General features: G+C 38.0%; 12 protein-coding genes across 15 annotated transcripts in view; 5 read left to right on the forward strand and 7 right to left on the reverse strand.

Annotated features, from left to right (window-relative positions):
* Positions 1 to 13238: 13238 nt before the first annotated feature.
* Positions 13239 to 15350, forward strand: LOC117626925 (flavonoid 3'-monooxygenase CYP75B137-like). The gene is made up of 2 exons (XM_034358734.1): positions 13239 to 14248; positions 14577 to 15350. Exons 1-2 carry the CDS (start codon positions 13286 to 13288, stop codon positions 15207 to 15209), a joined length of 1596 nt encoding a protein of 531 aa, XP_034214625.1. The 5' UTR covers positions 13239 to 13285; the 3' UTR covers positions 15210 to 15350.
* Positions 15351 to 17487: 2137 nt separating this feature from the next.
* On the reverse strand, positions 17488 to 20703 carry LOC117627009 (primary amine oxidase-like). The gene is made up of 4 exons (XM_034358875.1): positions 19285 to 20703; positions 18957 to 19070; positions 18121 to 18668; positions 17488 to 18023 (listed from the first exon to the last, which is right to left on the reverse strand). The coding sequence occupies exons 1-4, from the start codon at positions 20590 to 20592 to the stop codon at positions 17813 to 17815; spliced, it is 2181 nt and encodes a 726-aa protein (XP_034214766.1). The 5' UTR covers positions 20593 to 20703; the 3' UTR covers positions 17488 to 17812.
* A 5838-nt stretch (positions 20704 to 26541) lies between these two features.
* On the forward strand, positions 26542 to 28594 carry LOC117627010 (UDP-glucuronate 4-epimerase 5). Its single transcript, XM_034358876.1, has one exon. It carries the CDS (start codon positions 26899 to 26901, stop codon positions 28207 to 28209), a length of 1311 nt encoding a protein of 436 aa, XP_034214767.1. The 5' UTR covers positions 26542 to 26898; the 3' UTR covers positions 28210 to 28594.
* Positions 28595 to 30623: 2029 nt separating this feature from the next.
* On the reverse strand, positions 30624 to 32191 carry LOC117627983. Its single transcript, XM_034360316.1, has one exon. The coding sequence runs from the start codon at positions 31944 to 31946 to the stop codon at positions 30852 to 30854; it is 1095 nt and encodes a 364-aa protein (XP_034216207.1). The 5' UTR covers positions 31947 to 32191; the 3' UTR covers positions 30624 to 30851.
* Positions 32192 to 32967: 776 nt separating this feature from the next.
* On the forward strand, positions 32968 to 38833 carry LOC117627759 (maspardin). The gene is made up of 8 exons (XM_034359990.1): positions 32968 to 33280; positions 33700 to 33825; positions 34653 to 34751; positions 35721 to 35863; positions 36827 to 36935; positions 37070 to 37177; positions 37830 to 37970; positions 38094 to 38833. The coding sequence occupies exons 1-8, from the start codon at positions 33209 to 33211 to the stop codon at positions 38532 to 38534; spliced, it is 1239 nt and encodes a 412-aa protein (XP_034215881.1). The 5' UTR covers positions 32968 to 33208; the 3' UTR covers positions 38535 to 38833.
* Positions 38834 to 40156: 1323 nt separating this feature from the next.
* Positions 40157 to 41109, reverse strand: LOC117628356 (probable calcium-binding protein CML13). The gene has a single exon (XM_034360784.1). The coding sequence runs from the start codon at positions 40849 to 40851 to the stop codon at positions 40408 to 40410; it is 444 nt and encodes a 147-aa protein (XP_034216675.1). The 5' UTR covers positions 40852 to 41109; the 3' UTR covers positions 40157 to 40407.
* Positions 41110 to 44503: 3394 nt separating this feature from the next.
* LOC117627426 (LRR receptor-like serine/threonine-protein kinase GSO2) lies at positions 44504 to 48409 on the forward strand. The gene is made up of 4 exons (XM_034359525.1): positions 44504 to 45446; positions 45887 to 46147; positions 46279 to 47154; positions 47485 to 48409. Exons 1-4 carry the CDS (start codon positions 45017 to 45019, stop codon positions 47964 to 47966), a joined length of 2049 nt encoding a protein of 682 aa, XP_034215416.1. The 5' UTR covers positions 44504 to 45016; the 3' UTR covers positions 47967 to 48409.
* A 59-nt stretch (positions 48410 to 48468) lies between these two features.
* LOC117627427 (putative transferase At4g12130, mitochondrial) lies at positions 48469 to 51185 on the reverse strand. 4 transcript variants are annotated; one of them, XM_034359527.1, is made up of 6 exons: positions 50485 to 51185; positions 49642 to 49895; positions 49445 to 49543; positions 49006 to 49164; positions 48644 to 48929; positions 48524 to 48598 (listed from the first exon to the last, which is right to left on the reverse strand). In XM_034359527.1, exons 1-5 carry the CDS (start codon positions 50934 to 50936, stop codon positions 48685 to 48687), a joined length of 1209 nt encoding a protein of 402 aa, XP_034215418.1. In that variant the 5' UTR covers positions 50937 to 51185; the 3' UTR covers positions 48524 to 48598; positions 48644 to 48684. The 4 variants fall into 4 exon arrangements, with proteins under 4 accessions (XP_034215421.1, XP_034215419.1, XP_034215417.1 ...); XM_034359530.1 differs by having other exon boundaries at positions 48469 to 48923; XM_034359528.1 differs by having other exon boundaries at positions 48469 to 48926.
* A 4977-nt stretch (positions 51186 to 56162) lies between these two features.
* Positions 56163 to 57376, forward strand: LOC117628186. Its single transcript, XM_034360571.1, has 2 exons — positions 56163 to 56467; positions 56585 to 57376. The coding sequence occupies exons 1-2, from the start codon at positions 56408 to 56410 to the stop codon at positions 57173 to 57175; spliced, it is 651 nt and encodes a 216-aa protein (XP_034216462.1). The 5' UTR covers positions 56163 to 56407; the 3' UTR covers positions 57176 to 57376.
* A 163-nt stretch (positions 57377 to 57539) lies between these two features.
* LOC117628185 (peptidyl-tRNA hydrolase ICT1, mitochondrial) lies at positions 57540 to 60031 on the reverse strand. Its single transcript, XM_034360570.1, has 8 exons — positions 59675 to 60031; positions 59345 to 59404; positions 59164 to 59246; positions 58603 to 58667; positions 58482 to 58515; positions 58256 to 58326; positions 57959 to 58103; positions 57540 to 57841 (listed from the first exon to the last, which is right to left on the reverse strand). The coding sequence occupies exons 1-7, from the start codon at positions 59937 to 59939 to the stop codon at positions 58013 to 58015; spliced, it is 669 nt and encodes a 222-aa protein (XP_034216461.1). The 5' UTR covers positions 59940 to 60031; the 3' UTR covers positions 57540 to 57841; positions 57959 to 58012.
* Positions 60032 to 60652: 621 nt separating this feature from the next.
* LOC117628280 (dnaJ homolog subfamily B member 6) lies at positions 60653 to 63816 on the reverse strand. The gene is made up of 7 exons (XM_034360698.1): positions 63617 to 63816; positions 62578 to 63095; positions 62307 to 62476; positions 62147 to 62227; positions 61951 to 62026; positions 61758 to 61850; positions 60653 to 61158 (listed from the first exon to the last, which is right to left on the reverse strand). The coding sequence occupies exons 2-7, from the start codon at positions 63074 to 63076 to the stop codon at positions 60962 to 60964; spliced, it is 1116 nt and encodes a 371-aa protein (XP_034216589.1). The 5' UTR covers positions 63077 to 63095; positions 63617 to 63816; the 3' UTR covers positions 60653 to 60961.
* A 1732-nt stretch (positions 63817 to 65548) lies between these two features.
* Positions 65549 to 68094, reverse strand: part of LOC117628788 (probable protein S-acyltransferase 14) — a 3572-nt gene continuing 1026 nt past the window's right edge. Inside the window, exons 2-7 of the mRNA XM_034361311.1 lie at positions 67659 to 67878; positions 67468 to 67559; positions 67223 to 67346; positions 67034 to 67119; positions 66879 to 66944; positions 65549 to 66162 (exon numbers count right to left, since the gene is read on the reverse strand). Of these exons, the coding sequence (XP_034217202.1) occupies positions 66034 to 66162; positions 66879 to 66944; positions 67034 to 67119; positions 67223 to 67346; positions 67468 to 67559; positions 67659 to 67878 (717 nt within the window). The 3' untranslated portion in view covers positions 65549 to 66033. The remainder of the gene's footprint in view (positions 66163 to 66878; positions 66945 to 67033; positions 67120 to 67222; positions 67347 to 67467; positions 67560 to 67658; positions 67879 to 68094) is intronic.

A 68094-nucleotide genomic window follows, 5' to 3' on the forward strand; every position in this document is an offset into this window, starting at 1 on the left:
CACTTCACCACCATATCCAAACACCTCCCACCCCAAACCTAGAACCCCGAATTTTCGGCTGTGTTGTATTTGTCCACTTATATGATCACCAACGAAGCATATTGGATCCCCGAGCTGAAAAGTGTGTTTTCATTAGCTATGCACCTCATCAGAAAGGAAACCGGTGTTATCATCCTCCTAGTCAGAAGGTCTTTACCTCCATAGATATTGTTTTTTGGGAACATGACTTGTATTTTTCAACAGCCCAGGAGGAGAATCAAGAATCCACCAGTGCTCCAATTCTAGATTTTTTTCCCCAAGACGTCACTCTGCATCAAAATGACCGGTCGCCAATGGAAAGCAACCAGTCACCCCCCTTAGTTCTTCATCTACAGAGAACCTGCTTCAAAATAACCGGTCGCCAGCAAACAGCGACCGATCACCAGAGGAAAACGATCATTTGTCTTCACACTGTCAAAATCAAGATGAGGAAATTGAACCGTTTTATGGGATTTTGCCCGCTTTAGCTCCAGTACCGCACCAATCACCTGCTGAGGAATTCATTCAGGTAACATCTTTTCCTGAAATTGATAACACTAATGAAATATCCGATGATGATTTGATTTCAGAAGGCACAGAGCCTCAGCTTCCAGAAAGGAAGAACCGTGGCAAACCTCGAGTACAATATAAAGCATATCTTAAAGCCAAAGGGAAATACACCATCAATAATTATATATCCCTCAACATATTATCAGAGTCACGTGTGCACTATGTGAAGCAGTTAGCTGACATATCTGTTCCCAACAGTGTAACTGAAGCACTAGAAGACCCAAATGAAGAAATGCAAGCTCTCCAAAAGAATGTCACATGGGAACTCATGCCCTTACCTCATGGAAAGAAGACAGTAGGATGCAGGTGGATTTATACTATGAAACTCAAAGCAGATGGATCCGTTGAAAGATATAAAGCTAGATTGGTGGCGAAGGGGTACACACAGAAATATGGGATAGACAACGAGGAGACCTTTGCCCCAATAGCCAAGATTAACACTATTAGAGTCCTATTATCTCTAGCAGCAAATCTCGATTAGCCACTACATCAGTTTGATGTCAAAAATGCATTCTTACATGGAGACTTGGAAGAAGAAGTATATATGGACTTACCCCCAGGATGTAATTCAGCTCCTGACAAGAAAAATCAAGTTTGCAAACTCAGAGAGTCATTATATGGGTTAAAGCAATCTCCCAGGGCATGGTTTGGCAGATTTACTAAATCTATGAAGAATTTTGAATATACATAGAGTAATTCAGATCATACGTTATTCTTGAAGAGTGATGAAGGAAAACTTACTACAATGATTGTTTATGCAGATGACAAAATCGTAACTGGAAACAACGCAGAACAGCAACTGAAGTTGCAAAAGTATTTGTCTCAGGAATTTAAGATTAAGGATTTAGGTGATCTGAAGTACTTTCTTGAAATTGAAGTAGCAAGGTCAAAAACTGGTATATTTCTGTCTCAAATGAAGTATTAATGGATCTACTCACTGAAACAGGTTGAATGTAAGCCTGTTGACACACCCATTGAGATGAATCACAAGTTGTGTGAAAACATGGACCGAGAACCAACTAATAAGGAACAGTACCAACGCCTTGTTGAAAGGTTGATATACCTAGCACATACAAGACCAGATATTGCAAATATTGTGAGTGTGGTTAGTCAGTTTATGCATTCGCCTAGTGTTTCTCATAGGAATGCAGTTGATCGGTCTTAAGATACTTAAAGTCAGCCCTTGGGAAAGGATTAATGTTCTAAAAAAATGGAGATTTTGAAGTTGTTGGATATACAGATTCTGATTGGGCTGGTTCCATTACAGATAGACGCTCTACTTCTGGTTACTTTACATTCGTGGGAGGTAACAAGTCACTTGCAGAGTAAAAAGCAAAATGTGGTTTTTCAGTCTAGTGCAGAAGCAGAGTATCGAGGAATGGCTCACGGAATTTGTGAATTATTGTGGATCAGAAGACTTTTGACAGAATTGGGCTTCAAGCCAGAAAAGCCAACGGAGTTGCATTGTGACAAAAAGTTAGCTATTGATATTGCCCATAATCCAGTTCAACATGATCGAACCAAACATGTTTAGGTGGATAGACATTTTATCAAAGAAAAAATTGAGAAGAAGATCATCCGCCTACCATTCGTAAAATCAAAAGATCAACTAGCAGATATCTTAACAAAAGTTGTTTGTGGCAGAGTATTTCATGACTCACTTACCAAGTTGGGCATTGGTGACATATATGCACCAACTTGATGAGGAGTGTTGACGTGAGTCTCCTAATTAATTAAGGAGATTTATTTCCTTGATTAATTAAGGGATTTACTTTCTTATTCTATATAGTTGACAAATCATTGTATAATTAGGATATACTATCATAATTGATTACTGTATCTAATTCCTTGTAAAGCACTCATGTAAACTCCTACATATACCTTATCCTTTATTTAAACCATATTCATATTTTAGCAGCCACTTCTCAGGAAGGCCCCTACCTTCACCATGAGTTCACAAACTTGGCAACCATTTATGGCCCTATTTACAAACTCCAACTTGGTAGCAATTTGTGCTCTCTTCACCATCGCTTGTCAAACAAGTACTTCGAGACCAAGACACCCTATGGGTTTGTTCTTTCATGTTCATTCTCGTCTGTAATGGAATTCCCTCTTTCCATTTTGGCCAATGATATTGTTGACATTTAATAATAGAACGTGGTTCCAATCAACACATCCCATTGATGATTTGAGCAGCTACTCCAAAACCAAAAATTGTCATTCATCAATTCATGATCCCACCATTCTCATGCGCATGCGCATGCATCAATTATAAGCATTTCTTTGCTTTAGGTACCCAAGCCACTTCAAGGGGCTTTTATGTCTCTTTCTAAATAGACATCTCTTATAAGATCAATTATGTGAGAATGTGGATCATAACCTCCAATGGAGCATTATTTTACAGTAGGGCGTGGATAATTTCCATTTAGGGAGTTGGAACATTTAGAACCCATATATCTGTCATGTTGCAGGCATGCCACAGATTAATACATACTTGTCAATTAATTGTCCTTCAAGGACTTTAAACCATATAATTTGCTACACAGCGTGCACCGTATTAATATTGGAATGTTAAAAGATTGTCCTTCCAGGACTTCAATCTATATCATTTGCTACGCAACAGGCGTGCATCATATTGATCACTGCTATACCCATATTCTGTTCTTATGGGACGTCAATCTATGCAGTGTATCGTTAATGTATTCAACTTGCAATCTGTGAAATTTGCATTAATAATTCATGAATACATATCAGAATGATACAAGCCATTCTTTGGAATGGTCATAATACAAGTCGTTCTTCTAGAACGATCTATAATGCAAGTCATTCTTCTGGAATAGTCCTTTGCATGGCATCCTTCTAGAACGGTCTTATCTCCCTATTTGGTTACCTTAAAGGATGTTGTACAAAATATCAAAATAAGAGTACAAGCATGAAATAACACAAGTATTGCTTACATCCTTAGGCGAGAGAAACTTTTCTCAAGTATCATTCAAGCTCGTATCGGCTCAGCAAAATATAATGTAACTCTTGATGATCTAGTTATATCCTGCAAGAGCAAAAAATCACAATTCTTTTGTCTCTGTAAAAAAAATAACCCTCAGTGTTAGGATCACTCTATGGATTCTTTCTTCAAATGTTAGTTCTAAAGAAAATAAAATCCCTTATGAACAGAGAGTTATAAAAGAAAGAAAAGATACAAAGAATTGTGATATTGATTGCAAGGTAGGTAAGCAATCAGGGAAGGAAGCTAGTGAGAGCAGACAACAAACTCTCATTTCTCCTAGTCTAGAAGAACTTCAGGAGATTAGAGCATGTGGTCGTCTTTACAACTCCCCGACATCGCCGAAATGTGATCAGGGATAGTCTCGCTTCCTGAATGAATGATCAGAGATAGTCATGCTTCTCAAGCACATTGAGTGCTCGCTGCTAAGAAAAATAGGTGGATATTGCATAACTATATATGGAGAAAACTAGATGTATTCTGCAAAGAAAATTTCGTTAGTAATATACTTATATACAAATAAGAGGAATAGGTAGATCTAATGAATTTCAAGTTAACCACAGAAATTCGCGAGGTTCTCAGATGCTTTTGAAAAAGTAGCTTCGTGAAATCCACCAAGCAAGATCGCTTTGAGGAAAATAATCCTTGAGAACGCCGAAATTGCCGACGAACATTAATGGAGGCCGCGTGAAGTTTTGAAATCTAGGAAAGAAAAAGAGAATATGGGGATCCAAGATAATATTGGGATCTTGGAAACCGTTGCCATATTTCCACCTATAGATATTGCCTCTGCAAGACCTAATTGGAGTAACTGCATTTCAACTCAACTTCCTTTCATTTTCTGAAAATTCAGCTTCTCTTAAAACTTTCCTTGAGACCTTCCTAAAAATGGCTTCCGCTTCTTCTTGCCCAAACCATCTTGATTTAAATGTTGCTCCCAACACAACTCGTGATGCCAAAGTCTAACGACCATTCTTTGTATCCCAAAATCGTCATCTCACAGTTAATAATCTTGTGATGATAAATGATGTGACTGCTGTCATAGTAGCTAAGAATTTCCTTACTCCAATGGATGAAATTTTGTTAACATTGAGGTCTGATGAAGAGGCTATTGATGACTCAATGGCTTTTAGCATTCAGAGTACTGCTTCTGTTTCTAACATGGCTGATCATTTGCGTAATAGAGCAAACAAGATTCAGGAGCTGACCACTGAAAATTTGTCTCTTTAAAGAATGCTTCATGAGTCTCAACAGGAGGTTGAGAAACTTAAAGAAGAAAATAATGCCTTGTTGAAACTAGTGAGTTCGTACTCCATTGATATGCTGAGAAGGCTAGACATTTTGTAGGTTTCCAATGAAAAGATTCAGGGAGACCACGAGAGCTCATGGCTAAGCTTAAGAGGCGTCGTCCTCTTCCTTCAAAGGCTTCCAGAACATAATGTAATTTTATAGATTTTGTAGAGCCTGCTTTTCCTTGCAGGTGGAAAAAATCTATCTGTTGTCTGTTCCTTTCCTGTTATAATAATTGCGCAAATTCTTAAACTTGCACCTGCGGTTTTTACGTCTTTTCAAAATGACGGTTTGGAACCTTGTGCCTTATAGGTTCCAGTAACCACATCAATTTCCCAAATTACATATTTCAATGCATGTGAGTCCGGAACTTCTGGCCCGGGCTAAACATGACCTCAAAATTTATTTGTCCTTTTCAAATTGGCATGATGTATAAATTGAGCAAAAGCCATGATAATATTGCAATATAGTAGTAAAGAGAATTAACTACTATATACCTAAAACCTTAGGTTTGGGATTTCTCATATATTTGGATTCATGGGCTTCTGGCCCAAATCATATAATATAACAAAATATGTTGGGACCCTCAATTCATCCTTTGAGGTTTATCCTCATATTATCCATTTCACGGTGTATTCATAACAACCGGAATTCACAAAATATATTTCTTCCTTGAGGTGTCGATTATAACATAATCGAATTTTATTAAATTCATCATTTTCTTATACCAAAGAAATATGTGGTTTGCCATAACGTGCAATAGAACATCAAGGATTGTCCATTTAATTGTTGGAACTTCAGGTTCTCAACACTGTTAGATTTTGAACTTCATGCCAAAATCACATATTCTCATGGTATGGGCATTCAATACTCTTAGATTTTGAACTTCGGGCCAAAATCACATATTCTCATGGTATGTACATTTTTACAATTTTCTGTACATATTTCGGGACTTCAAGCCCTTACATAATTGTCCATATTTTGAGGACCTTCGGACATCTCATTTAATTGCTCATCCATGAGTTTAAGGAACTGCAGGTTCCCTTTTGTATGTAGTGACGGTTTACCCAAAATGGTGTAATATTTATGTATACGTCACTATTCATGTATACGATACTATTCATCATGTCATGAATACGTATCTATTCATGTGTACAATACATTTGTCAGTACAATTATTATTCATGTGTACGACATATTAACCAATACAGTACTGTTACATCATCAAGGAACTCCAAGTCCCTATTTACATGTCAAGGATCAAGGATCTTCAAGTTCGATCTCTTGTTTACAAATATAGTACAGGAGAGACTGCCAGCTCTCATATCAATATCATCATCAAGGATCTTTAAGTTCTTATGTAGCTGTATGATGAGGATCAAGGAACTTCTGGTCCTGATCTGTGTACTGTAAAAACTCATCATATCACACAATTAATTCATAAAATAAAAAAAAATTGATGGTATGGACAATAATCCCACACCATACTTTAAATAAATGTAAATGTGCGGTAAAATAAATTCATAAATTAAATTGATTGTAAATAAATTACTGGTATGAATGATAATCCTGCACCATACTTTAAATAAAGGTAGATGTGCAGTAAAATAAATTCATAAATTAAATTGCTTGTAAATAAATTGCTGGTATAGACGATAATCCCGCACCATACTTTAAATAAATGTAAATGTGCGATAAAGTAAATGTGCTTGTATGAGCACTAATTCTACTCCATACTTATTAAATAAAAAGTAAAGACAGTTGTGTGGACGATAAACCCCGCGCCACACTTTTAAATAAATATTGTTGTATAGGTAATAAAACTACACCATACAGTAAATAAATTGTATGAGTAATAAACATACATCATACAGTAAATAAATTGTATGGGTAATAAACCTACACCATATAGTAAATAAAGTAAATGTGGGGATAAAACCATCACTAAGAGGTGAAACCGTCCATTTTTATTAGTGGTTAGTAATAGGAAAGCAAATCAATATAGTAATTTATATTACCTTTTTATAATATATTATACCAAGACCAAAATAGTCAATGATTCTTTCATAAAGCAACCATATATCAAAAATGAATCTTGGTCGACAATGATATTGAAGTGATTATTGTGCATATGCCCATGCCTTTAATTTTGTTGCTTTCTCACCTTCCATTAGTCAGCATATATGGAAAGTGATATTGAATGGTGTAGAGTATTAATAAAATAAATGAAGAAGATAAAAAGACAGAGAGCTTATCATGTTTTGGTGGGTTTGCTCGTATATCTCTCTAGCAGACCACAACTCCTCCACTACTTTTCTCCCTTACATCAACACAACGGTTAGTAGTATAAATAATAGTGCAGCACAAAAATTCTACCTGAAAGCTTTTCGTGCTGATAACGTGTTATTAAATAACAGGAATATGTGCGAGAATATTGAGTTGCACGTAAAGTAGATGAGACACAGTATTTAACTAGGTTCGGGTGTAATAACCCAAAACAAAATATCAAGAAAATAACAAAAATATCTAAAAAGTAGGATTAATACCTTCTAGCAAAAGGACAAGTTTGCCCTCACATATTTTAATAGAGAAAAAGTTGACTTTTTGATCGAGAAAGAATTTGGCAATTCCTCTTGCGCTGTTGCGTAGAGTACGGCGAAACGAGTTCATAGACACGTAGTGGGCCCGAATCGGAGTCGTAACGAAAGAGTTATGGTCAAAAGATTCTCAGTGGCATAACCATAAATATTTCGAAGTTGGATCTATAAAACCCAGCAACTCTCTCTTCTCGCGCGGAAAACGGGCCGCCGCCTTCCAGAGCTCGCTGGCGCCGCCTCCGAGCACCAATGGCCACGGGACCAGCGGTGTTGGAACCGCCGTCGAGTCCCCTACTTTTTCCGACCGATCCCCCACCGGCGACCTGTACTGGCCGGAAACTGCGAAAGAACGACGGAAGCTCACTGAAACTCACCGAAACTTCAAGGCCTCCAATCTCCCTCCTCCGGCCACCATTTCCGTCGACCCAAGTATGGACCTTGAACCTCTCGATCTGTTCTAGCTGCCTGTTGGGTCGGATTAGATCGATTTGTAGTGTAGCCATTGGATCTTTGAGCTTGAAGTTTCAGCCGATTTTCGGCCCCTGTTTTCGGCCACTTCCATTCACTTTTTGGGGTATGTCCAAGAACAAAAGTGACTCCAAATGGGGTGTTTTACCTAGGATAGGAGTTTGGAGTCTTGGTTCCGAGATTTTTCGGCAACCCAAAATCGCTTTGGACACCCGAATCTGCCCGCGCGTGGGGCGGCCCGTGGGCATGGGTGGTGAAGTAATTCTGTGTAGTTTAACGATCCTCGTGTCGTCACGAGTGCGTAGGATTTCGCGGATCTCGATTCGGAGTCCGTTTGAGCCCCGAACGGATTTTTCATATCGCGCGATCCTTGGGTACAGTGTCGTCAAATTGTTGGATCGCACTGAATTTTGGATATGTCATAATACATGATTCCAGGATCGTGTAGGATTCGACGGATTGCGAATCGGAGTCCCGGATACTCCGAAATTGCGAACCCTGGAGCTAGGGTTTAAATTTTAAGCGATAACGCGATTTTGACTAATCCGACCATCCGTTTCGGACCAAATTCGCAGAACATGGTTCCTTCTCTATGAGGAACCTTCAGAGAAGCCCAGATTGGCCATCGGAGATCGTGGACCCCACTGGTTTCGGATCGGCCGATCTGGCAGCTTATCGCTTAGTTAAGCGTCGGGTCGTCCAAAATTGATCTGAGAGTCTGAAAGGCTAATGTGGGCATAGGAGTAACTTTAAAGCGAGTGCACGTATTTCTAGGAGCTGAGGGCAGGGTGTTTAATTTAAATTCTTTTTATTCAGCAGTTTATTAATTTATTATCCATGATTAATCAGGCACCATGGGTCCAATCGACCCGCAGGAGGGACCTTCGAAGGGTCCAGCTAGCTCGGACCAACTGTGAGTGGACTTTCTTTCATAAATGATTTTATATAAATGAGTTATATAGATGATTTCTATAAATAAGATTTCATAAGTGATTTTATATAAATAAGTTTTTATAAATGAATTATCTGAGTAAATTTCAGTATTTGATCTTGAATAAGTGATATTACATGTTTTCCTGGCATGAAATGTAGCGTAAAACATTCTTATTTTTATATTACTCAGTTGAGCAGTAAATTTGAGATTGGTGATTCAGAATAGCAGCTTAACTCAGACTTATCATATTACAAAGAATTATCAGGTTTTTCTAAAATAGTTGTTTTAGAACCACCATGTACCCGCCTTTTATTGGGTGATTACCCTCAGACGGACCGATGTCTACGGACATCCAGTCTGTTCATAGTTCAGTCAGTGCACTTGACTTTGCCTCACGAGTTTCGGGGACGCTCGGACCGTGAGTGCCGGGATTTGCGGCTCGGCAGACTTGGTGTCCCGAGACCTGCCAGGATTGCGGCTCGGCTGACTCTGTGTCCCCGAGACCTGCCAGGATTGCGGATCAGGCTGACTACGGTCCCCTGCATCTGCCAGAGCGACTCGAGCTGACTTGGTGTCATCGAGGACCTGCCGGCGGATCAGGCTGACCATAGTCCCCTGTATCCTGCCAGTTTGCGGCTCGGATAGACTGCGTGTCATCCGAGACCTGCCAGGGGAATTGACGAACTTACAGGGGTACTTCTAGGTGGTACTTTTAAAGGAATTCAGTGTTTTATGAAATTATTGTTTTCAGAAAATTTTATATCAATTTTCTTAATATTCGTGCCGTTTTATATCTGTATATATATATATATACATATACGTATATCTGTTGATTTACATGCTTTATATATTTGATTACCGATGAACTTTAGATTTACATACATAATTATTTTGACTACGGGGGTTAGTATGTTTATAAACTAGTTTGAGAACATTCTTTTGTCCACTCACATTTTCGACTTGTTTTTCGCCCCCAGGCTGTAGATGCGTGCAGTCATCCACCATCGGGCCACTCCCAGCTTCCGCACCGCCAAGAAACGTAGGGTTTTATCGTAAAAGTTCTTGAAACCTTGTGAAGTAGTAGAAAATGCTCTGATATCTAGTTTTAGTAGAAAACTTGAACTGGTGAATGTTTGATTGACTATTCTTGTAAGAACCCAAAACAAAATATCTAAAAATAAAAAAAAATATCTAAAAAGTAAGGAAAATATCTTCTAACAAAAACACTATTTTGCCCTCGCATTAATTAATAGGGGGAAAATTGACTTTTTGATCGGAAAAGAATTTGGCAATTCCTTTTACGCCATTGCGTAGAGCACAGCGAAACGAGTCCGTAGACATGGAGTAGACCCGAATCGGAGTTGTACCGCGAAGGGCAAAATGGTAATTTGGTCAAAAAGTCAGATTTTTATTTCCCTCTCTCTCCTCTCCCCCGTGAGTTCTTCTCTCTCTCCTCTCTCCTCTCCACCACAGGCCGAGCCGATCTCCGGCGAGGGTACCATCGGCTCCGCCTCCCTCTCGCCGTCAAGACCTGACTGACCTCCACCCCAGGGCCACCCTGAGCTGGTCGGAAAATCACAATTTTCGACGGATGTTCACCGATTCCAGTTCAAACTTCCAGCTCGATTTTCTCCTTCAATTCTTCACCAAATCGATCGAGTAAGGCACCAGGAGCCCGACAGGATTGCAAAAGAGACCTTCAAAGGGTCCCAATTTGCTCGGACCATCTGTGAGTGGACTCTCTTTCATGAAAGATTTTATATAAATAATTTATATAGAAAATTTCTTATAAATAAGAATTCTTAAGTGATTTTATATAAATAAGTTTTTAATAAATAAGGTTATCTGAATATACTCTCGTATTTGATCTTGAATAAGTATTATAGCAAGTGTTCCAACCATGAATCGTAGCGTAAAATGTCTTTACTTTTATATTACTCAGTTGAGCAGCAGATTTGAGGTTTATGATACAAAATTTACAGTTGAACTCTGATTTATCAGATTTATCAGATTACCGAGAATTATCAGGTTTTTCTAAATTTATTTTTCAAAGAAAACCACCGTGTACCCATTACTTTTGGTGATTACCCAGAGTCGGACCGATGTCTACGGACATCCAGTCTGATTATAGTTCAGTCAGTGCACTTGACTTTGCCTCACGAGTTACGGGGACGCTCGGACCGTGAGTGCCAGGATTTGCGGCTCGGCAGACTTGGTGTCCCGAGACCTGCCAGGATTGCGGCTCGGCTGACTCTGTGTCCCCGAGACCTGCCAGGATTGCGGATCAGGCTGACTACGGTCCCCTGCATCCTGCCAGAGCGACTCGAGCTGACTTGGTGTCCTCGAGGAATCTGCCGGCAGATCAGGCTGATCATAGTCCTCTGATTTCGCCAGTTTGCGGCTCGGGTGGACTGCGTGGCGCTCGAGACCTGCCAGGGGAATTGACGGATATGACAGGGGTACAAATAGGTGGTATTTTTAAAGGATTTTCAGCTCTTTTATTCAGTTATGATTTTCAGCTATTTCAAACCAGTTTCTTTGATATTTGCGCATTCTATATCTTTATATATTTGTTCAGTTATGCAAGGTTTGAGTACAGAGCTTTTATACAAGTTTGATTTCAGTGTTTTATGCAAGCTTTTGATTTCAGTGCTTTTGTGCGAAACTTTTCGAGCTTGAATATGATTTATATAGAATGCCTTGAGTTTAGTATGCTTTCAATGGAGAGTACGTATTCAGCTTTATTTAACTACTTTTACAATGGGGGTTATTATGGTTATAAAGTTGTTTCTAAGAACCTTATTTTTGTCCACTCACATTTTCCAACCTGTTTTTCGCCCCAGGCCGTAGAAGCGCACGGGATCCACCACCGGGCCATGTAAAATTTCCGCTTCACCACGTAAGGTAGAGTTTCGTAGAAAACCCTTGAAACACTGAAAAATTTAGAAAAAAAAAATGCTCTGATATCTAGTTGAAACTGAAAAACTAGAGTTAAGATTGGTTATTTGAGATATTCTGGCAGTTGGTGTGAAATTATTGATTGTTTAACAAGTGGAAAATTTTGGGAGTGGTCAAAATACAGGGGAGATTCTGCCGAAATTTCGGCAGAAATCTAAGGAAAGTTAAAAAGAATTTAAATTAAGAAGGGTAAAAAGGTCCTTGGTGCCCGACATTCGCCAGGTGTCGGACACGCACAGGACTTGGCTCGAATTCTAAAGTGGAAATTGGGTCGGGTCCTGTCAATTCTGGCAGTTGGTGAAGAATTATTGGTTTGTCTAACAGGTGGAAAAATTTGGATTTGGTTTCTGCCGAATTTTCGACAGGAGTCCAAAGAAAATTTTAAGAATAACTGTAACAGGAAGGGTAAAATTGTCATTTGTGCCCGACGGTTGCCATGTGTCGGACACGCACAGGGCTTGGTTCGAATTCCAAAGTGGAATTGGGATCAGGTCCTGTCATCGGGTATGCCTACGTCTTCGGAGAGCAGCAGCAATAACTTTTTCACTATATAAAATAATAGGGCTACAACTTTAGTGTTTACAATATATGTGGCTCACTGATTATTTATTTTTTTCTCTCTAGAAGAATTTCTCTCTGTTCTCTTTTCTCTCCACTCACTCACCCTCTTTCTTCCTTCTCTTCTTTCTCTCTGGGCTCTATCTCTTCCTTATCTGATGGTGTGTATCACGCAAGGGAAGGATGAAGCCTTTTTATAAACAAAGTTGATAGCTTCCTGTGAGTGTGACTCATGCACCAATGTCTTCAAACCAATAGTGAGTGGGCTCCACATATTTTTTCTTTACAACAAAAAGGTCTTATATTTTATGATTCGTCTTAGAAGACTCTTTAGTGTATGGTCACGACACTAGTAACATCATTTTCTTCTTCAATACAATTTGTTACTTTATCATGTACTTATTGTTCCTTCTACTACTCATACCTTGGCTATTTTTTTTCAGAGAAATTGGTACATTGAAGTCTTTGTTCAACTGGTTAGAAGAAAAATGTAAAACTGAACAGATGATCATATATAACAAAGATGTGTATAAATACTGTAAGAAAAATAATTTTTTTTACTCATAGGCCGAAGCCTAACACCTCTGAGCCCACCCAGTTGAGGCAAACACTGCAAGACAACAGTGACCAGAGATATTAATCTGCCACAAAATAATGCATCCATTGTCCAAATCTGTCGAGTTGTCGATTTTTCTTCTGGCGTTTTCTCCTGGATGTCTTGCGTGGTAGGGGCAAAACATTATTCAGCTCTTAAAAGCTATCCCCACATCCCACAAGCTTCTTTATCTGATAGGAGCAAAAAGCTTTTCTACATGTATTTTCTGTATATATAATAAGCCTATATATCTTTCATCTTCATTAGGGTTCAGGGCCTAAGGCTAACAAAAAATGTGGTCACCATGGTGGGATGCTAGCAATATTGAGAAAGATGGCCATCTCATGATGACCAGAGCAATATTTCTCACCATTTCAGCCATGGCGGTTGCTCTGTTCTGGTTCATGTGGAACTGGAAAAGCTCAAAAAACCCAACACCTCCATTGCCACCAGGTCCTCGTGGTCTGCCATTTCTTGGGAGCCTTCCTTTTTTAGGCCCCAACCTTCACCACGAATTCACAAACCTGGCAAGCGTTTATGGCCCTATCTACAAACTCCAACTCGGTAGCAAATTATGCTTTGTGCTCTCTTCACCATCACTTGTGAAACAAGTGGTTCGTGACCAAGACACCCTCTTTGCAAATCATGACCCTATAATTGCTGCACAGATTATCTCCTACGGAGGAACCGACATCGCCTTCGGATCCTACGGTCCAGATTGGAGGAGGTTGCGCAAGGTGTTTGTGAGCCACGTGATGAGCAAAGGCAACCTTGATGCTTGTTATGCTCTGAGAAAAGAGGAAGTTCTCAAGTCAATTGATTATATTTATGGCAAAAGTGACAGCCCAATTGATTTCGGGCGGGTTGCATTTTTTACAGCAGTCAACACAATCATGAGAATGTTGTGGGGTGGGACTCTGGAAGCAGAGAAGGGGACTGATCTTGGGGCAGAGTTAAGAAATGTGGTGGCTGAAATGGTGGAGTTGCTTGGGAAGGGAAATATTTCCGACTTTTTTCCTTGGCTTGCCAAGTTTGATGTGCAAGGAATTGCGAGGCGTGCGAAGCAGGTTCTATCTGTGACTGAAAAGATTCTCAACTCTGCCATTGAAAAGCAGATGAGTGAGGCAGCAGAGCAAGATGGGGGGCTATCGCTAAAGCATGAAAGGAAGGGCTTTCTGCAGTTCCTGTTGGAGCTTAATGAGCATGGAGATGATGCAGAATCGCTTACTTTGCAACAAATCAAGGCCCTGCTCACGGTACTCTATTCTTATCTTTTGGTTTGTAGTTTGTTGGCAGTTGACCTGAGCGATTTGTGGCCATTGACACATGACTTTTGCCTTACTTTTGACAACACTTTAATGCATTAATACGGTCAGTATTCACATATACATGAGTGAGAGACTCACCATATAATATCCTTCTTGTGATGATAAATAAACTTTGCTGATATGATGTGCATCCTATCAATTTATTTTCAAGAGCAAATTTTGATGTAAAAATTCTAACACGAGGGATAGTAAGAAGTAAATTAAAATGCAACAAATCTTTTTTCTGAACTTTTTAACAGTTGATAATTTTGAACAGGACATTATGGCTGGTGGTACTGACACCACAGCAACAATGATGGAATGGGTAATGGCTGAGCTGATGCAACAACCAGATGACCTGAAAAAAGTTCAAGAAGAACTGAAAGAAGTTGTGGGGTTGAAAAACTTGGTTGAAGAGTCTCATATACCCAAATTACATTATTTAGATGCTGTGATTAAGGAGACATCTAGATTGCACCCTGCTCTGCCTCTTCTGGCTCCCCATTGTCCAAGTCAATCCACCACCATTGGAGGGTTCAAAATACCAAAAGGTTCAAGTGTTTTTTTAAATGTTTGGGCCATTCACAGAGACCCTAATGTTTGGGACAATCCCTTGGAATTTAGGCCCAAGAGGTTCCTCAATGATCCTCCCGGCAACAACATTCATTACAATGGCAATAAGTTGGAATATCTTCCATTTGGTTCTGGGAGAAGAATGTGTCCTGGGATTCCCTTAGCAGAGAGGATGATGATCTATGTGTTGGCTTCATTTTTGCATTCATTTGAGTGGAGGTTGCCCAATGATGCAAAGCTTGACCTTCAAGACAAATTTGGGATTGTGACAAAGAAAATGACTCCATTAGTTGTCATTCCAACACCCAGGTTATCTAAATTGGAGCTCTATACTTAGATTTATTTTCATTCCCTCTTAAAAGATGCAGCATGCATGTCACATATATGCATTGATGCTCTTGGTTCAATCGTTTCCCCCATAATCCTTATTATCTTATAATAAATGGAGGAAATAAAAGACCTGGTGTGGTTTGTCTCATGTCGAGTGATACATTGTGATTTATTTTGTTGCACTATATTAGTTACTTTTTTGTTAACAGATAGTTTAAACTTCAAAAAGAATTAATAAACAAAAAAGAACATCTTGAATAATATCAGAAAATTCTTCGAACCGCAACATATCAATCTCAAGAGATAGAGGTGGGTTAGTTCATAAAAAAATATTAACAATTAAAAAAAATAAGGTTCAAAACACTTCCTCAAGTATTTACTTCAAATTTGAAATTCTTGAATATGAACATTGTATTATTGTATTGAGGACACTACCTATATAGTAAATGATAATTTTGTAACATGGTTAAAGCCAATAGCAGACCCAGGAATTTTTATAGGGCTAGGTTAAATATAAAAAAAATTTCTTTAGGGGAGATATATTATAAGCTTTTTTTCTCATGAAATTAAAATGTAAATAAAATTTTATGGATCAAACAAAGTCACATTACAATATCAAACTCTTTAGGTTGAACTACGTGAGATCCGAGTTCAGAAAGTTTCTCAAAAATTGAAGTATCGACATTAGATGCAAATGGTATATCCTTATTATCGTTACCACTTTTTTTGAAAAATGTATAAATAGTTTTTCCTCTCTTTGCCAGTCTATTATCATCACGTGACATAATATCCTAATAAGAAATACCAGACACCAAAAATCATATATGCTAATTAATAATTCAAGTTGCAAAAATAAAACATATATCAACAATCTCCAAAAAAATTCACCCAAACCCTAAATCATAAAAACTTAACAACAACAATTAAAATTGGAAATTAAATATATAAAACAAAGAGAAAAACTTACCAACATTGAAGAACCCACTGAAGATAGGTTGGTACCATTTTTTAGAGGAGGAGAGCTATTTCCTCTAGGCTCTCAAGGTTCAAATATGGCGTTTTGGGTGGTTGCTCTCTGTGGGTGTAGTCCAATATCAGTCCGATTAGAATAGGTCAAGTTGGTAGAGCCTTACAAGAAAAAATAAATAAAATAAAAAAATTGGTAGAGCCTTAGCGTGAGTTCTACTTCTAATCAAATTTATATAGGTTTGGATTGATGTTTATTATTTCCTATATGCTTCAGGAATGGGTTTGTTTTAAATAAAGCTATTATTTACTTTACTTAAATTGGGCTATTATTAGTTTATTATATTTATTTGGTGTAGTGGGCACTGGCGGACCCAGAAATTTTTTAGCAAAGGTGCAATTTTGAAAGGTTAAAAACTCTTTGTGGATTGAACATCTAAAGCTTTTTAACTAGATTGACCTTAGGTCCCTTCATGCATTCATATCATACATGAAAAATTGTTCTATGTAAAAATATTGACTAAGTATGAAAATGGTTTTTCGGAATAATCATTTTCTCAAGATAATTTTTCGCGGCTTTTATTCCTTACACATCAAATAAGAAAACTTGATTTTATGGGATTTTATTATAAAGTATATATTGACTTAATGAGCTATCATTTTTAACCTAAATCGTATTTTGCACTAAAATCGATTTTTCAAATTTTGATTTGGGAGGAATTTGATTTTCTAGTATTTTTATTTGAACCCAAATGGGGGTACTTCCTTATTTACATTGTAAACTTAAGTAAATTGAGTAATATAAAAATAAATTAAAGTAAAAAGACAAAGACATTTACTTAAATGTTGAAGATGGAAATAAGGTAATTTGTACACCACCACCAGCTGAATAAATGGGCAATTTCAAGTACCTACAATGATTTTTCTGGCAAGATGAGGTGCAGCACCTCCTTGCTCCTTAATAGGTCCGCCAGTGGTAGTAGTCTAATATTTATTGGAGTAGGAATAAACTTAACTATATTTAATATTTAAAAATCTTCCCCTAGGCTAGAGCCCACTCCAGCCTAGTAATAGATCCGCCCTTGGTTAAAGCACAAACTGGATAATGACATAACTGGCTCCACTTTAAAGATCATATTTCGAATTCACTTTTAATACTTTAAATTATAGAACTAATTTAATTAGGTTTGGAAAGTACAAGTGCAAACTTAGTTTATCTAAACATGGTGATATCGAGTTAAACATAGAACTTCGGGTACAGAAATTTAAGAATATAAATTATATGACGGTAATACGATCTCATTCAAAAATTACTGAAATAGAGACAAGAATAAGGTTAAATAACGTACCACTAAAATTAGTGGTATATTAAATATCAATATAAGAGCCTTGGAATCTTCAAGTGAGATTCCATCATCACTAAATCTAATTTCTTACATAATGGCCTCTGTACATAATGTAGATTCCCAATAACTCCACTCATCGATCTTTTATTTCATGGCCACATCGGTTTCGGTACAACTTCTTGTTAGTTGTTACATCAAGCTCATTTCATGCAAGCCCCCAATTGGCACATTTTGAGGTAACTTTCTACAAGTAGCTGATCAGAAATATCTTTCGAGGCACTTGATGTTCATTGCTTAATTAAGCTGAAGCAGCAGCGACGCAAACAGGCAGATCTGTCTCAACATTAGGTGGAGTTCGAAGTATGGGGTTGCTCTCAAAGAAATTCACAGGCTTTAGGTCAAAGCTAGATGACACCGTCGGCATTATAGGGAAGTCTTCTTGACATGGTATGTGATGAAAACCTAATGTGTACCAGAGAACAATATCCTTGTTCTCGATTGGCCGGTCCCTGCAAAATCAAAATCATCAATTAGATACTATTTTCAGATACTATTTTTGTAAAAGATGTTACCAGTAAATATTATACAAATAAATTAGATGCTTACCTGTCGGACCAGACGGCTAGGGTATCTTCACCCTGACTTTGGCAAACGAGCAGCCCACCAGCCCATTGCTCACTCCTATTGTATGGGGTAACCCAAATTTGATTGTTCGTAAAAGCACCTCTCTTTTGGGGAGGGTCATCTAGATCAAGCAAGCTAGCAGCAGTGCCACCAGGGACCAATTTATACCCGACCGGGTTTCCGACCCGGGTCTTTTTTGTTGGGTTGATCACATGGAATTCGGATGGGTCATAGAGTTTTAGCTTAACTTGTGCATCTTTTTCTGTTTTGGCCACGGTTTTAGTAGCTTTCAAGTAGCTTTTCCTTGGTGACTCATTTGGAGAGTTTTGCTCCCTTTGGAGATTCACTTTCAGAAAGGAGTTATCTGAGCCGTCCACGTCCATATCAAGATAAAATGTGACATAATGGTCATGAATAACGCCAATAACGTTTTCTGACAAGAGTGTTCCGTGGAGATTCTCTGGGCTAGACACTTGGTTCACATTCTCATAGGAGGTGCCTTTCACCATCAAAATCCCACTCAGTCCAACCTGCATACGCATATATGTATTGAAAAATGTTAGAGAATAGCTATACTTGCTGCTTGGGTGACTTTTAGTTGTTGATGTTCACGACACATTAGCGACGGTATAACCACTAATCAATAATATTAACAATAATTTATGGCATCGAGATTAAAAGAAGAAATGATGCAAGAAATTTAAGAACCAAAAGAAAATTGACCAAGCCTATTATTCATATATTCATGATATTTTTCACTATCAATCTAATTTAGACTATTACTTATATTCATAAAATAAAATCAGCAAGCCACTAACCTTGACTCTGATTAGTCCATCTGTTTGAAACTCCCAGTCGATGATATAGTCATAGTTAGCCACTGATGCTGCCATTCTGACCACTAAAGTCACCTTTGGCCTTACTTCTCTAATCTGCCAAACACTCACATAAGTAGGGCCCACTTGATTTAAAATTCATACATAAGAAAATCATTAGCGTATTATATTTACTGAACATATTACAGACCGTATTTTCAACAAAACTAAAATAAAGTTCAATTGCATGATGAGTCTAATTTTTACTAAAAAAATTAATAAATAAATATTACTCTTTTTAAGTTTTGCTTTTGGACTTGAGTTTCTTTACCTGCATACCCGTTATCGGACATTCTGTGTGCCGCCACGCGATATCACCCGCATAGCTCTCAAACACACAAACCATGTTTGATCGGACGTACGGTGTTCCATCAGCTGCTGCAAACACACCATCCATATAATAGGCATTGCGTGGGCAATCATTAAGCGGGTCAAGAGACATGGCCTGCAATCCGAACCCATATTCGCCTGCATCCATATAAGTCTTGAAGTACCATGCATCAGTGGGGTCCATGTAAGGCACGAACAATTCCGACGTAAACCCTTTGTACATCACATCCCTAAATTCCCCGGTATTCGGGTCACGGACTTTAGCCTGAGACACGATCACACCCGCCCGGGCATCGGGTTTCAAGTGAAATTCCCAATTTGCCCATTTGACCAAGTGATCATCCTCCACAGTAAAACTCCGCCCATTGGGCTGCTCTATGGATATGGGCTTCAGCAGCTTGAGAACTTGATTGGGCTTCTGGGCCGAGTACCTATAGTCTGTGTTGGCAGCCTTTGGTATGGGGATGCTCCCGCCCTTATCCGAAATCTCCAACACTTGTTTGGTGTCCAAGTCAACAAGCACAGTCAATCCTTCGATTGGCCTCATGTAGAAGTTCACAGTATCCTTGGTGGAGTAGCACTGCACCTTAATCAACCTCCTTTTCTCCTCCACCTTGCCGTACCACCCCGTGGAAAGCGGCAGGCAAGCCAGATCCGTCAGATCAACCCCGCGCTGGACGATCGTGCGGTTGAAATCCGCGTTCATGAGCGGGACCCACGTGGCCGCGGTCATCTCCTCCAGCGTCATCGTGGGGTAACCGGAGTGGGAGGCGGTGTCCTCCACGGTCACCTCGCGGGTAGTCAAATCAACGGTGAGAACGTGCGACATGTCATCCACACGCGCGACGACGGTGGCCTTTCTAGGAAAGAGAGGGTCGCCGTGGTGCCAACGGAGCATGAGGGACTTGTCGGGCTCTTGGAGTTCGACGGAATGGAGCGCGTGGGAGGAGGAGGAGGCGAAGAGCGCATGGGAGGAGAGGATGGAGCGGACGGCGGTGATCTCTGGGAGAGTGAGGGGGTCGAGAGGGTGGTGGGGGGTGTCGGAGGCGTGGTCGCGGAGGCGGCGTGTGGGGCTGGGGGGTTTGGACTGGAGGCGGTTTTTGGAGGAGCACCAGGCCGAGTTGGTGGAGCAGTCGAGGAGGTCGGAGGCGTAGGGTGGCCCGTAAGGGAGGTGGGCCCAGGTGAAGAGGAGGGCTACGGCTATGCAGAGGGTGAGAAAGAAGAAACGCAGAAAGCTTCTGGTGTCCATGGGAGCTTTCTCCACCTGAAGGCTCTGTTTGAGAGTGAGTGTGAAGGTGAGAGCTGAGATTTGTTGGTTGGCTTGTTTGAGTATTAATATAATTAGTGCTGAGCTCTTGAACTATAAGAATAAGGGATTTGTCGTCAATAACCATTGGATATAAATCCAACGATCCATTTATTATTGCATTCATTTTTAAAAAAATTTAAATCATTAAATTAATATACAACGATAAATAATTACAATCTTTTAAACTCCTGTGATCTAAAAAATCGAACTTTTAATATAATATAGAGAGGTAGCCGCTTGCTAAGGTAAGGATAAGGATGATGGCATGAGAAAGATTCCAAATATTGAGAGAATCAGTATGTGACAATTATAAATTAGTCCAGTAGGCAAGTCGCCTCTTGTTGTGCATACTGATCACACATGCACTTGTGCGTATACTGCATAGTGACGTTACTTTCTTTTTTCTTTCTTAATAATACACTAAAGCCTGTCTTGGTCAAGATATTTAGATAATTACGTGTTTAGTCAAATTTTAAATTTCGTATAGAGCCCTCAAATTTTCAATCTGTCTAATTATATAACTCTAACTTAGTTGCAAGATCGTATTAGATTATTGTAACGCAAGTTTGATTGAAAATTATTAGTCATTTGATTATTGATATGATCATTTCTATTATTATATAGGACACCATTTAAATCTTGTGATCAGTGACTATTGGGAGACACCACATATCCGTGCTTAAGGGGAAAAAAATTGTTTATAATTACCATGCATTGGTTTTATCTACAGGAGTTTTAGTGGGGGCCGTCGCATACGACAGGAGGGCTCGTATATTCTGAAGATTCCGTGTTTGCTTTGGATGATAAAATGACAGTGACACCAATAAAAAGTCATTGTTGAAGGCTCCGAATCATCGAAACGACGACGAATGAGGTTGAGCAGTCGGTCTCTCCACTGACTTCGCACGCACCCAAATCATCAAAAGCAATCAATAATTGATTAATCCCCTTTGTGAAGTTTAGAAATTGAATGGCATTGGTTTTTATTTATTTACACTATGACAAATTTAAATCAAATGGGCCTCGGATGAGTCATGACTTAAGTCTGCTAACGGGCTTTTTGAGAGTCATTATAGTGTTTTCTTCGCTACTTACTAAGTAAAATAAATAAACGCCTTACTTTATCTCAACGATTCTTCTCGAGTAATTATAGTGTTATATTGGAGTAAGAACATATAATATAACTTGTTCACGTGTTTATCATAAGTAATGAAAATGGAAGAATTCATTTTCAAATTTTGGAATTTGATTCCTTTGCAAATTTTGGTAATTGATTTTCTAAATTGAGCAAAACATGCTTGATTGTTGTTTTGGGTCAACAAACATGCATTGGATTTGGTTTAGGCTGAATCTAGAATCATGTCAGGCACTATAAGAGCATTTCTACCCATTTATCATGGCAAATGACAAAGGTAAGACAAGGGCTGTTACTATTCATGTGAATAGTGGCAGCCCTTACAAAAAGCTTGTTGTGTTTTCACCCATTGTCATGGCAACTCAAGGGCAATCACTATTCACATAAGATATGAGTAGATGAATTTGTATAGAGTTTTGGTGTGGGAAGTGAAGCATATGACTAAGTTTTTTTTTTTTTTTTAAATTCTGAAATTTTTAGTTTTTTTTTAGATTTTTTAAAATATTTTTTTCATTGCTGAGGTCAGCAAATTCAGGCAACAGCCCAGGCTATTCTTACCTTCTGGCTTGCTTAGGCTTGTGGAGCCCACCAGCTACCCAAGCTGCATTTGTGCCCTGGAACCTCTGCCTGGGGCTTGGGCCCTCTCCTACTCGAGCCACAGCCTTCCGCTGAAAGTGCTCTAAGGAAACAATTGATTTCAGGTCCTATGAGAATGAGAATGAGAAAAACTGCCACAATATTTATGTACACATTTTCTATCTATTTTCTCATGTAGAACTTCTCCTCTACAATCTAATCCTATAAAGGAGACTTGGATCCGGCCATTGATGGCACTTTTAATATATATATATATATATATATAAGCAATCGGAGAATGGGAGATTCAAACACAAGATTTTGAGTGTAAAGAAAAATAATTACTCTTAATCACGTGAACTACGTACACTTTATCACATAAAATAAAGATCAAAACGTTTAAGTGATAGGAGGACTCGCGATGAAAAGGTCAAACAAAATTAGAAGACTTGATGTGAAGGTGGGAAAGAAAAGTTGAAAATACCTGTAGAATGACTAAAAATGCCTAGATGGGGGGTGAATAGGCCAATTAAATATTATAATCAATAAACAAAAATTAAACTTCAGTAGCAGGATTGATATGGCTTATCAATCATGGAACGTGTTGAGCATAAAAATAAAGGAACACGCAGAGAATTATTTTACGTGGTAAAACCCCACATATGGGGAAAATCCATGGGACCCCTCAGTCCAACACAAATCCACTATAGAACGATGATTACAAGAAGTACTCATACACTTATCGTAGACTCATTCTAGATAATGTTTACCGACTTCTTCATAACTCAACTTCTGTTACGGGATGATCTTCAACACTCCTTATGTTGAACGCAATACTAGTCACGATTGCTTCAAGCTCGCCGGAGGAAAACCGCCACTACGGTCTTGGTGCCCTCAACCGTATGAGTCACCGACATGCATATAAATGCAATATGAATGATGAACTTATATGATAAATCACCAAATAAACAAGGAACACTTGATGACTTATCTGAAAAATATGCGCATGAGCTTTTTCTTCAAAATTCAATCTATGCAAAACCAAATATGTCGAGCAAACTCTGTGAAAATAAAGACTCACGTTCTATTCAAAGCAGGTTCTCTCTAGTAAGAGAGAAACCCAATAGTCCAACAATTCTATTCAAATGTGATTCTCAAACTTGATCCCATATGGACTCAAGTCAATCACGTCAAAACAAAAGACACACTACTATGCCATTATGAATAATAACTTTGATTCAATATCAACTACCTGTAAGGACGCCAAACATGAGACTACAAATAGTATCACTCATGAATATCAATTTTGATCTAGTATGGACTCTAAATGACGATGCCAAACAACCAATCTTTGTGGGAGAAACAATATCTCCTAAAACAAACTAATTAGACCAATCAAGTAGGAGATGAGCAACGTGCAAGTCTTAACGGGAAAAGATAAAACTTAAATCAAAATAGAGTTCAACTAGGAAAGTAATCTCAAGAGATAAAATCTAATCCTATTAAAAATAAGATTAAGATAAAAATACTTTGAGTGAAAATAACTCCAATTAGGAATCCTAGAATGCATGATTATGTCATGATTTACCTAAAATCAGTTTCTCATATGGGTCAAGTCATGCTTCGGAAGTATAGGATTGAACGAGTTGTGCCAAAACGTCCAGTAACAATTCTTCACACACTAATTTTTCACCTATACTAAAGACTAGGATATGACAATACAAATTTCGTACTAATAAAAGTTCAACAAACACCCCTTAGGTTAGCCATCTAGAAATAGATCTTAACTTTTCGGAGACAAAAAAAGAAAAAAAAAAAGAAAAAAAAAAAGAAAAAAAAAGCCTGAAGAGTTCTATAAGATGATTGGCGATGGATACATGTGATGCGACCATACCATATCAGTGATCGATGATGCGACACATTTATCAGGCACATTATTTCCACAAGATGTCTATGTGACTTTATAAAAGCAAAACACAAAGGTGCCAAGTCATTGTTGGCGCATGCGTCGTGACCCTTTTTGTTCATTTGTTTCTTGCTATTCTATTCTCTAAAGAGCCAATCTTTTATGTTATTGGTATTTGGCGATGCTTAATTGTTTATTTTTCATATATATATGTGAGCGTGTAACATATTTATACGATTGTCCGCTCAACATAATTAATTTCTCGTACTTCTATTTTCATTGAAGGTGCGTATATTCAATCTCCACTAATGCACACCTTATAACTCCCTAGCGATTTATAACACACTGCTCTCAAATTAAAAGTAGAGTCATTTTCGACGAACAAAGAATCTATATTTTGATTATTGCTAACATAAAACCAAGAATTAATACATATATATATATATATATGTGTCCCTAAATATTTCTTCAACTTAAATCTTCATGACAGGCATGATGAGTTTACAGTAAAGTAAATTAGGTGAGTTCTACTTCTTTGTGATTCATCAATTAGCAGCTAAAACAATAAAGAGGACGACCTAACTTGAATTAGAAAACAAGATATCTCAATAATAATGTTATAGAGTGATTGCCTTCTTTTGAAGTTTGCCCCACCCCTCGTCACTCTTTGCTACTGAAGGAACTAATTGTATATTAATATTAATCCATCTCACCATCCATATCATCTCTTGTTAATTTCTCAATTATCACCTGTATTTTTTATTTTATTTTTCACATGCAAACTGTGTGCATACGAAGATAAACCTAAATTTTTTTTACTTTACAGAGAGTTCAGATGTGCCAAAAATTCATAAGAATTTTTTTAATATCATGTGGCAGTGTGACCATCACACTAAAAATTTATCGTTTGATGGGGATTCAAGCATTGGTCGAGAAGTCTATATTTTTATATATATATATATATATAAACATCTTGAAAAGGAGACTAAAAGTCTTAGCTGTGTTTAATAAAAAATCCAAATTTCCCAAAATTACACCTTCTACTTGTGGAAAATTTAATTCATGCACCGATGACTTGTTATATATATTTAATCTTTTTCTCTACGTATGCATGTTGTAAATATAGGTATACAGACATATACGTGCATGTTATGAGTGGAAAGTTATATACAATCGGCAAATACAATAATTGTTTTTCCAGAACTAGTAAAACAACAACCTAATTATTTCTTTAATTAGAGCTCTATAGCTGTCCAAGCAAGTTATAGGTGAAAACTCTTCACTCACTCATTTCTATGAACAGAAGCTTGTTAGGTGAGAAACTGCACAAATAAGAAACGCGGCTACATAACCTAAACAGCTCAAAATCCTACTCTATAAAGGAGAGACTAGACAGTGATATTATTATTGGACCTCACGCTGGCTCACAGCATGTAATTTATCCATATTAGTTTGTGTAATTAATGATGAATCAATTAGGAAATAATGGCCAACAATAATTATTACTGTTTTCCCAAGATGGTGATTGTGCTAAAGGAAAGTAGGTCACCTAGCCAGCTAAATGTATGCCCTTGGATATCAAACTCTTTAGTAAACTAGTGTAAGAAAACTTGAATAGCGAGAATATTTACAATGGGATGTAACCCACCTGGAATAAAATTACGTTATCATAACAAAATCACGAACGAATATCAAATTTATATGAGTACCTTAAAACCTAACTTAATCAAGTGAAAGACAACTATAATGAAACCAAAAATCTAGTTTAAAAAAATTTAGGGTTCTGTCCGTCACGAATACAAGTTGATTCATCATTTTCTTGCTGTGCGCCAAACTCATGGTTTCCAAAATAGCCAAATACAACATATCAAGCATATGAAATCGAATATACCCACACACATTGCTGAAATGAATTCATAGGCTACCGAAAAAATAGTTTCATCTGGCATCCAAATACAAAAAATTCCGAACATTACTAGATTTGAATCCAAGTAAAAGTATTGTAACCAAATCACATTTCACACGTCATATATACTTACTATATATTTGTATTTCTCGATCCATCTTTTAATTTCCAAGATTTATCTCCAAAACAAATCATTCAACCATTAATGATTTACTATTTATCCGAATATTAAAAATAAAAATAAAAATTTAGTAGGACCTGGTCAATAAAAGAAAAAATAAAATGAAAAAGACATTTTTTCTAGATGATGATGACTAGAAAATAGAAACGTCAAAGGGAGGTCAAAAAGTCCAAAACCCACCAAATCAATCTTCAAAATACCCGTCATATCCTTCTCCCTCGTCTCTTCTTTATTTGGCAAAATCTCTCCTCAGAGTTCCCAACTTTCCCACCACCGAACCGACCGACCTGTATAATTAAACCCCTCCCTCCACCTCCTTCCACCCTGAGAAAGAAAAAAAACCGATCTTTTTCTTTTTCAAAACCCCTTGATTTTCTCACTAGCTAAACACCCCGGAAAAAGAGAAAACCACCAAAACAGACTCCCCTGCATAGCCTTTACATATCCCCCATTTCCACCCCAAAACACAAACCCTAACCCTAATTTTCCCACCCCCTGCAAAGAAGAAGAGGAAATTAGGGTTTTTTTTGGCGAATTGGGCAATGTCACAGCTGAAGCCAATCTCACACCTTGATAACATACCCTCCACTCCCGGAAAGTTCAAGCTTGAAAAATCCCAGCCCTACATTCACCGCCTCAGGTTTCACACCTCGCTCTCCAAGCTCACTCTTTGGTCCTCGTTCTTTCTCGTCTTCATTCTCTTCTACTACGTTCTCTCGTCGCCATCGCCTTCTCTGCCTTCTCGCCGATCCCTAAACGACTCTTGGGGCGGCCCGAGTTGGGAAAAACGGGTCACCCGCTCGGCCCAGAGGCGATCGAGCCATGGACTCACCGTCCTTGTTACCGGCGCTGCAGGCTTTGTCGGGACCCACGTTTCGATCGCTCTGAAGCGCCGAGGCGACGGGGTTTTGGGTCTTGATAACTTCAACCACTACTACGAGCCTCGGCTCAAGCGCGACCGCCAGAAGCTTCTAGAACGCAATGGAGTATTTGTCGTTGAAGGGGATATCAACGACTCGTCGTTGCTCAAGAAGCTCTTCGATGTTGTGGCTTTTAGTCACATAATGCACCTTGCTGCACAAGCCGGGGTTCGATACGCAATGCAGAATCCAGGGTCTTATGTTCACAGCAACATTGCTGGGTTTGTGAACATTTTGGAAGTCTGTAAATCAGTGAATCCACAACCGGCGATTGTCTGGGCTTCTTCTAGTTCGGTTTATGGGCTCAATTCCAAGGTACCCTTTTCGGAGAAGGATCGAACTGACCAGCCAGCCAGTCTCTATGCGGCTACCAAGAAGGCTGGAGAGGAGATTGCACATACTTATAACCATATTTACGGGCTTTCGATTACTGGGTTGCGGTTTTTCACAGTTTATGGACCTTGGGGAAGGCCTGACATGGCTTACTTCTTTTTCACTAAGGATATTTTGAAAGGGAAGACAATTACCATCTTTGAAGCGCCTGATCATGGTTCTGTGGCCCGAGATTTTACCTACATTGACGATGTTGTAAAGGGCTGCGTGGCGGCATTGGACACAGCGAAGAAGAGTACAGGGAGTGGTGGGAAGAAGAAGGGTCCGGCTCAATTGAGGATATTCAATTTGGGGAACACGTCGCCGGTTCCAGTGAGTGAGCTGGTGAACATTTTAGAGAAGCTTTTGAAGGTCAAGGCTAAGAGGAAGGTATTGCCAATGCCGCGAAATGGGGATGTCAAGTTTACACATGCCAATATAAGCTTAGCACACAAGGAGCTCAGGTACAAACCAGGGACTGATTTGGAGACAGGGCTGAAGAAGTTTGTGCGGTGGTACCTGAGTTATTATCCCGGGTCTGGAAAGAAAAGTTCCTGGTGAATGTTCTGCTTCATATTGTGCTTTTAAGTCACTGTATTTGTTCTTAGCATTCATTTACATATGTCTCTACCCGTTTTGCAATCTTGGCACCATCGCTCGTGATACTATTATAAGAAGATGGATGTTATTCGTTGATGGTTTCGTTTGTTAGTTGAGGGCTTTCCATTGCAGGGTCTACCTGAGTTGTATCGAGAAAAAAAACTGGAGGCACCTCATTTGTTTTTCCACATGTTGGTTCATTTGTTTCTTTAGGTTGTTCATTTTTAGTTTTCGCTGTACAGCCCTTGACTCATAGATCAAAGCAATTTGCTGATTGGTGGACTTTATTTTTGTCTTTTAATGATTTCAATAAATAAAAACATTCATGCATTGGGCTTTTGAATTATATTTATTAGTTGTTTGACATTTCAGTTTCACCTCCAGTTTTTTTTATTCAGAATGGTTTCTGGTCATGATTTGGAAATATTTGATACCAAGTGTTTCTCTTGTATTCTTGCTCCTAATGTTGAGTGATTATTTTGTGCCTGCTTACTAAATGGAACTACTGTAATTGGATGTGATATAGTTTCACATTGATGTTGTTGGATTTACTTTCACACTGGTATGGATGATAATGCATTTGATTCTCCTGCTATACTAGAGCTTATGCAATTGTGGCATTGTGTCCTGTGGCATTAGGGGTCATTGATGTGTATTGTCATTGCTAGTGTATAGAAAAATGGTCTTGAGGTTCTCTCTTGCACAGCCTCACAGCTCATACTCAGCTACTTCATTGTCTGCTTAGCAGTTTATATGCAGTTTGCTTGTTCTTCACTCTTGTAGAAAGGATTTCGTTGTGTCCTTGGATTTCTTTCTATTCCTTTACAGTTATGTAGGTTATATTCTCTATCCTGCCAGTATTTAAATTTAAACCCATCAATCCTGCCACTTTGTTACAGGAACTAATGAGTAGAGATAAAGTAGAGGAGCTTACTGCTCAACAAAAACAAAAACAAAAACGCACATTGAAATTTATTAGTACATTGCAAAAGAATTGTCTTGGGAAGTTGAGAAAGTATTGTTTCAGAGGTTAGGCAACGCTCTGGTGCATTTACAACCAGAGGACGGGGGTCTTAACAAATATTTGGTTGGAATTCTCAATCTACAGATTTCTTGTTTCCCCTGTTTATTTTTCAAACCAAGTTTTTTTGGTCATCTACAATATTTGGGAAGGAGGGATTTGAACCAGGGACAATCTATTTGGAGGAAAGGTGTGACAACCAATTGGGCTAATGCTTGTGGTTGCCATTCGTTAACCAAGTTTATTAATTTGAAGTTGCACGCTGGGTGGATGGCTTTGAGGATTAGGATATATTCCTTGGATTTCTTTCTATTCCTTGACAGTTATGTAGGAATATTGATCTACTGTGCAGCCTCCTTGTGTATTTCTAGATGGGTAGAATTCCGTCAGATTTATTAGAAAGTAATTGAAGCTCACTGAAAGCTGTTTATGAATGATAATTGGATGGGCAATTCCAAGCCTATCTAGGCACCGAATAACATATAGGAGGAGGTCCTAGTTCGCAAGGAGGTCCTAGTTCGCAACAGAAGGTAAAATTTCCTCAAAATCATGAAAGAATGCGGTGTTTGTTGGTTGTGTAAGTTGGCTTGGGAGAGGGAGAGGGAGAGGGAGAGGGTTTTGCAGGTCATGGATCCTTGGTCAAGTACCCAGATCTTGAAATTTTTTTGATATCTTTTTAAACTTGAAAACATATTGGACATCTATTATTCGCTTTTCATAAATTGCTGAGCGCATTGCTCAAGCATGTTCCATCTATGATACTCACTTTTTCTTGGACGGATAGCACACTAGTTTTCCCCTTTCTAAGCTCTTACATTCTGTACAAACAATAGTAGTGGTAGATGACTCCCACAAGTTTGAAATTTGTCTGGATTGTCTTTCAATTTTATATCCTTACAAGTGACACTCATGTATGTACCTGATACCTTATTATGAGTGAACATTGCCGCGTTCAAGTGCTTTCAGTTTTTCCAGACCCAAAAAAGAAGTGCTTTTATGTTTTCGCCCTGTTGTTCGGGGTTTTAGGTTGGTGTGCTAGGGCTTGTTAGAAGTTGCTGATCATGTAGTTAGCTTTAAAGAACATAACTTCCTTTCCATTTTCTCACCCTGGTGGGGAGGGAACATAACGTCTTTTTCATTCTCTTTTGGCTTTGCTAGTGCTATCATTTTGGCTTGAGAGAAACAGGTACTGAAGATCAACATGGGTTTTGAGCATATCTCGTTGGCTACTAATCTGACGTTAAACAATTTAAACTGAAAAGTTTCAGAAGTATTAAACCCAAACCCAAATGGCATTCTAATCTCCAATCTCTATTCTTTTTCTCCATTACCAGCTTAAAGTTTAACCCAAATGGAATTCTAATCTCTCTGTCGATATCATTTAATTTTCCAAAAGAGGTGACAGGATATAATCGAAACAAGCTACTGCCCCACAAAATGGGGGAAATATACAAAACAATAAGCAGAATACATGATACAGGGCTTTGCTCTCTCTCTCTCTCTCTCTCTCTCTCTCTCTCTCTCTCTCTCAATCAAATGCTCCTCCCTTTTTAAATTGACTTTGTACTCAATCACCAAAAGATCAACATTTAGAGGAATCAGCATCAGAGTCAAGCTCCCACCATCTGCCACTAACATCCTTCCCTAAATTGTCATTCACTCCATCAACGATACCTTCAATTTCCTCATCCTCGCTTTCACCATCAACCTCATCATCCCAGCTATTCACACTTTGCTCCTCATCTGGCTTGTATGTCCACTCCAATCTCTTCAACACATCACGGTCTTTCCATTTCCCCACAACTGACACCGCCTCCTTCTTCGCCTTCCCGATTAGAATTTCATTCCAAGAAAACCCCGAATCCGCAGCCCTCTTCAGAGCCCCGTCACCAAAATCCCCCACAACCACCGTCTTGAGACATCTCAGCTTGGCCTCCATCACAACATCCACAAAATCCGAATCATCCGACACAAGCATCAAACACTCAGCTCTTTTGTGATCCATCATATCCACAATGTGATTCCTCAATGCAGCATCCACCCTCTGAGGGTTATCCATCACGCTCCGAACCCAAAACCCTGCCCGCTTCACCTCGTCCGCCAAACCCTGCCCCGCCTTGGGTGTCAAGACATCCCTTGCACCATTCTTATACTTCTCCATCTTCATTGAATACTTGCCCACCAGCTTCACCCTCCTGCTCCCTCTAGCAGACTCAATCTGGTTCAACCTCTTCGCATGCTCCCTCTCATGAATCTTGAAATGATTCAAAAGCTTCTCATTAGTATAAAATCTCCTCCCGCAAACCCTACAAACGTTCAATTCACCATCCCTAATCACAACCCTGTTCCTCTCTTTCCTTTCTCTGACAACCTGTGGAACATAATTAAGCGCATGCCGGTTCGCATACGCTATCATATGGCGAACGAGCCCAAAAGACGAAGCCGCCCTCTTGAGCTTGACGGCGGCTTCGTAGGGCGACACTGATTTGGGTGGTTTGGTATCCAAATCCCAGAAAATCGCAACACTGTTTTCTACAATTTTCGGGGGTGCCAAACACGATGATGGGCTCGAAGAATTAAAACACAGCTTCGATTGAAAATGGCAATATCTAATCAATAGGGTAAATGGGTTTAGGGTTTCTTCTAACCTTTTGGTAAATTTGGTATGTTTAAGCATTGCCAGTGGTTTCAGATATTGGAGGGTTGCAAATTTGCAAGACAACAAGGCTTGACCACTGCGATTGTCGAGTCAGATTCAAGAGTGGCGATTTCTAGCCTCAACGGTTTGATTGCAAGAGGGCGCTGCCGGCAACGGTTCGATTGCAAGAGGTCGCCGAGTTCGGCTCGTATGAAAGTCGCTGGGTTTTTAGCGGGTTTTTCCTTTCTATCGGTAAACATGATTTTCAAAACCCCATTGTACAAATTTACATTTTAAGACTCAAATATAATAAAATTTTATATTCCCTTCTATCTGTTCCTCTCTAAACCCAAAATAATAATAATAATAATAATAAATAAATAATAGAAAATGTTGTTTAGATTTCATTTTTCTTTAAGCAAAGATGAGTTTTTTTTTTTTGTTTTTTTTTTTTCTAAATACAGAAAAGCGACTAGGCAGACATTCCATGTGTGTAAAGGAAGGAATTGTATTGCTTGAACTGGATATAAAAATTCTTTTTTAAAAAAGCTTTTACTAAATTGATCCCTACTTTTGGTTGACAATCTTCTTGAATTAATTTACAGATTATAGATTTGTTTTTCGCCAAAGTTAGGACGTGGAATGTATTGTCCTCGTTGGTTGTGTTTTATTGTTAGGTATGTTGATCTATTGTTGCAAGAAAAAAATTTTAAATGTGTTTTTCATCTTATATTTTCCCCTTTTTTTAAATGAATTGTTTTTTTGATAAGAAAAAAAACAAAACAAAACAAGAGAACAAAGAACTTGTAACTTAAGTGATTATTCTTTACTTATGAACTCGAGATTCTAGATTCAATTTCTCCTTCCTCCAATATCTCTTGTATAAATAAAAGTTAAAAAATAGGACACAAGCAAAATAAAATTTTAAAAGAAATGAGATTAAGAAAAACAACAAGAATTCATTTAAAAACCAAGAACCAAAAAAAGAAAAAACCAACCACAACCACCAATCATGCCTAATCCTTAAATGACCTTGACGAGCAGTTGAAGATGATCAACCATTGACTGTCATAAAGGGGCCCATCCACGTGGCTCTCCATCTCATCTCCTACTGGTCAATCCCAAAATTAAATTTCGAAGAAATTCGAAAGAACAACCAGGACAAACAACCATACCAAATACACAGAAAATAATAATAATAAAAGGAATAATTATAGAAAAATAGGCAGAGAGATAGATCAATAAGATCAAATCGAATAATGGGTATGTGATATGGGAGGGTTTGAGCACAGAAACTAGCAATGAAAGGCGTCTACTCGGCGCCCGGAGATTACATCTACTTCAAGTCCCAGGTCCCTCTTCACAAGATCCCAGTACGTTCTGTTTACCTCCACTTCTCAATTACCCTTTCGATTTTTTTTTTCCTATTTCTTATGATTTTGTCCTTGAGTTTGATTCATTAGGTTCATTTTACAGCTGGGTTTTTAATTGTTCTGGGTTTAGTGTCACTTTTTTAAAATCAATTATAAAATAGTTGCTTATTTTGTGCGTAGTTCTGAAATTGTCAGCACTGTGGGACATGGGTTTTGTAAAGTTTGTGAATTTTGATGCGTGTGTTATTATTTTTCTCAATTGTGGGTTTTGCATGCGGAGCTTCTTGTGTATGTATCCCTTTCTTTTTTCAGCTATGAAGCTTTGTGCTTAATCAACTGTAGGGGTGCTGATAAGTAGCTGTATGTCTGTTTCTTATTATTTAATGAATGGAGTTTATATTGAAGTACTTTGTATGCAGATTGGCACAAAACAGTGGCGATACTATGATTTTGGCCCAAAAGCAGTACCTCCACTTATTTGTCTTCCCGGAACAGCAGGGACAGCTGATGTCTGCTACAAGCAGATCATGTCGTTGTCCATGAAGGTAGTTGGTTGGCTTTTATGTTTTCTTCATTGTATCTATCACAAAAGTCTTGGAAAAGCATGAAATACTTTGATCTTGATTTTCTTTTCCTTGGTACGCACTTAGATTTTAGTTTGAAGTTTTCATGGTCCATAGGACTTACATTTTGGCTGTTTAGTTGTTTTCTTTTTCCTGGAATCATTAACTTTCATGTAGTGGCGATGTTTTGGGGTGAAAATTTTGATTCTGGGCATATATTATATGAGAAATATTTTTATTCCCAGGATTGTGCTTCCCAAATGAGTAAGAAGAGTAAGAAGAAACAAGCTCACATATAGGTAAAACTGTTGGGCCTTGATTGTCTCAGCTGAGATTAACCACTATCAGATTATCACAGTTGTGACGTTGAATATACCAGTTAACTGTCCCTGTACTGATATATAACTTCTTATTCATGGAAGAAGGGAGCTCCTATACGTAGTTCATCTTACGTATGGGAATCTATGAGGAATATGTTTGACCTCTCCTACCATATGTACGAAATTCAGTTTTTTGGTTACTAATTTCCATTTTTTTCCTTCTGCATGTGGATGAGTTACTTCTTCAGCTAGACTTCAGACTTTATGTTTTGGTGTCTGTTGAATATGTTTGATCTCATATACTTGAAAATTTTCTTGTCTAGCTACTGGTTTCCTTTTGTTTCCTTTAAGTGGATAAGTCAGTTGTTCAACAGGACATTTAAGCCTTAACTTTTATTGTGTTGCCTTTACAGTTGTGCCTTGTAACTCTTCTCAAGTTCTACTTAATGAATTCATACATTAATATTAATAAATTTATAAAATTTGCAGGGTTATCGGGTGATTTCTGTTGATATTCCACGTGTATGGAATCATCATGAGTGGATCCAAGCATTTGAGAAATTCTTGGATGCTATCGATGTTCATCATGTAAGCACTCCATTTTTGGACAGTGTACTTTACTGATGCCATTATCATTCTAATTGGTCAGTATCTCTATTTGGTTGCACTAAAGGAATTGCTAATTTTCTTAAAGCACAAATAGCTTTTACATTCTAAATTGTAAATTTCTTTAGGAGCTACCCAAGTGCTACATATAGCTTTCAGTATGTGAATAATGACACTTTATCTGTACTTAATTATACTTTATGATATTTGAGTTCGAGAAAGATGCCCCTTCTAGTTATACTGTTAGCACTTGTTCGGTTAAGGTCCGACGCTTCACGAATCAACACTCTCCAGTGATATTGAGACTATCAGGCTACAGCTTATTTGCAAGATGGAAAATATCACATTCTGATTGCATTTTGTCCCATGCTCTCCTCTCACAGATGAACTATTAAGTAGTTCTCTGATTTCTAGCTTGTGGGTAGTTGGGTAGGATATGATTCCAGGTCTACATTAAAGATTTTCTCGGTGTCTAGGCCGCCATATAAGAGACAGATAACATTGTTGTTTCAGTAAATTTCTTACACTGCAATAATTTACACCGAATTATACATCAAGATCAATAAATTGCTTGTAGAGACAGTGCATTGATGTAAATAACTGATCCTCAAAGAAAAGCACTGTTCTGGCACCGTTATATTTTTTTATTTTTACTTTTAGATTAGATCATTGAATAATAGCTGATTTTCTGTAAATGGAATGCATATCCAAATGGATGAAATGTGATCAGAGATTATTGTGGGGAAAGATGAAACATGCTGTCCATGACAATTTAGATCAGTTACTTGAAGAATGTGCTTTGTAACAGTGAATATAGATGCTTGATATATAACTTGAACAAAGTGTGAGATTGTCTAATCGATATTAACACATCTTCTCATATTTGTGGTAGCAGTAGTTAATAATAACTTAGTACTTTTTTCAGTGATCTCATCAATCTCTTTCTAACAGATACATATTTATGGTACATCCCTTGGGGGCTTCTTGGCTCAACTTTTTGCTCAGCATCGTCCAAGACGAGTTCGATCATTGATACTATCAAACACATTTTTGGACACACGCAGTTTCTCTGCAGCAATGCCATGGGCTCCCATGTATGTTTGTTGTATTTGTACTTAAGCACTAATCAGTATAGATGGAGATAATCAGATATTTAGTACTTTGGTGGGTCCCATTACTTGGAACATTGATAAAACTACAAACATGCTGTTATTTTTTGTGAGAAATCCAAAAATGGATTAGATGGTAATTCTGTTAAGTTGTCTCACAAAAGGTTGGTGGTTAAGCTACTTCTGCATTGTATTGCACAGTGTGCTTCTTTATAAGTTCTTAGACCTTGCATTGACCTGGAAAGGGTTGTAATGGTCTTTGCTACTGCTTGATGTTTCTTGATTGGCTTTTTAGAGTTCATTTCTCTCTCTCTTTTTCCTCTTCTTTTTTTTGTTGTTGAAATAGTTATAAGGAACTTTAAAAAAACAAATGATGCTATGGTTGCTGGAATTAAGAATGACTCTTCTATTTGAGGAAGAGTGAATAGAAGAACTTTTCATGATAGTATCTTCCCTAGATTCATTAATTATATAATTTGACATCAATTAGATTCATGTCTTACCTTATAAATGTGCTGCTGATAACAATAAGGTGCACTCAGGCACACCAATTATGAAATCCCACATGATATTTCGCCTAAACTTCTTCCTTCCATCGACTCGTTTGCATTCCAATTAGAAAGAGGATCAACTTAAGGGATCATGTTTGTTGGAACTATTTATCCACCCTTCCTCGTGGCTAATTTTGTTCGATGTTAAAAAAAAATTATTTACCGCAAGGTTCTGCAGTGACTTCACTTTTTAAATAAAATGGGTTACGGGTGTGTGTGGGTTGAAACTGTTGATTGGATGTGATATAATGTTCCTTGGGATTTTGCATTCTCTTTTTATTGTTACAAGTTGTGTACTAGACTTATATAGTTTTTGGCTCAGAGTTCTTGAATTCGCTTCCAGTTTTCTTTTGTTTCTACCAAACAACTTGCCTGATTATGGTACTGTCTTATGCAGCGTTAGTTGGACCCCTTCTTTTTTGCTGAAAAGATATGTCTTGACCGGAATTCGTGATGGCCCCCATGAGCCATTTATTGCTGATTCGGTGGACTTCGTTGTTTCTCAGGTAGAGCCTGTGAAAGCCTTTACCATCTGCTCATTATGGCTGTCCTTATCCAAAAAGAACAAATTTTTTTTTTATAGAACCTGGATAGCAGTGCAAGCTGTTCTAATTTCTGACTCTAAACTGTGGTAAATCAGGTTGAAACGCTCTCAAGAGAAGACCTGGCCTCCAGGTTAACTTTAACAGCTGATGCTGCCTCAGTTGGACCTCTGTTGCTTACAGACTCATTCATTACTATAATGGATGTATGTATTCTGGATTTAATTTGGTCTACGTTGATGCATATGAATACACCAATTAAGTGTTTATCAAGTTTGATATACTAATAATGCCTCTAGAAACAAGTGTTTATTTAGGTATTGCATCCCTTGGATCTAACTTTATTCTAATTTCTTATTCTCTTTTAGCAACTTTTTCCAAAATTTTCACCACTTCACTAAAAAAATATTTCATTTTCTATATCTTTTTGGATGATCGTGCCAGTTTTATGCCAAATTCTGGGAGCAGCTTTACAAAGTCACCAGAAAGTTTTCATAGTTCAGCTCCCTTTTTAAGTGTGTGGATAACTTTTTTATATGCAAGTTCTTAGTATGGTTGTCACACTGCATTCATATCTCATATACAGCGAAAAAGCGGCTAACATGGCAAATCACTTGATAAATGTTGCTAGCATCTTCCCAACAATCTTTATAGGTTTGGAATTATTTGACTTCTTCATCCTAAGTTGATGGCTTTAGTTTTGCATGTCTGTTCATATGTCTGAATCCCTTCTGGACGTTTCTTGCAATACGAGTATTTCCATTACAAGACTCTTATCATTTAGCTAAGCTTAATAGGGAAGTTTAAAAGTCTAAGCTGACTGGTCAAAAAATTTCTTATCAACACATATACATGAAGACAAATGACTACAGTGCGATTCCTCAACAACTCAAAGATGAAGTGAGTGAGAGGTACCCTGGTGCAAGGCGAGCACAATTGAAGACGGGGGGAGATTTTCCATTCCTTTCACGGCCAGATGAAGTAAACTTACATCTTCAGGTAAATGGTATTTCCATTTTTCTTCTACGAATCTTTTGTTTATAATATTTGGTTTACTTCTTGTAGTAGATTTATGTATGATTAAAAGACCTTTATTCCAACTGGTGTTTGCAATGTGGTCAGCTACATCTAAGACGGGTTGGTGTGGAGGCTCGACCTGATTTGGTTCCAGGCATTCCAAAGGGGGGTAGTGGTGGGAGTTCTAGTGAAGAGAATGAGAAAAAAGATCCAGAAGATCCAGCCAAGGATGAAGATCCAGCCAACGATGATAGGGGAAGCTCAGACAATCCTTTGGCAGAAAGTCAGCTACCTCATGCTCCAGAAAGTTCACAATCTCATAGCTTGGATGACCAGCTTGTCAGCAATGCAATAGTTTGCGATTTCAGTAATGTAGACATGATGGTTTCTTTGCATTTGGGATTCTTGAAGAATCAGCATACTATACCCACTGAAACTGTTATGCGACTTTGTGCGGAAATAATTGCTCTTCATTTCCTTTCGTTTTATGTGGGATCATTGTACATTAGTTTGAACTGTAATCGGAGGGTCGGACAAGTCGTGTAAAGTGTCCTGACATTGTTGTTTCTTGCTTGTGTAATTGTTCAAAATTGAGTGCGAGTCTCATAGATTTTTCAGCACTTCTTTCTCGTCTTGCACCCTCTCCATTTTCAGTAGTTTGATTATTTGCTTTTGGGGGAATCTCATCTTCACAGGCAAAGGTTGAGCTTATATATTCCGGAGAGATTTGTACGGATTGGAATCCTCCGAAGAGGAAAATCTTGAAAGTCCTGAATGTAGGAGGTATTGCAAAATGTTGTTAGGATTGAAAGTGTTGATCCATTGAAATGCTCTGTTTTGCGCAATATTGTTCTATTTAGGAGTTGTAAGATCTCTCAGAAGTTACTCGCAAGCATATTAATTTTCTTGGTCCAATTGGTAACGATTGGTCTATGCTCAAACATAACTCTAGCATATTAGCTTTCTCTTCTATTTCTTTTTCTAAGCAAACTTGTGAATTGGGTTATGACTGAGTCCAAATCAACTTAAAGCCAAGCGCTTTTGTCATTCAGATTCATAACCAGCCTTTGCAGGATCTTAAAGCCTTGGAACCGCATTCAAAGCCATATAAGAAAGTTAGGCTTATATACAGTGATTTGTTGCAATTTTTGTTGGTGGCTTAAAGCAAGAGTGCTTTTTAAGTACATAGAAAAGTTCAAAGTTCCCAACGAGATCAAAGCTGAAGCAACCTACACCAACCAACACGAGGCGACTCTTTAAAGACACGACATCAATTTGTGATAACAAAAAACTGAGGGGGAAAATGGTATTCCCTAATCATATGAGCTATTGAGCCGAATAACATCAAGCCACGAAAACATTGCCCCTAACTACGTCACAATATCCCGACATTCTATGCATGCAATTTTTTTAGATGAACACCCGATCATTTGATTAATACCTCAAGTTTCAAATTGTGAATTGTTATTTGAAGGACCTTTTACATTTGTTTCCTGATTTCTAAGCTAACCATGCCATTCTCCAGGTAAAAGACTCACCTGCATAATCCTTCACTCTTCCAGTGCATCAAATATTCACATGCATTACATTCAAGGCATAGAATGTAGTAAACTAACACAGAAATCACTGCACCAGTTTCATGTGCCACATTCAGGTTGGTCGAGTCGAGTCATTCGAAAACATTCAAAACCAAGAGAAGTTTCTTCTAAACCATTAGTTAGGCAAGTTTCATTTGATTGTACGATCCTAATTGATAATCTGGCAAGAGAATGATACCAATGCCATCTTCACAAGGACAAACCTTCTACCAAATTGATCATGAACTCTAGAATAACCAAAGAAAGAACATCCAAGTTTTATCTGGGCAGAATCAGTCCACACAAAAAAACAAAAACCCCACTAAACCATAATGATGTGTCTAATTCTGTCATCAAAATATCTAATATGCAATAACAGTCCACATGCATAAAATAAATCCAGAACTGAGAATCTGCAGCACTAATGACTGACGTAAAACTCCATGCATCTAAGTCCTGTTACCAGAAAATTGTTTGAATTTGAGACATAAAGTGTACAAATGATGAAGGGTTGCCTCAAATGTTTCTCACTTGTCATTTGTTAGGCTTGACATGCAAATGCAATCCAAAAATCAAGAGCAATTCCCAACAGAAAACAAAGATTGAGCACAACCCACAAAATGATCTAGCAAATCCAGATTACATTCCATGAAACCATCAACACTTACATCCCAAACACCTTGAAATTTACCAGTACTGAGACAATTCAATTCATCACAAACAAAAACCAAAACAAACAAACCCTAAAATCATATCACCAAAAAAAGAAAAAGAAAAACATACATTAGCTCCAAATTACTTCCACAAACCACTTGATCAGTCAAAACACACCGTTTCGATTCTCACTTGGCCACCATTCTGGCAATGAAGTCCTCGTATTTGATCTTCCCATCGGACCCGACATCGACCTCCCGGATCCACTCGTCGAACTCGGATGGTTCCAATTTCTCGCCGATGCTGGTGAGGATATGCCGGAGCTCCGAGACCGAGACGAAGCCGGTGGAGTCCTTGTCGAGGACCTTGAAGGCGTCGCGGAGCTGGCGATCGAAGGGCTCGGGCTTCATGTGCTTGCCCATGAGGGCGAGGAAGCGAGGGAAGTCGAAGGGGGCCGTGAGCTTCTCCTCGGCGACTATGGATTTGAGTTGGGCCTGGGTCGGGTTGCCTCCGAGCGATCGCATTAGGATCCCCAGTTCCGAAGGAGCGATCTTGCCGTCGTTGTCGGTGTCGAAGAGAGTGAACGCCTCCTTCATTGACGATACTTGGTCGTCGCTCAGATCCTTGCCCATTTTTTCCGGGTTCGATTCGGGTTTTCGGGTCTCTCTCTGTGAAACTGGTTTGCTTCTCTTTGATTTGTCTCTCGGAGATGGAGAAATGGTGGAAGGGGCTTTCGGATTTTGAACAAAGGAGACGAAATAATTGGGCGAGCGCTACACGCGGCGTCGTTTTGTGAGATTAGACCAACTGAGTAATAATGTCGTTTTGACCGTTCAGGTCTTTTGCTCATCAAACAAAATTTTATTTTAAGATTTCATTTCTTTGGTACCATTCAAAACCAACTATTCGGACGTTTGTTTGTTGTTGTTGGTTTTTTTTTTGTTTTTTTTTTGTTTTTTTTTTATATAAGCGATATAGGGGGGAAATTGAACCTAACAACAACTCCACCCATAAGAGCTAAGTCTAGGATAAGGGCTGCCACTATTCATGTGAATAGTGGCAGCCAACTTAGACTTATCGGATTATTCTTGTACATAAGCTATTCTAATTGAAGTAAGAGATAATAGAATTCCTAATTTCATATGGATTAAACAACCTAATTCAATGCAAGCAGAACACTTGACAGATCCTTGATGGGCAAGACTTTCAAGTGATGCATATATATAGAGGTCCCTTCTCTAGCAACAAGGCAAGCACAATATAGCTCTCACCCCATCTAGAGAAACTGCTTAACAGAGTTGCATAGAGAAGAAGATCCTCTTAGAAGCCAAGATGTCTTACCAAGGTTAGTGTTAGTTATGAAAGCCTAGTATAGAATTACATTAATTTCATCCAATATCTTACTTTAAGCTTAATTTGACATATATGTAAATGTAATTAGAGAGCTTTCTTCTTGTGCATTTCTAGTTTAATATCATGTTGAAAAATGAAAAATTCATGCTTAAAAAATGAATTATGTTTCCATAGTTTATTCCCACATACCTAGCTTTCTTCTTGTACATTTATAGTTTGAGATCATGTTGAAAAATGAAAAAAATCATGCCAAAAAGATGAATTATGTGTCCCTAGTTTATCCCCACATACCTAGCATGACCGTTCAATAGTGCTAAGAATCTTTCTGGGTTCAATAGTTTATTCAATATATAATTAATCTTTGTTTGATGCACAAAACATATAATTAAACTAAGTAAATTGATTGGCCCTGTTTTTGCATCTTTTGGTTAAAAAAATGTACTGATATGGTACGATCCCCTTCTTTTGGACTTGTATGTCATTCAGTTGGGCCAATTCACAAAATGCCAAGATAAGATCTTTGAATATCTATTGGTGGCCCAAAGTAAATTTCAACAAAGTCTTTGAAAATCTCTGCAGCATTTGCTCATCTCATCCACCTAGTCATTCTGCCACATTTTTTTTTCCTAAAAAAATTCATATAACTCAAAAGATCCGTCTATATTCTAAGGCCTCATTTTTTAAGGAGGACAAAACTAGACTAGTAAAATATGGATATATTGTCTAACTTGAAAGATGATGGACGACTATTCATACGAGGTTGATAACTAAAACTTATTGCTCATAATCCTATCAATTTCAAGGAGAATCAGGAGAGATAAGTTTTAGTCATCAACCTAATATAGATAGTCCTCATTCTTCTTCCAAGTTAGACAACATATCCATATTATACATTCAATGCACATAAAATGCTGGCATTTTTCTAATTGTCTAGTCTCCTCCCTAACAACCCTCCTTGAAATAAATTTACCATGCACCATGTATTGATACAAGAATTTGAATTCCTTATTGAGAAGCTTCCATTTCTCATTCCCAAGTTTTATTTTTCCCCGTAAATCAAACGCAGCCAAGACCCAAGAATTCAAAACCAAATGTCCTTTTTTCTATCAAGGGTAGAAATGGAATTTGTCTGCCCTCTCCTTTTTCCATCTCATTAATCATGTCGCAAATCGCGGAGGAGTTTTGAATGCACTATCATAATACATACATCTCAATCAAACGAGACTATTTTCTTGGTAACAAGACAATGGTCACCACCTAGCCTAAAACTTTCTTTCTCTGCCATTTATAATTTATATGGGACAAGGCTAAGTGGATGTTAAAAGGTTACATCATTGAAAGTGACGGTGCGAGAAAGGAAAAAAGAACTTTGCAATTGGCATCCATGTTCAAAGATCTAAACCTACTCGAGTATACTTTGGGTCATGAATTTTTTTAAAAATTCATTCTTTCGTTCATGATTGAAGAAATAAATGACACCGTCCATTTTTAAAATTGTATGGATATAAAAGAAAAAAGTCTGTTTTTTAAAAAATAAAAAAGAAGATGATCGAAGATGATGTCTTCATCAGTCCAACGGGATGAGTGCTACAGATTTGTCGTGTTGTACTTTTATAGGTTTTATATTAAATTGAACTCTGATCACACTTTTTGTATGTGCTATCTATAATCTATGATTAAATAGTATCCAAGGTTAATTGAACAGAAATTTATTTGTCCTAACACTATTGAAAAGTATAAATTATCTGTTTGCTGGGACCTAGAGTACCATGTTATCACCTAAGTTGAAAAGAAATTTTGGATTTATATTGACAACACTATGCAATAATGTGTTGTGTAGAAGAAAATTTAATAATAATTACGTCAACCTATCGTTTTAATTTCGTCATTTAAAATAGTTTGATTTAATTTATTAACGAATCGACGAGATTTGTACTCAGAATTTCTTTCAACAAAGTACAAATAAAATGGGCATGATAAGTGTTTTTTGAATCCACCAATGACTCATTAGACCATGACCCCAAGCCAAGTGCAAAAATCATGTTGTGTGAATTAGGTTTCCGATTCATTTGACTATTGAGGCAGTGAGCACAAGACTATTCAAATTGGAAAAGAACGTCAGTCCACCGACCAGACTATCTTTATTATTTAATTCCAAGTCGCTCAAGCAAGAATATTTAAAATAGAAATGGAACAAGGACCAGCTCACCAAGAACCTAAGTCCAAAAGGACAATGTACCAATGATTGCTTTATGTTTTGAAATTGGAGGTAGCTCAAAATTAGTAACTTGTTCGCATTTTAGCCCGGGAAAGACTTGGACGTGTGGAAAGAACTTTCATGTGATAATGTGAGATTGCCATTCCTACAATAGCATGATCATGATGACATTAGGTTATTGTAATCCCTCAAATATAACTCGATTTGGATTTTTATTCTTAAATTTTAATAATGATTGTTTTGGCCTTTAAATTGTGTTTCTCGTTGCACTATTGATTATTTTGTGAAGTCTGCCTATTTTATTGTCTAAAATGGTCACATGTCAAGTACATGATTTAATTTATAATGTCAAACAACACATGCTACCGCTTGTGGTTGAGAGAGTAGGCTACTTCGTAGTTGAAGACTAAAATGCTCATTGAATGTAGAGAGACTCGCCTAATCCTCTAAGACATAGCCCGCTTTTTGTACTTGTTCCATCATTCTCTTCGAATAAAATGCTATGCCTTTTGACTCCAAAAAAAAAAAAAAACAACATATGGTAAGTGCTAACTAGACAACGTCTGCTGTTAAATACTCTAAATAATCTTCATTATCACTCATCATGCTTAATGCATACCTTGTTTATTTCCTTAACTTTAATTTCTTATTTGGTTAATTGCTTAACTTCCTAATTTTCTCCATTGATTGTATTATTTGACTTTCATAATTTTCTCCATGGATTGTTTTCCCAAAAAGAAAAAGTTACCTTTCTTAAATTCATTATGCTCCCTTGAATAAATATTCCGAATGAATTCTTCGTTCTTCGAATTACCATCTGCAAATCACTGAAGCTTTTCTGCATAGAAATGTGGGTTCACAGACAAAATGATCTACCTTTCTTCAAATCTACGATAGAGAATGCGCCAATCGTCAAAGCCATCAAGGACAACTGTAAAAAATAAATCTAATCCCAAATCCAAATGTGAAACTGTCAGCAACTCAAAAAGTTGCGGTCATTGTACTCTATGTTTGAAAAAACTGCATCTGCCTTTCTGTTCTTCCTCCTCTCCTTTTCTCTCTCCTTGTCCACTTAACATCAGTTCTCGACAGAGAAATACATTAGCTGACAAAAAAGATACACAGGGCTTCCACCGACTTTTAGAAACAAAGACATGGGTTTCTCTCAATGAGCACCAAGGAGCAGGAATTTCAGAGCAAGACTGAGTTTTGACCCAAGATCACAAATGGGTTTGATTCAGTTTCTCGTCTCTCTGTTTATTTTGCTCGCATTTTCTCTCCCACCACATGTTCGTGGAAACGCGGAGCTTGAAGCTCTGATGAAGTTGAAGTCCTCTCTGGACCCGGAAGACAGGCTTTTGAAGTCATGGACCAAAGAAGGGGACCCTTGTAGTGGCTTGTTCGAAGGCGTAGCGTGCAATGAGCACCGCAAAGTTGCCAATATTTCCTTGCAGGGGAAGGGTCTCTATGGTGAGGTCTCACCAGCAGTGGCTGAGCTCAAATGCTTGTCGGGTCTGTATCTGCACTACAACAACTTGTCAGGAGAGATTCCCAAAGAGATTTCGTATCTCACCGAACTCAATGATCTCTATCTCAACGTCAATAATCTCTCTGGGGGCATACCTTCTGAGATTGGGGACATGACTAGTCTTCAAGGTTGGTAATTTTCTTCGGATCAAATGTTCAGTTTCTGGAGAAAAGTACATTTTCTTGTCTTTCTGGTGGCCTTTTTTGGTTTATTGGTATAATTGGATGATTACTGTCTAAGATAGCTGATTGTACTAGTGAAAGCTCCGATTTTTCGTGGAAAAGTAGTTTAATTTCGTGATTTGAATTAGCATAACTGGCTCCTTTTTGTATCATATTTGCTACTGCTGTCCAAACAAATGAAGATCACTGTTTCCTGTTTTTCTTCCTGTTGTAAAGATGCATTTAGTTTGCTATATAGTTATATGGCCATGATATAGCTCAGTCCATGCTCTTGGATTTATGTCATTTTGTGTTTCATTTCCGATTGTTCATTTAACATTATTGGCGTTCCTGGCTTTAATCCCCGTATATAATTTTCTTTCTCGTTGTCTGTTTGGTTTTTGCAGTTTTACAGCTGTGTTGTAACCAGCTGACGGGAAATATACCTACACAGATGGGATTTTTAAAGAGGCTAAGTGTTCTTGCTTTGCAGCACAACAAGCTAACTGGTCAAATTCCTGCAAGCTTGGGGGACTTGAGGATGCTTAAAAGGCTTGATTTGAGCTTCAATAAGTTCTTCGGTACAATTCCTGCAAAACTAGCCAGTGTTCCATCTTTGGAAGTCCTAGATATTCAAAGCAATTCTTTGTCTGGAGTTGCCCCTCTTGGTATGCCTACTTATTCAATCCTCACTTATTTCCATGAATTGTTTGATATTTCAATTTTCTTTCCTTGGAATTTACTGTGCATTTTTTTTTAACCCATTCTGATTACATCTTTCACTACTTTAAAATGGAAGATTTGAAAAGATTAAAAGAAAGATTCCAGTGCAAGAACAACCCACACCTATGTGGAGTTGGGTTTTCTACATTGAGAGCTTGCACAGCTTTTGACATGGACAAGGTGAATGTCGACGGACTACCACTTGGACCACACATAACTGATTCTCCTCCAAAAGCCAACCCTAAGCCTGCAGATTTCAAAGCACCTTGCAGCCAGACCCATTGCACAAAGTCGACCAAACTTCCACAAGCTGCAGTTGTTGCAGGAGTTATTTCCCTCTCTGTTACTTTGGGGGCGGCAGTATTTCTGGCCCTTATCCGTTACAGGCGTCACAAACAAAAGGTTAGCAATACATCAGATCCTTCTGATGGTCGGCTTAGTACTGATCAGGCCAAGGATTTCTATAGGAAAACTGCGTCTCCACTTGTGAGTCTTGAGTACTCTAATGGATGGGATCCATTGGCTGATGGTCGAAATGGCATTGCTTTCTCCCAGGAGTATCTGAGTAAGTATTGGTTCAACATGGAAGATGTAGAGTCTGCAACACAGTACTTCTCTGAGGTGAATTTATTGGGGAGGAGCAAGTTCTGTTCTGTTTACAAAGGAGTTCTAAGAGATGGTTCTCTTGTGGCTGTTAGGATTATTAATGTGACCAGCTGCAAGTCTGAAGAAGCTGAATTTGTGAAGGGACTAGACTTATTATTTTCACTGAGGCATGAAAATGTTGTCAAGCTGAAAGGCTTCTGCTGCTCTAGGGGCAGGGGTGAATGTTTTCTTATCTATGATTTCATTCCCATGGGAAACCTCTCTCAGTATCTTGATGTAGAAGATGAAAGGAACCAAGTCCTTGAGTGGTCCAATAGAGTCTCTATCGTCAACGGCATTGCAAAAGGTAATTTATCTTCATTGAAATTTTCTCTTCATCATTTAACTTCCTCAATCCCTGCCACACTGCTCCTGTTTGTTCATTTTTAGCTTCGATGCACAAGCCACTTGAAACAAATTTTAGTTTGCACTGGTTCCTTTCTGATTTTAATTTTGTTCCAAATAGACTAAATTTTTTCTTTATTCTCTTCCGTTTCTCTTCAAGACCCTTGAAAATTAACACCCAAAATCCCTTGAAAATTGAGTTACAAGGCTTAGTTTGAGGGTCCAAGATCTGTTTCTGTGAGTACACATTCCAGTATGTTTATTCTGATATTGGTTTTTCTTTTCCGACCAGGTATTGGGTATTTACATAGCAGTGAGACAGACAAACCTGCCATAATTCACCAAAACATATCTGTTGAGAAGGTTCTCATTGATCACCATTTTAACCCATATATTTCGGACCCTGGCCTTCCTAAGCTGCTAGCTGATGATGTTGTCTTCTCCACTCTGAAAATAAGTGCTGCCATGGGATACCTAGCTCCTGAATACATCACTACTGGTCGTTTCACTGAGAAAAGTGATGTATATGCATTTGGAGTCATTGTCCTCCAAGTTTTATCCGGAAAACTACAACTCAGTAGTTCAATGCGATTGGCTGCAGAAGCATGCAGATACGAAGAATTTATCGATACCAACCTGAAAGGGAAATTCTCAGAATCTGAAGCAGCTGCACTGGCAAAAATCGCGCTTGTATGCACCCACGAGCTTCCCGACCACAGGCCAACAATGCAGGAAGTAATTCTGGAGCTGAGTAACCTTAGAGCCAATTCCTGATGCCCCACTTCTAAGTTCCATATGTGGAAGAAACTGCTGCAGATTATGACCTGGGAAGTGAGGCCTCGATCGAGCTTCACCTGTCAAAGTACAGCTGAATGAGCATGTGAACGTTTTATCAGCTTCCTCTAAATTGAATATGGTGGAAAGTAAATTTCTGGGGTACAAGTCTTCCCTGCAATTATCGTAAACTATATTTAGATATGTGAAAAGCCGGCACCAGCCATCTTGGAGATGGTCCAGAGAATAAGATTAGTTATTACATCTGTGAAACATCTTTCCCTTAGTTTCTCATACATTTTAGGGATGTCTCTGCATCTGTTAGCCCTCGTGTCTGATGCTGATTGCACGATTAGTCATGTATAATTTGTTTAGTTAGACGATAACAAATATAAGCTGCTTAAGCTACTAATTATGCAATGGATTGTCATGCTTAATTATGCGATGGATTGTCATGGTTTCCTCAAAGTGAGTTAGAAATCAACTCAACTTTTGGCATAACTGTCTTAAAACGCCTTTTGTTCTATCAATGGGAAAACTAGATATACAACATCATCTTTCTCGAAACACATTACTGTATTTTCTTTCTTTATTTTCTTTCAACAACAAAAAAAACAAATGTATAAATGAATGTATGCAAATACATCATTGTCAACACAGAGACAGTATAAATGAATGTATGGAAATACATCATTGTCAACACAGAGACAATATCATTCTAAACAGCTGCACTTTGATGTTGAGGTTCTTGAAGCCATTCAGCAGGCCACCAATGTGGTCTAAGAGACTCAACCTTCATATCTTTCTGTCCTTGTATTTTCAATGTATTTGATCCCTTGAAGGCTTCGTCCAAACGCAAGACACCCAGCCCACGACAACCAAGTTGAGTGGTGATGGTACCAACCTTCTTTTCGGATACACTATCAATCACTTCGGAACCCGGGGCAACTTTCTGCTCCGCTTCTGAAAGAACAGAAAGGTTAAGTTGGGATATACTGAACAAATAAAAGCATGAAAGTTCACTAAGAAGGTGGAGTACCTTCTCCACTTTCCTTCACAAATCTTAAAGGAAGCAAGCGCTTGCGAATCACCCCTCGGTGGTGTGTGCGAGCTACAAGCTCTTGGCCCACATAACACCCTTTGTCAAAGCTAATTGCATTGAGACCCACCAGATTATATTCAAGAGGAATTGCCTCACCTAGACACGGTAATAACAACTTCAGACTTGCTTTAAACAGAACAAGAAGCAGGATATGGGAAAACACAAGCATACCAGTAAAATATAGAGACTTGATATTCTAGACAACTCCAGGACACAATAGAACCACTGAAGCAAAATAACTTGTCATCAACACTGAAAAAGTTTTTCAAAAATTTACCAAGTAAATTGAGAACAAAAGAATATTGTATTGTAACATAGATGGTCTGCAAATCCTGAAAAGCCAACGTATACCATCAAAGAGGAAGTAAAGATGCACCTTTTGGGATCTCAGTTGAGCCTTCTGCAACTCCGTTCTCTATTCTCCATAGAAAGTAATTCTGCTCATCTGTTTCTTTGTCAGCTTCAACCAAAGGTGCTGCAATAAAAATAAACATATGCAGCTTAATCAACAAGGAGGTTTGGGAAGCTGTAAACACATTCAAAGCTCAAATGTAGCAAAGGGTTAAAACTCACGTGTAGTATTAGATGGGAAGATCCCCCTAAAACCAAGGCAATCCAATCTAGGATCCTTAAACCACTGCCATCCAAGAGGACCCCCATGTGAAGCTGACATTCCTGCAGGATCAACACCAGCACCCCAGCCAACACTAGCAGCCTCCGGTTCTTCCACAGAGGAGGATTTTTCGGAGAGGTTTCCCCCAAAACGCTGCCAGCAATATAACTCTTCTGCCATATTCTCGATATCAACCTTAGACCTCAAACGATATCTGCCAAGGAAAAAATAATAATAATAATAAGGAAACAGAAGCCAACCCGTATTACAAAATTCAGAGTAACACAAAGGAAAGGAGACATTTGCTTCTCAAAGCAATCTTGAAGACTTGGTCAGTCTAATTTCTGAAAAAAGGCAGACATGGGAGGGTAAAAATACAGAGACATTAAACCACTTATTTCTAAACCATTTAAGCAAGACTAAGCAACAGCAGCGTCCCTACATAGCATGAGATGCACAAATGGCATTGCTTATTTGTTACTTAATCAGTTACTAATGTTCACATATAGAGCATGTAGCAAGAGACTACAAAAACTTGATAATGAAGAAACCACAACTGGTGGTAAACCCTCTTGACAGAGTTTCCTTAGTTACAGAAGCAAGGTTGAAGACAAAAGAAATGATCCATTAATAGCACATTTCAATCAAAATTTTAATTTCCTAACCCCCAAAATATGAAAACTTGAAAACTTATACAAAACCCAACAGTGAAAAGAAAAGGCGTTTTCAAACAAAACCAACATCAAAGTTAGCGCCATTAAGAGAAGGAAAGCTAGAGAGAATGTGATGGGCAAATAACTCACTTCTTCAAGGTGCTCAAGAGCTCATCCAAAACCGAAGCATCCACGTCCGCAAAGAGCTCCAACGCTTCATCTGGGTCGGGCCCGGGTCCCGACCCGGTCTTATCAAGCTTGGTATCGGGCCTGGGCGGGGCGTACAAGAAGAAATCGTACAGGAACCTCCCCTGGGGGGTCAACAGCGCGGCGTACATGGGCGCTTCCGACGCAGTGGGCAAATTGGGCGTGGGCAAAGTCGAGGTCTTTTCACCCACGGCCTCACCGAACCTCCGTACATCGTTGGTCAACAGACCCTGAAGAAACTTGACCGTGTCTGGACCTCGGAACCGGACCACCGCCCGGGATTTGAGGACCGAAGCCACGGGCCCAGCATTATCGAACTGGGTTTTGTCGTGGATGGCTCTGTAACTGGAGGAAATGGATTTGGGGAACCGCAGGGAGAGCTTGAAACGGTGCATTCTTCGTCTGTGTAAGTCTGGGTGGCTCTGGAGAAGGAGCTCTGACGATGATGAAGGAGGGAGCTACGCTGGTGGTGGTGCCGCGTGTGCTTGTAGGCGTACTGGGCTTTTACCACGTGTACTTTTAGGCGGTTGTTTGTAATTTAAGGTGGTGATTTGTATGTGTTCGATGAAAGTCCTGAATGAGCCAAAAGTGATGTTTGCAGGATAGGTGCCGTGGCAGATGGAGGGTGCTGGATTATTGACGTGGAGTGGGAAAGAAGATGGATCACATTTAAAGGGTTTTGGGTTTTAGAGTGAGACAGATAAAGGTCTATGGTGGTGCTCAGGATAACTGGGCTGTAAGATTAGTCCCAAAAAGTTAAACCCCTGTTCAAACTGGGCTTCTTTAGGATTATTCTTTAGACCTCATTTTTCAAGCCCATGGTTTTTATTTATTTATTTATATTAAAACAAGCGATATTGGAGGGAGAGCCAAACCTAAGCCCCTGAATATAAAAGTAAATATTATTAATCACTTGAACTATAAGACCTTGCTGTATCGATCATATTTAGAAGGAAAAAAGAAGAAGATGTATTTGGAAGCATATCAAGCTGCGATCATGTTTTATGTGCGACCATGTATGTAATGTGCATGGTGGACTCGTATTTTGAGGAATGGATATCGATTTCCTAGCAGATGACTTGGATGATAATCAGTGCTAACTCATGCATTCATGGACCAAAATCTATATGGAATATGAGTTGTATTTAATACCTCTAAGAAATATGATTATAGTTTGACTGATTAATATATTTTTCTTTTTGAGAAAGATCCTTTATTCAAAACCATAGAAGCAAGATAAGATCATATAAGCCTAAAACGGTCAACTCATAATTCAAACGTGACAAAATATGAAATAAGTGTCATCTCTGAAGAAAAAAAGGAGAATGTTATGCGTGAGAGCAAGGAGGGAATTATGAATTTTTTAACAGGTGTGAGCTAGTTAAAGGGTTAGAGTAAAATCTAATGAACATTTTTTTTTTGAACTTGCAATTTCTATAGTCTTTGTAAAAAAAATAAAAGTATACATTAAGTCATACAAAACATCATAACTTTATTGACTAATTTTTAATAAAATTTAATATAAAATAAATACATATTAAATACAACAACAAAAGAAATATTATCAAAATAAAAATATGGTCAACAACAAAATTGAAAGTGTACCTATTTCAATATGTATTTTTATTGCTGCATTGCAACTAAATTCATAAAACAATTGAACTTTTTTGGACTTTATTAGATTAATATATACTTGGTTTTATTTAAAACAAGCAAAATAAATAGGTTTGATTTTTTTTTTCCACCCAAAAACATCCTAGGCTACAGCCCACCATAGTCATTAAGTTGGTTACGTCAATGCTCACGAGATACAAACAAAGAAAATGAAATAAAAAAAAGAAACACGCACGCCCCTTCAATGCGTTCACCAAAACCAACTTTATGATCACCCTTCAGAATTTCCAAGAAAATCAACCCCATATTAAATCTTTGATTAGGAGGCCGGAATAAATTTTAAAAAGGTCAAGATTAGATTATCTCTTATATACTAATCATGAGATTAATTTAATATTAGAGGTCATAGGGATGGCAAAAATCCCCGTATGGGCGGATCCCCGTCGGGTCCCCGACCCTAACAAGGGGAGATTTCAGGTCTAAATGGGTATTGGGTACGGGGATCCCTAAACTTGAAAAATCCCCGACGGATATGGGGAGGGGATGGTATTGGCGTCCCCATCCCCGAACCCGGCCCGAAAATATATATGTCTATATTTAAATAAATAAATATATAATTATAATATTTATGTTTAACCCTAAGTTAACTTCCTTCTCCTAATTCTTCCTAATTTTCTATGGAATTTCATATTGATGTGATTTTAAATAGTTGAGTTGAACTTTATAGTTAATTTGGATGTGTTGAATGATAAGTTAATATGAAACTTAATGTTAAAATGTATGATAAATATTTGTTTATGCAAAAAAAAAGGGGATTTGGGGCGGGTATGGAGGATAGTCCCCCGACGGAGACGGGGACGGGAATTCTCCTAAACCTAATAAATGGGGATAGGTTCGGGGATGGGGGCGGGGATGGGGATGGTATTGTCATACCCGCCTCCTACTCGACCCGTTGTCATCCCTACATATCAAGCTAGACTTGACTAAAAGAGGATACTTAGCCAAGTTATTGTGCTTAACGGAATCTTCTATTTGATTGTGCTCCAAGTTATGTTTTCCATTGTTTACTTATAAATTTGGAGAAAAGTTCACCCAATTAATTGGGTGGCAAACGACTTTAAGTTGTGCTAATCATATAACTTGCCTGCCTTAGAATTGTGGAAGGTAAATTTTTTATTATATCTTCTTTTTAAATGGTAAAGCTCAAGCTTGAAAAATGACCTAACTTTCTTTCTCACATAAATGAAATTTTATTTTATTATTACTATTAGGCACATATGTAAATTCGGGGACACTTACTGAAGGTTTGGAGAGAATAATTCACAAAGAAGTAGTTTCAATGGTCCCTTTTTTTCCTTTCTGGTTCAAGAACATCTAGAGAGTTGGCCTTCCTTGAATCAAATTCTCCGGCCTATCGCCTTTGTGTTGGTTCAAGATTGTTCGGAAACAAAGAATTTTTCTTCTTGAAAAATAAGCCATGGTTTTTCACAGAGAATCCAGACACCTTATTTGAATAGAAATTGAGTACACAAAAACAGTTTAGCAATGCAAGTAGAAAACCAAACCCTTCACCACCTGCGCAATGCAGACCTTTTTCACTCCACACCACCCAATAAGCATGAAGTGATAAAGATTTGACGTCGAAGGCCGGTGGAGGACGTTGACTTTGGCCTTTTTGGTGTTCGTGCACGGCCCTTTACGGACGCCGTGACTTCACCGTCCTCACAGCCTGCTTTGCTTTACGGACACGGTGACTTTATCATCCTTTCTATAGCACTATTTTGTTATTCTTCATTAATAGTGCTATGATATACGTATGTGATTACATTTTTACGTGACATAACATTATTAGTCGAATAGCAATATAATATTATACCCATTACACTTATGTTTTTCTCTTACGAACGCAGTGACTTCATCATCCTCTCTCTCTCCTTATTTCAGTAATTTCACACTTGTACTTTGCTGCCTTGCGTATTTCAAAGGACAAACTAATTTATGCAGAGACTTTTTTTACACAACCACAATCTCTAATGCATTACACATGGGTTAGACCAATTGATCACATCAGTAAAGTTATTTCCTTTTACTCAAATTACAGTCCCTCTTTTTATAAATTAAATTAACTTAGAATAATTTATATTATCGTTTATATAAAAATGAAAACCACCGTCCCTAACTAAAATCCTATGTTCTTTATTATTAATTTTTTTTACATGATTTTTTATTTGTCTTGTTAAATGAGAGTGGATATTAACAACCCGTTGAACATTTAAAACAATTGTTAACTCATGGGTTCAACATCTAATCAAATAAAAACACTTGTTTTATCAACTTCAGCAGATAGAACTGGTCTACTTTTGACGTGGCAGCCACACTACCCAATAACCATGAAGTGATAAAGATTTGACGTCAAAGGCAGGTGGAGGACGTTGACTTTGGCCTTCTTGGTTTTCGTACACAGCCGTTTACGGACGCGGTGACTTCATCGCCCTCACAGGCTGCTTTACCGACGCAGTGACATCATCATCCTCTTTATTGCATTATTTTGTTATTTTTAATCGAGAACATTATAACTATAACATGCGTCCTTAATTAGATTTAGAATTGCATATAACATAACGTTATTAGTCGGGATAGCAAAATATTGTTATTCTCATTGCAACTATATTTTCCACTTACTTTATGAATACAATGATTTTATCATCCTCTTTCTTTTTATATTTCGGTAATTTCACACTTTGGACTTTGCTGCTTGGCATATTTAAAGGACAAACTAATTTATTCATAGACTCTTTTTATAAATCCACAATCTCCAATTGCATTATGCACACGTCCAGTTGGTCACAACATTAATTTTATCTCTTTTACTCAAGTTCGAGCCCCTCTTTTTGTAGATTAAATTAACTAAAAATAATTTAGATTATCACTTATATAAAGAGGAAAACCACGGTCCCTAACTAAAATCCTATGTTCTTTAATTTTTTTACATTATTTTTTGTTTGTCTTGTTAAATGAGTGTGGATATTAGTACCATCATGGCTGGCTGAGGCAACTTGGTGTGTGTTTTCATTTATATTTTGTTTTGTGGGTCAAATTATGTTAGAATTTTGGGAGGTTTAACAACCCGTTGAAAATTTAAAACAATTGTAAAGTCATGGGTTCAACATCTAATCAAATTTTTTATTAAAAAAACACTTGTTTTATCAACTTGGTATTTGATAATTGAAAGAGAAACAGCGTTTTAGTGCCGTACAAGTATAAAGTTTTCTGTTTTCATGTATAAAATCAAGTTTGTGATAAGAGGGCTGTGGGTATGTGGGGGCAGGCATTAAGATTTAAGGCATTAGTGATTAGTGGTGATGCCATCATTTTAAATGAGAAAAAAATCAAAGACTACCAGATACATATTTCTAAAGCAAAATGATGGATTTCTATTTCCTTTGCTTTTTCTTTTTCGGATATTATTCAACGATGCAAATAGTTGGACGGAAGATAAAAAAGAAACTTGGATATGAACAAATGAAACAATTATCGTTTGAAACTCGTAAATGAATTTGAATATGAACAAATAAAACAATTATCGTTTGAAACTCGTAAATGAATTTGGATATGAACAAATGAAACACTTCTGATGGGATATAAAAAGTTTTGGGCTAGTGTAGCGATTACTCAATCCCATAATATTAGGAAGAAATGGAGGCTGGAGAAATGGGTTTGTGACCAAGTGGCAAAACCTTTGGTTCCAACCAACTAATACGTTATATATATATATATATATATTTAAAGGGATTAAAATGGAAAAGACACAGAAAACCAGGTTGGTGTGATGTGTATGAACAAAAACAGTTGGAAAAACAAAAAGACACTCAAATCCATTGTATTGCAAAAATGTAATACCAATCTACACGTTGGTCATGCGCGGCAGGGGCGCAATGTCAACGGTCCACGAGAACCTCTTGTAAGACCTTTTGCTGTCTGCGTCTCAAATAAAAAGGCCAACTTGGACTGTCATTCCTACAACCCAGATTTTATTAGCTTGCCATCAAAGAAAAGCATTTCCTCAAAACAGAGAGGAGGACAGACATAGGAAGAAGAAAAACAACCACCCATTTGAGCCAAAATAGGAAAAAGCCCCATTTGAGGGGAAAAAAAAGGAACGCCCCCCAATTGAGCCAAAGCGAAAAGAAGAAGAAGAAGAAGAAGAAGAAGAAGAAGAAGAAGAAGAATCAGAAGGAGAATTTGGGCAGAAATGAAGCTGATTTGGTCTCCTGAGAATGCAACCAAGGCCTACATCGACACCGTTCGATCTGTGAGCAATTCTTTCTTGAAAAGTTTCTTGCTTTTAGTTGATTTCATGGCCGATGAATTTAATTTATTGGGTTTCGTTTGTTTTTCTTGATTCTTATGATCTGGGTTTTGTTTGCAGTGTGAGGTTTTTCATGAATCTGGGGTTGCAGAGCTCATTTCAGCCATGGCTGCCGGGTGGAACGCAGAGTTCATCGTTGAGACATGGTCGCAAGGAGGGGTCACTGCAACAAGCATCGGGCTTGAAATCGCCAGCCGCCACACGTGCGGACGGCACGTGTGTGTAGTCCCAGATGAGCAGTCAAGGTCAGAATTTGTGGCAGCAATGAAAGAGGCAGGGATGGCGCCGGAGGTTCTTGTTGGGGAGCCAGAGGAGGTGATGGCCGGGCTTGTGGGGATAGATTTTCTGGTGGTGGATTCTAAGCGCAAAGACTTTGCTAGGGTTTTGAGGCAGGCAAGGCTGAGCCCTAGGGGCGCAGTTTTGGTGTGCAAAAATGCTAATTCAAGAAGTGCTTCTAGTTTCAGATGGAGAAGTGTTGTTGATTGTGGGTCAAGACGTGTGGTTAGGTCTGTGTTTTTGCCTGTAGGGAAGGGTCTGGATATGGCTCATGTGTCTAGCAGTGGAGGGAATTTAGGGTCGAGCAAGGGGGAGAATAGATGGGTTAAGCATTTTGATCAACAATCTGGGGAAGAACATGTTATCAGAAAGTGATTTGCTTGAAATAACTTTTTTTTTTATTTTTTTTTATTTTTAAAACCTTTACATAGTTTGTCTGTGGACCCAACTGTGTACATACATATTTGTCTCTTGGACCCAATTGTTTTTCTTTTTCCTTTGTGTTTGGTTAAACTTGTATGTAGTTGGATTCTCATGAAAATGAATTAGATGTGCCTCATCATTTAACAACCAAAATCAATACCCCACATGACTTTAATTTCAGTACTTTGTTTCTTTCAATAATGTCCTTTCAGGTGTTTAATTCGATTCTGGAACATTGGAGAGAGAGAACATTTTGCACAATCAATTCAAAACCGACTGTCTGCTCTCAGAAAAAGAAAAAAAAAGGGTACAGATTAGCAAACCAATTAACCACCAATGCCAATAGAAAGCCCTAACCATTGAGAATGTCATACAATGTGACAAAAGATTTATCTTCAGAGCAGCTATTAGTTGATCTGTGTACATCCAGTAACAGTCATCATGTTTTCTGTCTGAAAGCCTATAGACATATGGTCATTTTACATCAAAAGAACTAATTCTGTCCAACAATTGGTATCTTCAGCAGTCTGCTCTTGAATCCAAAGTGTCTGATAAAATTCCATCACTTGAACTGTTTCTCCATATGATCATGGAATCGCAAATGCATCGACCTCTCCTCTACATAGATAAAAGTGTAAAGATGCAGTGCAGGAAAGATATTTTAGTCAGCAAAACAAACTAGTAACAACCAAATGAATGATAAATCACTGAATCGTGAGTGAGAAAAGAGCGTACCGACATATACAAAAATTCTCAACAAACTGTGAGTCTGACCATACGTGGAGTAGGTCAGTCCCAACTGTCTCGACTTCTTCTGAATGCTTTTTTGTCTGAAAGAACCTTCTTGCTCTTAAGGCGTTTTTGTTCGCCAATAGCAGCCCTGCAAAATACAGAGGCAATAACTGAGAAAAAATCAGATCCCGCACCATCCAGAACACAAGGACAATTTACAATACAAAGGATATTGTGGAGAGACAGTTGGCAAAAGCAAAGGTAAAGCATTTGCAAATGCACAAGATAAAGAGTTCTCACATTTTAGCAATCTTCTTCTTTTGCTCTTCTGAGGGAGGAGGTGGGACATAAGAAGCAGCATCAATGATTGCCTGTTTCACTAATTTATTAGAGTCATTTGGGAATGGCCAAAAGCTAGGCACATGCTTTTCCCAAAATTGAGCCATTTATGTTTAAGCATCAAAGCACTGGCCATAATATATCATTCCACAAGAACAGAAAGAGAAATACTGATTTTTATTAGTACCTGGAGTTTTTCAAGAGCATCTTCAATGTTACCCCTGAGGAAGAATGGTTGCATCAAAACCAAATGCATTGGAAAAACAAAGAAAAATTGACAATTTAAAAAGAAGAGGAAAGAATTTTACTTTTGTGTTCGAGTCTTTGTTGAAGAAATCACAAGCTCCCCATCCTTGTTAATCCGATTCTTCTCCTGTTCATAAACAAGACAAATGAAGAAGAGATTATGAGATAAAACAAGAATGATAAAATATTCGAGCAGCTATTCACAAAAAAATGGAAACCATAACAATCAAGATAATCCTGCATACAGTTGTAAACATGACACAGATTGCAAGAGTTTTAGAAAACCAATAACCATTATGATTGATGAGAGAACAGGGAAGCCTCTTAGTACATCATCTGTTTGCAAAATGATGAACTGACAAAATTCTCCTATCCAGATATTTTGAAGTGTCCTCTATGTCCAGTCGAAATGAGATATTGATAGGTAAGGAATCAGTTCTCTTTCAAACCAGGCACATTCTAGTGCAGAGATTTCCTCATCTGAGGTCCCTTCTATGTGCCCGCTCTATCTTAAACCTATGACGGGGTATGTAATGATCACTACTTCCCTCCTCCCTACACAGAAATTCTTGCTTTTCTTATTCATCAAGAACAAAAGGCCATGAGAAATGACAGCTACAAACCATTTGCAAAATCCTCTCCCTGATCCATTCGCTTAGCCAATACGCCTTTTGTAAATTGAAGCGCATGTCCACCTTGGTATTCACTGTAAAATCAATAGCAAAATTAGCAACAATTTGGCATTAACAAGTTAAAAGAAGAAAAAATCCAACCCACAACGAAGACAGAAAGACATGTACAAACCTTTGTTGACATTCTGACCTCCAGGTCCCCCACTTCTTGCAAAACTCACAGTTACATGGTCTTCATATATATATGGAAAAAAAAAAAAATTGATCAAATAAATCCATCATTTATGTGAACGCTAAAATATAACACAACAACACAGAAAATGCAAACCTTCTGCTTTACACTAGTAATTTTGTACCATGAACTCCTTAATTAAACGAATCAAGGAAGAAATTATGATATAATCTACAGTACCTCAATCTAGTGAGTCACTACTATAATGCTATAAATTTATTTTTTAAAAATTATGCAAATTTGGAAAAATATTTAGAGTGAGTGAGAGACCTAAAGTGATCTTAGGAGGGGGCTGGGTGTCAGCGGAGAGAGCTCGCTCCTCGGCTGCTTGCAAGAGTTGGTTGACCTGAGAGAGCCGAGCCGACACCTTGTTCCCGCCACTTCCCGAATTCGACGCGGCGCACCGGACACTGCCGATTCTGATTTCGCCATTGGAGGAGCGAAGCAGAGTCGTACGGATTGATGGAGGAAATGACAGGTATGGTTGAAGGATGTGTCTGAGAATCATGTTCGTTGTCGTTCTAAGAACCGCCATTTTCGCTGTAAAAGGAACCCTAAAATACGTTTTAAATTTAAATTATCGGATTTTGTTTTTTTGTTTTTTTGTTTTTTTTTTTCTGGTCAGCCTTTTGTCTTTGGGTTCCAATGGATTAAATATTGGGTCTGGGTTTTTGTGGTTTAGAGCACTTCATTTTTAATTTTTTTATAAAAGGAATTTAGCGCACGTCATTAGAAAAATAATAATACTAATCACATTATTGGGTCTTAGTGAGGCTCTAAATCATCAGTCCAAACTGAGTACGGAATTATATACATGCATCCGCTCTTTGCCCTCGAGTTCGATCCCGTTCCCATGATTCTAATGTATCCGCTCCTTGTCCTCGAGTTCGATCCCTCGAGTTCGATCCCGTTCCCATGATTCTAATGTATCCGCTCCTTGCCCTCGAGTTCGATCCCTCGACTAATGTATCCGCTCCTTGCCCTCGAGTTCGATCCCGTTCCCATGATTCTAATGTAAAATAGTTAGGCTCCCAATTTTTACATTGAAAATGTTTATTACTGACTTGGTGTTTTTGGAATTTGAGCGTGCATGTAAAGCCAAACTGTAAAGAGCGTATAATAATTTTTCAAACCCTACCAAAATATAAAAGAAAAAAATGTAGAATTCATTGTCATTCTCTTGGTAGATCAACAAACCTTTGGCGGACGAAAGTCTCAACTTTTGCAAATTATAGTAAACGTGGGAAGTCAGGAATTTGATGCCATTAAAGAATTGACGTTAAAATGCATCAAAAATTGGCGACAAAACCTCAGCTCGCATTACTACAAGAATCCGCAACAGTTAAGTCCCCGTTTAATCAAGATTCAAGGGCATTCGATGGATATTAAAGCCTACAGAACCATCATCCCATTTCAAATGGCATCAATTAAAAATAAACAGTATACAAGAGCACACTACTACTAGCTGACGTCCTGCCGCTATGAGCTCAAAATATGCTACTAGGAGGTAAAAACAAGGATCGGAAGACAGACATAATAAGCCCCGTTGCGCTAGCTCTAATCTCTTGCTTTCCCACGGGAATAACCATTCTTGTCCCTAACATCTGCTCTCATCCTACCAGACTGGTTCGAGTGAGAAGATCCTGCCTTCTCTTTGGCATCTGACATCATATTTCCAGGGTTCTGTGAACTCTCGTTGGAAGGAAGCGCCCAACCTCCCCGACTAGCCTCCTCACGTCCACTGCTGCTAGCTCCTGGAACCAACCAAATCATATAACACAAAGAATTAAAATCATCAAAAATGTCAATCATTGCTTCATTTGTGATGTTGGCATCCTTGACAAGATAATGTGTTGAAATTTTCATTCTTAACCTTGACATCCATTCAGTTCAAGCATACAACCTCACAGTTATCTAAACAAAGTGGGCAGTTTTCCAAGTATAGTTCAGAAAAACATACTTCTGCATTTACCAATAAGTATCACACCAAAGGGCACGACATTCAATAAAACCTAACACACTAGCTGTATATGCTCTCCTACAAATAGGTTCATGCCCCAGTATGCATGCTGTAGCATAAGCACAACAACCACTCTCATTATCCTAAAATTAGTTAAGGTTCCTAAAAGAAATGAGGCAGACAAGAAACTCTTGCAAAACACAGATATAAAGAGACACACGGGCACTTAAAAAGCCTCAAGAACTTTTTAAGAATTCATCGAGGAACCAAAAATGAATTATCTGCAACTTAATAGTACATACAGTCAACAGAAGGTTCATATACACACCAAACAGCAAAAATGATATTTACCCATTTTTCATATCAGAGTCAAAAGTCAAATTACAAACTCACCTAGATTTTCGTAACCACCAAATTTATCAGTCCATCCAGGCAAACGTTTTTTAGCAGTTCCTTTCCATGCTTCTTCAAAACCGGAAATCTCATCTAAAATTTCCCAATCAGATGCTCTAAGTTAGTTTATATACCAAAACAACTCTATAAACCTTCTTGCACAAGCACAGCATTGCATATAAAGTTTACATACCTTCGTTAAGATTGTGCAAGGTCTGCATTGTATCCACCTTACCGTCTGTTTTGAGCTTCCTAGTAATTGAATGGCCCTAAAAGGAGAATCCTAAATGTAAGTGTTCTACTGACATCATGAAATTGATGATCCAAGATTCGAATCCAAAAAGTAAAAGACACATCAGCAACAGGACTAGATGGAACCCAAAAAATACCTTATTGCGGAGCCCCTTAGATACCCTGTGTGTTGCCTTCCCAGAAGTAGTATCAGCTTCCTTACTTTCTTCAAAAGCCAACTGCTCACACAACAAGCGCAAATTAGAAACACGACTACTGTGAAAGGAAAAAAATTGAAAACCTTTCACAATTAATTACCCCATCACTCCCCATCCTTCTTGTCTTGGATGAAGTATAATATGCACCATTGGCACCACCATAAGAGACACTGGAGCTCTGAAATGTGAAGCTCTGAGCTTGAGGCTGGGATTGCATAGCATTATACCGGTTATAGTTGTCCCTATGCTGCAAATGCTTGCTGCTCTTCTCTGCACAAAAGGGGGAAAAGCATTCCTAATTATTTAGACTCAGACAAAAACATTCAGTAATTACCAAGGTCAATAGCAACCAACTATTTAAAACATCTTACCTTCAACTTCATCATCAGGATCCTCAACATAAGGTTCATTGCTCGGTCCACTGCGTTTTCGAGGATTTTCTTTTTTTTCATTATCAGCATCTTCATTTTCATGATCAGAGTCTATTTCCTCAATGATTGGGCCCCTTGGTCTCTTAGGCTCTGGAGCCTGATGCTCAATGAACCCAGTTGGCTGCATATCTGGAAAATTGCCTCCACCTGGACCAAAAAAACTCGACTCCAACAGCCCCCCAAATGGGGGCATACCTCCAAACGGGGGCATACCTCCAAACGGGGACATACCTCCCAACGGGGCCATACCTCCCAACGGGGACATACCTCCAAATGGGCGAGTGAAGAAAGGGTCATCAAATGGATCCCTTCCTCCAAAAAGGTTAGAAATCAAACTCCTCTGACCCCCAAATCCACCAAACCCCCCAAAACCAGCAAACGGATCATTGAAATCAGAGAAAGGACTCCTGCCACCTGGACCGCCTCTGCCCCCCTGCATCTTCTAACCACTACAACCCCTGAAAAATAAAAATAGGCAAACCAAAACTTTAACAGATATATGGTAAGAAGTACCTTCCACACTCTACAGACATAAAACTTGAAATTCAGAATTAAACTATAACGAATTTACAACTAAGAGTCCAAGAAGCACGTGGTTTAGACAGCAAATAGAAGACCAAATCACCACTGATTGATGCAGACAATTTCTCAATCATGGTATAAAAATTTGCATAATCAAAAGATCATGCATCGTTTTTTTATTCGAAACTATGTTACTAATAGCCACGCAATAAGAAAAACACGAAAAATCATACGTTGCAATAACATTTCCCAATAAAAACCAATCCTAGAAACTTTTTCCTGCAACTATAGCAAAGTAAATCCCTAAATTCATGTAAGAATCAAACCAAAAAAAAAGGATCACAATCTACAACAAAATATTACACATAAATTCAATGATCATAAAATAGAATCTTTTCTTCTTTTGCTTTTTTTTCGTTTTTTCTGCAATCAAACGAAAAAAAAAAAAAAGAAGTACCTCGGAAAAGAAAATAGAAATTTGGAGCGAACTGAATCGGAACCAGAGAAAACCCTAATCGCCTCAGCACGAAATGCTTTGATGAAAGGGTTTTCCAGGTGCCACAAAGTTAAGGGCGTTGTTGCGTTTAGTTTGACCGACTCTCCAAAGGGGGAAGAGAGAGAGAGAGAGACAGAGAGAGAGAGAGAGAGAGAAATTGAGAGTTCAATTTGATCGAAAGTCCTAGTATAGTCATCAGACGTCTGTACATCACTGTTGGCGCCATGATACGTGTCGCTAGGCCATGGCTTGATTTTTTTTTTTTGGCGGGGCCCCAAGGATTAGAATGAATTTTTTTTTTATACCTATTTTCTCAAAATAATAAAATATAAAGATAGAAAAATTTAGCCCTATACTATTTTAAAAAAAATTAATATTTTGGAGGTCTAAAATTATAGAGATATTTAGTTATATACCCATTATTAACACTAATGATATAGATAATCCTACACCATTTAATTTCTATAAATAAACCCAAGACAATTGGTCATATTGAATTTAATTTTGATTATTAAATTACTTTGATGCTCTATTAAGTGTTTTATGTTTTTTTTATGAGGTTTTGGGGTTGGACTTGTTTTAAGAAATCGATGGCAGTTTTGTAATTTATAAGAAGTTGAAAGCCTCTTTGTTATGTTGTAAATGGGGTTTAGGTGTATTTCTAAAGTCCATTTTATATAGTTTTTTTATTTATTTATAATTTGGGCTCCTATATTGGGTATAATAATGAATCTCCCAAAATTATAATCATGGGCTACCATGACTAGGGGTGGGCATGGTTCAGGTTGGTCAGGTTTTTGCCTCAAATTAGAACCAATTCGGTACTATTCATCTGGCTTGGTTCGGTTCTGTTTTAATAAAAAAAATTTCAAAACTGTCTGAGTCGGGTTGAACCGATGCTGGTCCGATTTTGAATCGGATTATTTAAAAAAAATTAATTGTTTTTAAATACAATTCTCAACTAAAAATATTATTATTTTTACTTGAAAATTAACAAATTATTCAATTTCATATAAAAATAAATATTAAAGTTAGAAAAAGAGATATTTTGAAATTGAACTTGGATAAATATTAGTTTTTTTTTTGTGAAATTAAAAATATAGCATTAAATATAAATATATAAAATTATACTTTTTTTTTTTTTTAATTTGAGCGGTTCAGTTCGCCCTAGTCCCATTTTTGAAGATATGGAACCGGATCCAAAACCGGTCCAATTTGGTTTTTGACCGATTTTTGACTTTTTGGTCAACTCGGTTATTTTCCAGTTTGATTCGGTGCTGTTCGGCTTGGATTTTCGGTTCGCCAGTTTTAGTGCCCACCCCTAACCATGACTGGAGATAGCCTTATGATTGTTATTTGGTGCTTTTAACTCATTTTTGTTATAATACATGTATTTATTTATTAATATTATACCATACGTCTTCTTTAAGAAAGGAAATGTTATCCCGTTCCTGTAGGTCTACAAAATATCAACTAAATTGGACATTAATATTATAACACATGAATTAGTAACACAATCTGACGCTCTTCCTATTAACATCAAATTTATTACCTGAATTTTTATTCACCGATGTCAAGTACTAGTGTTTTTTTTTTTCCTTTTATCAAAGAGTGTGGGGATTCAAACTTGAGATATTTTTCAACATTGGAATTTGGAAAGAGAGGTGCCAACCAATAGCTAGGTTAATTTTTGAAGGTATCATATTTTAACGCTTAATGGCACCATAGTTGGCTTGCCCGTTACTTGCTAGACTTTAACAATGTGATATAGCCGTACGCTAATCACAAGACTTGAAACATGTATCGATAATATTAAGCATGATCAATGCCTTTTTAATTGATAATAAATGCCGAATTTGAAACATCTTAGACGTAAAGTTAAGGAAACAGAAGTTTAACAAAACATTGACCACAAGTAAAACGAGAGCTTTTTCTGTACGATCTTCCCAAATCAGGGGTACTTCAAAATTTTACAGGATCAACAAGCCTGCAAAGGCTAACAAAACTTGGGAACGAAGACATAAGTCACAAAACAAGTTGTATGATAAAATGCTCACATTCCTTCTGATATTAACACATTGCATCTCTATACAAAATGTATAACGACCGACAAATCCATGCACCTTTGCAAACCCCAGCTTCTATAGCGAGTATAAATGAACTACTGACGTTGACAACGTTAGACATCACCTATAAATGACATTCTGCATTCTCATACAAGGGAAATTCGCCAACTGAGTCGATCCTTCAAAACTCCAGCTATGATGTCTCCCAAGCAAAAGCCTGACCTGAGTTCATGCCTGTGCATGCAGGTTAATGCAGAATTGATGAGCTGCAAAACTTGAACTGCAAACTTGTCCTTTTGCCTCCATGAATACTTATATCGGCTGGAGTGCATTCAACTCAGGTCTTGTTGGATAATCAATACCCTGAAGAGCTGGTATCCGTCTTAAGTCCTCCTCCGAATATGCAGGGATGAACCAGTACCACTTATCCGTCCCAAACACCTAACAAAATAAATGGTGAATTCACCAGAACAAGCAACAGCGTATTCTTCTGTGCATTACATCTTGCATCAGAACTTCAACTAGATCAGCTAGGTTGTAATATAACTTTCCAATTTAATCACAAGCTTACCGAAAGTATATTGTATATAATTAAAGAACAAAATAAATCAGCACTACTTCCACCACAAGCAAAGTATACTTTCAGCTCTGGTCATCTATGAAGGTTTTGAAGTGATTTATGGGGGTTGGATCTGCAAAAATGATCTGATTTCATGTTTTCAAGGCATAGAATACACCTAGAAAAGGGGGGCGGGTACAGGGGGAATTCATTCATCCTCATGGACATAAGCCAGGTTCAGATATTGCATTATTATAATGCTGTATAAGTTGGGTTATTTTGCCAGGATAGGGCTACCTTTAGCATGAGGAGATGAGTGTTGGAACTAATTACAGCAGGAGCATATGGAGTTGCATATCAGTAATATCTGTTAAATGAGCTGAAGGTGCCAGCTTACATTCTAACCTTAAACATGAGGATATGGCGCTACTTTTCTTATTAATGTTTTCCTTTTAAGAATTGATTTTCTTAAGAAAAGCTTAGGCAAGGCAAAGAATCTAGCAAAACAATCAAAATATGAGAATGCGATAGTTATAGTATTTACTTAACACACACCTGCCCACACAGAAAACCAAAATAGACAGAACAAAAAGTAAACCTGTTCAAAGTTTTTCTTCCGACCAAGGTCATACTGCCATTTAGGAGTGGCTTTCTTCTCATATGCCTGAAGCAATCAAGAATCTCATGTGAGAGATACAGTAAGGCCTAGCTATTAGTAATTTTTTTTTTTTAAAGTATAACAAAAGCCATCACCTCAATAGTGGTGGTATTGGACGCTACCAGTGATAGGTGCATGATCATGAAGCCAAAAACGCTCAAAGCAAATGCGAAGTTCAAAACTGAAAATGGAAATTACAGATATTTGAAAATACAGATGATACCAAGATTCTTTTTCTCAAAAAAGAAAAATGGAAAAATCAAACTGGCCATCTAAAAACTTACCAAATGTGATAAAACTGGCTGCAACAGTGCCCAGTGTTCCAATTACCTCTTCTTCAGTAAAAAATGCCATAAAATACTTGAATAATGATAAAGTGACGAGAGTTGTCTCAAGAAATGTGTAAAACTGCAAAAATATAACAAACATAGCAAGTCATTCATCAAATCAGCTCAAGTTTAGTTTGAGTAAACACCGCTTATCTCGCCAGTCAACAGAAGTGTATGCTCAACAAAGTGCGCTAACATACCAAGAAGAGAAGGAAGTACTTGTAATTCAATGCCCCTACACAGTTGACCACCCACACACAATGATGGTCCATTTTCAATATGCACCTCCCACCTAAGACCAATGCATAAATGAAACAATGAACCTTCCATTCTTTGTATACCACCAGATATACATATTCAAAAGAGGGAACTTTGATTCAAAAGTACTCACAAACAGAACAATGATGACATCGAGGTGGTTTAAAGTGGTTGCACTTCCGACAGAACCGTACTTTTTGATTTGCTGGGTCACTGACCAGGGTAGATTGGTCCGATCCCACCAATGGGGCTCCGTCACCTCCCTCCTCATCGTTTGCAGGCCTCCAATTCGGTGGAACAACCCCAGGATCATTTAGAACAACATTAAAGTAGCTCCACAACAGCATCACCAACTACATAACCAAACTCAATACTTTCAATGTTAAATTTGTCACCATTCTTAATTTGAAGTGTTTAAAATGGGAAAATTCAAAATCTCGAACCAGGAAAAGAAATTCTAAAAGCTCCAATTACAGTTGCTTGTTCCAAATAAAATGGACAGCGTTTAAATTGTTACTCCCACCAGAGCAATTTACGACACTCACATGCATCAATAAGATTTCCCAGAG

The sequence above is a fragment of the Prunus dulcis genome, chromosome 5 (assembly GCF_902201215.1).
Source record: "Prunus dulcis chromosome 5, ALMONDv2, whole genome shotgun sequence".
Taxonomy (NCBI): Eukaryota; Viridiplantae; Streptophyta; class Magnoliopsida; order Rosales; family Rosaceae; genus Prunus; species Prunus dulcis.

Excerpts from the sequence above, each read along its gene's own strand:
- LOC117628185 (XM_034360570.1), bottom strand. The coding sequence starts at position 59,939 with ATGGCGGTTCTTAGAACGACAACGAACATGATTCTCAGACACATCCTT. Across the intron at positions 59,247-59,344 it reads AGGTCAGAATGTCAACAAAG|TGAATACCAAGGTGGACATG; the intron begins GTTTGTACATGT and ends TTGATTTTACAG. Across the intron at positions 58,327-58,481 it reads ATGCTCTTGAAAAACTCCAG|GCAATCATTGATGCTGCTTC; the intron begins GTACTAATAAAA and ends TTAGTGAAACAG.
- LOC117628356 (XM_034360784.1), bottom strand. The coding sequence starts at position 40,851 with ATGGGCAAGGATCTGAGCGACGACCAAGTATCGTCAATGAAGGAGGCG.
- LOC117627010 (XM_034358876.1), top strand. The coding sequence starts at position 26,899 with ATGTCACAGCTGAAGCCAATCTCACACCTTGATAACATACCCTCCACT.
- LOC117627426 (XM_034359525.1), top strand. The coding sequence starts at position 45,017 with ATGGGTTTGATTCAGTTTCTCGTCTCTCTGTTTATTTTGCTCGCATTT. Across the intron at positions 45,447-45,886 it reads GGACATGACTAGTCTTCAAG|TTTTACAGCTGTGTTGTAAC; the intron begins GTTGGTAATTTT and ends TGGTTTTTGCAG. Across the intron at positions 46,148-46,278 it reads GTCTGGAGTTGCCCCTCTTG|ATTTGAAAAGATTAAAAGAA; the intron begins GTATGCCTACTT and ends TTAAAATGGAAG.
- LOC117627983 (XM_034360316.1), bottom strand. The coding sequence starts at position 31,946 with ATGCTTAAACATACCAAATTTACCAAAAGGTTAGAAGAAACCCTAAAC.
- LOC117626925 (XM_034358734.1), top strand. The coding sequence starts at position 13,286 with ATGTGGTCACCATGGTGGGATGCTAGCAATATTGAGAAAGATGGCCAT. Across the intron at positions 14,249-14,576 it reads AAATCAAGGCCCTGCTCACG|GACATTATGGCTGGTGGTAC; the intron begins GTACTCTATTCT and ends AATTTTGAACAG.
- LOC117627009 (XM_034358875.1), bottom strand. The coding sequence starts at position 20,592 with ATGGACACCAGAAGCTTTCTGCGTTTCTTCTTTCTCACCCTCTGCATA. Across the intron at positions 18,669-18,956 it reads ATGGACTAATCAGAGTCAAG|GTTGGACTGAGTGGGATTTT; the intron begins GTTAGTGGCTTG and ends ATGCGTATGCAG. Across the intron at positions 18,024-18,120 it reads CTAGCCGTCTGGTCCGACAG|GGACCGGCCAATCGAGAACA; the intron begins GTAAGCATCTAA and ends TTGATTTTGCAG.
- LOC117627759 (XM_034359990.1), top strand. The coding sequence starts at position 33,209 with ATGAAAGGCGTCTACTCGGCGCCCGGAGATTACATCTACTTCAAGTCC. Across the intron at positions 33,281-33,699 it reads TCCCTCTTCACAAGATCCCA|ATTGGCACAAAACAGTGGCG; the intron begins GTACGTTCTGTT and ends CTTTGTATGCAG. Across the intron at positions 34,752-35,720 it reads ATGCTATCGATGTTCATCAT|ATACATATTTATGGTACATC; the intron begins GTAAGCACTCCA and ends TCTTTCTAACAG.
- LOC117627427 (XM_034359526.1), bottom strand. The coding sequence starts at position 50,936 with ATGCACCGTTTCAAGCTCTCCCTGCGGTTCCCCAAATCCATTTCCTCC. Across the intron at positions 49,544-49,641 it reads CTTCCCATCTAATACTACAC|CACCTTTGGTTGAAGCTGAC; the intron begins GTGAGTTTTAAC and ends TTTTTATTGCAG. Across the intron at positions 49,165-49,444 it reads CTCAACTGAGATCCCAAAAG|GTGAGGCAATTCCTCTTGAA; the intron begins GTGCATCTTTAC and ends TACCGTGTCTAG.
- LOC117628280 (XM_034360698.1), bottom strand. The coding sequence starts at position 63,076 with ATGCAGGGGGGCAGAGGCGGTCCAGGTGGCAGGAGTCCTTTCTCTGAT. Across the intron at positions 62,228-62,306 it reads GAAGGATGGGGAGTGATGGG|TTGGCTTTTGAAGAAAGTAA; the intron begins GTAATTAATTGT and ends TTGTGTGAGCAG. Across the intron at positions 61,851-61,950 it reads CTTGCACAATCTTAACGAAG|ATGAGATTTCCGGTTTTGAA; the intron begins GTATGTAAACTT and ends GGGAAATTTTAG.
- LOC117628186 (XM_034360571.1), top strand. The coding sequence starts at position 56,408 with ATGAAGCTGATTTGGTCTCCTGAGAATGCAACCAAGGCCTACATCGAC. Across the intron at positions 56,468-56,584 it reads ACATCGACACCGTTCGATCT|TGTGAGGTTTTTCATGAATC; the intron begins GTGAGCAATTCT and ends TTTTGTTTGCAG.